Source organism: Talpa europaea (genome assembly GCF_964194135.1).
Source record: "Talpa europaea genome assembly, chromosome: 4".
Classification (NCBI taxonomy): Eukaryota; Metazoa; Chordata; class Mammalia; order Eulipotyphla; family Talpidae; genus Talpa; species Talpa europaea.
This window is the reverse complement of record NC_140070.1, coordinates 143174198-143246286: the sequence shown is the minus strand read 5'-3', so window position 1 is coordinate 143246286 and position 72089 is coordinate 143174198. Positions and strand designations below refer to the sequence as shown.

The 72089-nt window shown below is 45.9% G+C and overlaps 1 protein-coding gene across 2 annotated transcripts; it reads right to left on the bottom strand.

Moving 5' to 3' along the window:
- Positions 1-28679: 28679 nt before the first annotated feature.
- DYRK1A (dual specificity tyrosine phosphorylation regulated kinase 1A) lies at positions 28680-62038 on the bottom strand (the record flags this gene model as incomplete). 2 transcript variants are annotated; one of them, XM_084231939.1, is made up of 10 exons in its annotated part: positions 61904-62038; positions 55711-55830; positions 53568-53756; positions 50356-50503; positions 46879-47165; positions 44398-44544; positions 42609-42749; positions 34576-34882; positions 33983-34107; positions 28680-29297 (listed from the first exon to the last, which is right to left on the bottom strand). In XM_084231939.1, the coding sequence occupies exons 1-10, from the start codon at positions 62021-62023 to the stop codon at positions 28680-28682; spliced, it is 2202 nt and encodes a 733-aa protein (XP_084088065.1). In that variant the 5' UTR covers positions 62024-62038. The 2 variants fall into 2 exon arrangements, with proteins under 2 accessions (XP_084088065.1, XP_084088066.1); XM_084231940.1 differs by having other exon boundaries at positions 55711-55803.
- Positions 62039-72089: the final 10051 nt, after the last annotated feature.

Sequence of the window (72089 nt, the reverse complement as noted above, 5' to 3'; positions counted from 1 at the left end):
AGGAGGCCCTGCTTTGGTGTTGCCCGAGCGGTCTCCCCCGGCCACCTACAAAGGAGACAAGTCTCCCCTGTCGTTTAAAAACACTCATTGAAATGCCTGGAATTCTACCACTGGCAATTGTCTGAACTTAAGAATCGTCCCTTCTAGCTTCAGTAATAGTGAAATGCACCAGCTCCTGGGTTTCCAGTTGGAGACACAGTCGTGCAAGCATTGGGAACCTGGGGAGAGGGACGAGAGGCCCCCAGCAAGGGGCGGGGGACTCCCTGGGGGCGGGGGGTGGAGAGACTACAAGGGATCTCTGCAGAGATCGCTCAGAAAATTATAAAACCTGGTTTGTCCAACTCAGTGAGTACCCCCTGAGCCTTAGCAGGATCATGTTCTGTCCCTTGCGGGACCTGAACCCACCAGATCTGAGTGGGGTGTCATCAGAGAGCAAGATTCTAAAACCAGGCTCTGCCAGATTCACCAGAACTGTTTGTTTCCCATTCCTGGAAGCAAGGCGAAGCTACTCAGAGAAAACGGGAAAAAAAGAGCCTTGAAGTCAAAGAAAAAAGGGACTCTAAAGATGAGCTGAGCACCGCAAAGTGACATTAGCTTTAAACTTTTGATTAATGTGGGGAAACGTATTCAGGTTGCTCTTGGTTAAGATCTCTTCATTTGCTCGGACTCCTGTTGCTTTCAAAGCCCCAGACTGGGAGTGAGGTTAGGGATCCAGGCACAAGTCCTCCCGGCAAAGGAAGAAGCACACGGTTTGCCCAGCACTGTACAGTCTAGGAGGCACAGCCACATAATCTTCTAAGAAGGTTATCAGTTATTCCTTGATAAAACTGGGGGAGAAGAGGAAGGTTTTCATGATAACCCAGATGAGAGATCAAGATGTAGGGCACAGTGTTTCGGCCTGAATAGCATCCCTTCCAAAGGATATAGGTTGTCCTGACCTCCCATATCTCAGAATGTGATTCTGTTTGTAGATAGGAGCAGTGAGGTGGAAAATCGGGTTAAATGAGGTTATTATGGTGCAGGGTGGCCTGGAGAGGAAAGCACACCTGGATACCCTCTGTGGCTGAGGGTCCCCAGGCCATTGGTCAGGCTGAGGCCTGATCCGTCATTGGGAGCTAAGACAAGCCAGTGAGGGCACCCAGATGGCCTAGCCCTGCTTCAGTAGGGCTTCCCTGTGGACTCAGAGGCTCCTAACACTATAGTTACGTTGGGGCCCGTCAACCCAGGCTTGTAGGCAGCCCCTGCCTGCTGCAGTGTGACGCTTTCATATTATAAACATCCAGAAACCTATAGCTGACTCACTCGGTTTCCCTTTTTGCTTTATTCATCCAAGGTGTGGGGGCAGGAAGAACCATTGAGCAGGTTTTCTGATCCAGCAGACCGGGTCAAGGAGGAGTCAGAGTCCTCAGTGGTTTTTGCAGGTCTTTTATTGGGATTTACCCGGTACACAGCAGGCAGGGGTGCTGGGGGGCCGGGAGCCTGGCCGTCCTCCCAGCCCCAGCAAATCCTCACTCTATCTGGGCTCTCTGGCGTTCTGTGCTGCTCTCTCTCGGCTTCTGCTGCTTCTCTGCTTCTGCTGGCGTCCCCGTGAGGCCGCCCTTAAAAGCCCAGTCTTAGCCCAGGTGAATCCCATCTACCTCTGCCCACACCCCACTCCAGGTGCCGCCATCAGGCATGCATTCAGGACCGCAAGGATCCATCATCTATCCTGATGGCGGGAGGGCAGAAAAGCCTGACATTTTTCCTTGCCCTCCACAAAGTCATGACTGTTTAGTGTTGATTTGGACCAACTGGTCCAAATGTTACGTACCACATTGTCATTAGGTTGCCTAATATTATTTATTTTCAAAAGGGTGGTATTTAAAGCAGGAGAGACCAGCCAGGGGCGGGGGAGTGTGGCCCTAGCGTCGGCCTTCTTGCTAAGCAAAAATTTTGAAGTTAAAAACACTGTTTTCTAGGATTTTTTAAAGCAAATGACTAAAGGATTTTAGAAAGTGCAACTGTTTCCCGGTGTATCCTCGGAAAGAAAAACAGTATTTGTTTTTCAGGTGAGTTTTCCAACAGTACGCAAAGACTGAGACACGGTCACAGAAAACGATGGTGGCGGTGCAGAAGCCTCAGGGGAGCGGCCTCTTCAGAGCCGGGGCCCTTGTCCGTGCGGCTGGGGACAGACCCCTGTGCCGGGTGTGCAGGAAGCAGCAGTGGCGTGAGTGGCGCACAAACCTCCTGTTTGAATGTGCTCCAGCCTGCTCTGCGGAAAAGGAGGTAAAAGGCCGTGCAGGAGCTGACCCTCCAGGGAACAGCTGCTCCGCCCTGAGGCCAGAGTGGGCGGAGGCAGGTTACAGACGGGAGAGTGAAACCCTCCCTCGCTTCTCAGTAGAAAACCAGGAGAGGCCATGGGGAAGGCCAGGGGATCAGGAAATCTGTGGGCTCCAGCGGAGGCCTGGTCAGAGGAGCAGAGATGCCCAAAGACACCCCGCCCGCATCCCCGGAGTCTGTCACTGTGCCGCTTACCTGACAAGACGGGCTTGGCAGACGTGAGGCAGTCAACCCCCCTGTGAGGGACCGGGGCTGGGGAGGTGATCCCGGAGCAGCCAGGCGGGCCCAGCGGAGTCACCAGGCTCCTTAACAGAGGGGAGCGGGAGGCAGGAGGGTGGAGAAGGGCTGAGACCCTGGACGTGGAGGACGGAGTCACGCCACTGCCCGCCGCGCCGCCGGAGGAAGGGCCGGCAGCCCAGGGAGGCAGGCGCCGCTGGCAGGCAGGGAAGGCGAGGCAGCATCCCACCCGCAGCCTCCAGACGGCTGGCAGCCTGCACACCTTCATGTTGGCTTAGAGACCCCTTCAGACCTCCAGGAGAATGAGACACCACAGTTGTGCTGCTCAAGCCGCTAGTGTGTGGCCACTTTTAAAGAAACCGCGGGAAATGAACACGGGAGGTGACGGCCAGAAGGAGCAGCTACCTGGAGTGAAAGGACAGGTTTCTGGGTGGATGCCTGGGAGGAGAGGAGTGGAGAGAAGGGCAATGCCCCGCCGCCCTGTGCCTTTCTTTCCGCTCTAGGTAATTCTGCAGCTCTGCGATTTGCTGGTCTGGATTTAAAAAAAAAATGTTTAATTCAACATGCGTCCGAGAACCCTAAAGAGAGTGGGAGCAGACTCGCACCAGCGAGGTTGCACACCTGCAGGGCGTGGTGCCAGGGGGTCCTGTGTGCACCTGCTGTGTGCACCTGTGTGCACCTGATGAGTGTGCCTGCTGTGTGCACCTGCTGTGTGCCAGGTGTCATGAGGGATTTTAAAATACACCCAGACCCTGAACCCAGGGGTGAAGCAATCCTAATTGCCACCCACCGGGCTAGCCCCAGGGCCCGGCCGAGCTGCCCTGGGCATGCAGGCCTGGGAGTCAGCCAAGATCGGGGGGGTTGTGGTCAGAAGCATGTATGTTTCCCACCCTGCTGGGCCCCAAGGAGCCTTGAAGGATTGGGGGGCGTGAGTGGGTAAGTGTGAAATTTGAGAGGCCAAAGTCTTGAGAGAAAATAGAACCGTGTGTGTTGGGGGTTCCTGTGGAGACCCCAGGAGGTGCCATATGGAAAGGATCCCCCCGGGTGGCTGACTGTAGGAGTGTCAGCAACCTCGGTTTCTACCCCGTTGTCTCCAGCTAGGCTTGCGGAGCGCCGGCTCAGCGGGAGCGCGGACCTGCAGACTTTCTGTTCACTGAGCGGGTCCGCTTGGAGGGATGCTAAGGAGCCCCCCCGATCTTCCTCGGAGTTATCTGTGTATCATGATTCACTCAGCAAACATGTTCGCGGGGAGCCCCAAGTGATAGGGCTGGCCTGGAGCTGCCCTGGGCACCCACGTTCCAGTAAGGGGCGGGGGCGAATGATGAACACACGTGTTTGTCCAAGAGGGTGATGAGCGCTGCCAGGGAAAGTCGGGGGGTCTGCACTAGGTCAGATGAAGGAGTCAAGAACTGAGAAGATGACGTCGGAGCAAGAGGGCACGGCTGCTGGGCAGGACTCGCCCCGACGGACCTATCCTGGCGCCGCGGGTAGAAACCAGGGCCCATGAGGTTCTGTGGTTTATCCTTTGCATCTGTCACTGCAGCCAAGGACTGGCCCGTTGCCCTCAGACCCTTTCCAGATGTTTCTTCCTTGCAGAATGGCTCTGCCCCAGCTCTGCTTGCCGCAAGCATTCCTCTGGCCCCGCACAGCGCCCCGGGCCAGCAGCCTCCAAGGGCAGAGGCAGGTCCGCACAGCTGCACATGGCAGAGGTGCAAGAAGGTGGAGCCCGCTCAGGCAGTGCTTCCCTTGGGCTGCAGGCTGTGGGCCCTGCTCGCACTCGCCCAGACACACCCACACGTGCTGCACCCTGAAATCCTGCATCCCACGGAGGGTGTGGCCCGCTGTGGTGACCTTTGGGCAGGACTAGCCCCAGCAGGCCTGCACGAGCCTCAGCCGCCAGCGCGGAACAAGGCCCCGGCCTCAGGGCGCTGGAAACGACACTCCCCGTTAGGGCCTGCAGAGGCAAAGCGTGCAGAGCGCACCCCAACTCCTGAGGCTTCGCAGCCAGGATTCCTAAGGTTCCCTGCCCTTAAAATCAGGCGAGTGTTGAAAGTACAGCCCTGGAGGGTGCCTCAGACTGACAACCTAAGAGGAAGCTGGAATGTTGCAATTTTCAGCCTCCCCCACGGTGGGAGCTTGGAAGGAGAAACTTGGAAGGAGAAACTGTTTTTATAATTTTACAGTCAAAAAGTCCTGCTGGAGGGAAGTATGTGAGCCGCCACCTCCCAGGTCAGCCCGAGCGGATAACATCCAGCACACGGCCTCCTTCTCGCCGGCGAAATGCAGCCCTCCGGAGCACAAGCAGGGAGAGGGGGACCCGAAGGGGGGGACGGGGTCTCACGGAAGATGGGGGGTACTTTTCAACTCATCTCCAGGGGTCCGGCTCTGCCCACCAAGATTCACCTTCCCTGGGAGCATTTTCTATTTTTAACTCGCATTTCCATAAGTCCATCAAAATTCCAATCCCAGATCGGCGTCCTTCCTTCTGCTCCCTGCGTGTAACCCAAATGAACTGCCTTTGCCCGGGAAGAGTCACCTGCTGCAGCTGAAGAAAACTCAGGAACCTGGTTGAAAGGGCGAAGAGCACTGGACATGGAAGTTTCCCGAATATAGGTAAGTGGTGCCAAGACGGCCCCCACGAGTGGCGAGAGGAGCCCCAGCCTCACCCCAGGGTCCTGGCCTCCTGCGGGCCTCCCTCCCCCTCCGTGGACCAGCCGGGGCCCTGGCCTTGTCCGAGAGCCGAGGCGGGCAGAAGGCTGTCCACGCGGCTCCCCCGCACCCTCGCCGGCCCGCAGTCACCCCCCTGGGCCAGCCCCCCCTCGGGGCTGCGGGCCGCCCAGGGGGCCAGCTGTGCAAAACGGCCCCCACGTCACTTTGCCCTCGGCCCAGCGCGCCGGCCACCGCGGTCCAGGCACGCGCAGCTCCCACGCGCACTGCCCCGTGCAACGCCCGCACCTGATGCGGCCGGAGCTGCCCCGGCCCGGGAGACCCAGCACGAGCTTCTCACCGTCCGCAGAAGCCTGGCTCCGCCGCCCCAACCTCGGCAGCCCCCGACGCACCCCTGCCCGGCGTCTTACCTCCCTAGTCCCTGAGCTGGAGGGAAAGCCCGGGGACCCCACGACTGTATTTTCATGACAGAAAAGGAGGAGGAGGAGACAGTCCCGGCGCGCGCGTGTTGGATCTGTGGCACCTGGGCCCGCACACGCCTCCCCCCAGCACGCGGCCTGCGGGCCGGAGCCCGTCCCGGGAGCCACCCGGGCCTTCCCGCACAGTCCACGCTCGGCTAACTGCAGCTGCTATTTTGACACTCCTCCACGTGCCTCTCCCCACCCGAGGCTCCTCCCGCCACTTCAGCAATAAAGTGCAGCTGCTGTTCGCAGACAGCTGCGCTCAGAACAGCTCGCGGGCGTGAGCAGGGGCCGGCCCGGCCCGCAGCAGCCAGGGGCACCGTGCAGAGCCTCGGCCCGGGCGCTGTGCCAGGGGATCCCGCTCTGCCGCCCCGCAGGCCCTGTGGCCTCGGGGACTCTGGCGACAGGCCTCCGAGGTGATGTCGGGCGCTGAGGTCGGCCCCACAGCCAGCGCGGAGCCCCTGGGAGTGTGAACTGACCTGCCACTGGCTGCGGCCAGGCCACGGGTCCACAGCCGGAGAAATGGCTCTCCACGGCCGCGCCCCAGGCCCCGTCTCCACGGCGGCAGCCCGACAGAGAGCCCGGCGCCTGCTCCTCAGAGGTCTGACTCCCCACCCCAGGGACGAGGGCTGTGGAGAGAGGCAAAGCCCACCCAGTCGCAAGCAATGGGTGTAATTTATACTAACTTTATCTGTATATTATATAATAAACATATACAATGTTATCAATTAATATATTGTTATTTATATATAATTAATTTATATCACATCATCCCTGTTATTTACTCAGAGTCTGCTGTGGCAAAGAGCCGGCACCCAATTTCTGACTCATTTGCTGGGACGGGCCTCACCAAGTCCCACGGACGGACAGAGGCTGCGTCCGCATCTGGAGGCCCCAGCGGAGAACGGGAATCACAGGGCGGGGCCCCCGATGGGCCCGGGAGAACCTGGCTGGGCCCCTCTCCCGTCCTGGCGGGCTTCAGCGACCCCTGCTCTGCAGGGCGTCAGCAGATTCCACTCCGCGTGGAAGACAGAAGACGAAGGAACAGAGGAAGTACATAAAAACAAATGTGGGGGGAGGCAGCAGGTAAGTGGGGGAAGGAGACCGCGGCGTGGAGAAGCTCCGAAGCCGGCTCCTCAGGCAACTTCAAGGGTCTCAGCAAAGGCTGATTCTCAACTGCCACCACCTGGAACCTATATCCTGTTACGGTGCGTGTTACCGCAATAGAAGAATACATTTGCGGGGCCTCCCCGGGGCGCAGCGGGTTGAGCGCAGCGCTGTGAAGCTGTCCGCAGACTCCGCAGCGCAGGTTCAATTCCCAGGCGGCCAGGGAGCTACCCACACGGCGCAGCAGACCTCCCCTGCCTCGCCCGCTGCTCCCCTCAGCAGTGTCTTTGGTCCGTCTGCCTGTTCTGCTCCCCGCTCTGTCCCTGGTGAATCCGCTCACCGTCCCGCGCCTCTCTGTACCCCAGCTCTTGTATAAAAATAAATCTTTTAAAAAAAGCATTTGAATAAATAAATAAAATGAAAGCACCAGCGGAGCCCTGTCCCCACGGTCACACGGGTCCCCCTGTATGAAGACCGAGTCTGCATCCCCCTTTGATGAGGACGGACCTGCTCGGTTAGGCCCACTGCACTCCATCTTGACCCCGTCCTAGCTCGTTACCGCCACAAGCCCCCGTGTCCAAATAAGGGCCATTCCGAGGTCTTGGGAGTGAGGATACAATGCACCCCGTACCCCTACCTCAGCAGAGACTCAAAGGCGAGTGGGGGAGGGGGCAGTTTCTAGCGGACAAGAGGGGGCCTTGCAGCGGATCCTGCTCAGAGGCGGCTCACAGGCGTCCTGCGTGGTGGGGAGGCACGCGGAGCTTCCTCTGGCCGGCGCTGACCTAGGAGCGAGGCCGCTGGAACGAGCGCTCACTGAGCATCTGGGGCTGCAGGGCTGTGGGGCAGAGCCCTGTCTCCTCCGCACCCCCGCTCCCCCCCCCCCCCGGGGCAGATGCCACCTCCATGGGCCACAGGCGGCTGCGGGGGCTGGTGCCTGGAAAGTCTGGGGGCAGGCGGTGGGCCAGGCCCAGCCTGAGAGGGCACTGTGCCCGCAAGAGCCGACCCGCAGCGGGGGAGCCACAGGGCAGACCCCCAGGCGCTCCCAGAGCAGAGGGCCTGTGGCGCCATGGGGCCCCTGCAAGCTTCCCTCTCTGGTCCTCCGAGCTGAGCACAGATGAGTCGGGGTGAGGGAGGGGGTGTGTGTGGATACTGCAGTCACCCTCAGGCTTTCTGGTCTCGGCACCCCTTGAGGGACCCCAAAAAGCTTTTGTCTGTGTGTAGGATGCCCTCAATATTTACCACACTAGTTAGAACCGAGGAACTTTTAAACTAACCCATTGCATGTTCGTTTAAATAACATATTATGAAAAAATGTATTTCGCAAAAGAAAAACATTGCAAGAATGACAGTATTTTAAATTCTTGCGCCTCTCCTGGCCGTGGCTAAACTGCAGTGCGCGGGGCCTGTGTCTGCCTCTCCGTTCCCCACCGCGCGCCGCCAGCCCCTGGAGAGCCCGCTGTGCTCGGGAGTGAACAGAAGCTGATGACGTGTTCGGACTGTCCTAAAAGTAGTCTGGGCCTGGCAGAACCTCTGAAATGGTCCCGGGACCCCCAGGACCCCCCCAGCATATGCTCAAGCAAGGACCCCTCCCGGGTGGGGAGGGGAGCGTGTGCCGTGCGGGGCAAGGATGGCAAAGCACCCAGACACCTCTGGCACCAGTTTCAGAACTGCCCTGCACCTGCGCAAAGAGGCAAGCTCTAGACTGGGGTCACAGTCTCCGGCTTTCAACACACTGGCCCCCCACCCAAGATGCGGAAGCCAGAGCAGCAGATATGGAAGTGAGGAAGTCAGTGAGCCCCGGTTGTTAGTTCCCACCTTCCTCCACTGCTTCCAAGAGGAGATGCAGCGAGAAAGGGATTCCTGCTTCGGCTGACGGGTGCAGGGAGCATCAGCAGCCCCCCTCGACTCGCAGCAGAGGCCTCATTACAGCCACCCCTGCCAGTGGCACCCAGGACCCAGGACCTAGGGCACAGGGCCAGGACCCAGGACACAGGGGCGGCCACAGGGCACAGAGGCGGCCACAGGGCGATCTCTTAGCAGTTTCTTTCCAGTCTCCTTTGTCTCCAGCTGCTCCAGGGTCTCTCTTCCGTCCCCCGCCCCACCTCACCCCCCCCCACCCCGGCTCAGTGCAGGCGAGAAGTACGCGGCTGGCCACTCATCAGTGCAGACGAAGACCAACACTCAGCTTCAAAAAGGCTGATTTTATGTTATGTAAACTCAATTAAAAAATAATAACATCCTCATTTTGAGTCATTTGTTTGATCTTCCATAAAGCATTTGTTTCAGTCACTGATGCAGACGGGCACTCCGCACCCCCTGAGCCCAGAAAATGCGGTAACTGACACAGGTGCTAATTTTTAAAGAAAAGGTACCGAATCGTGCATGATGTCCAGAGCTTCTGCTCCAAATTATCCTCAAATACAAAGACTAAGTAAGGCCACAGCTGGACAGAATCAGAGACGCCCAGTTGTGTCTTCAGAGCCCACGCTGGGCAGACCCTGGGGTCCAGGCCGGAGCTGGGGGCCGGGGGAGCAGGTGGAGCTGCCCCGAGGGGTTGCACAGCCCTCTCCAGGGTCTGACTCCAGCTTGCCCGCCGCAGGTCGGCAGTGCCCCAGCTGACCAGGCTACAGCTGGGTTCAGGCGCCTTCCCGGGTTCTCTGCACCATGCGCTTCAGGCACAAAACCTCAGGCCCCGCTGCCCTCGCGTTTGTCACCTCCCACTGGCCAAGCCAGGCCCTGGTCGGCCCCAGCGGCAGACCAGCCTGTCCTCCAGACGGGGTGGAGGGGGTGGTTATTACTGAACCGGGATCCAGGTGATCCCTTTGGGGTACAAGAGCAGCCAAGAGAAAATACCTGGGGCAGCGTCTTCCAACAAACTTGAAAATCTGCTGCTCTCACCCCAGAGCGTGTGGCCCGGCACCCACGCTGCTCACCCGTGTCCTCCGCGCGACGCGCCGTGGTCGCCATGATCTCAGGAAACTCTGACTCGCTGACCTGAGAGGATGCGCAGCCCAAACTACCCTGCACAGATCAGGAAACCGAAGGCCACACGCAGGAGGAGGGGGGCCCTGTGTTCCCTGTGCCCCATCTCCACGGGGGGGACACCCGCTTCCCTGGCCACCAGACAGATGACCTGGTTAAGAGGACGGCATGGCCAGGTGGGGTTCTGGCAGGAAGGGTGAGAATGTGGTTCAGTTAAGACGTGGCCCCTCCAAAACAACACAGCAAACAGCCCACAAGCAATGGCCTGCAAGAATTTCCCTGCTTCTCCCGCCAGGCCTCTTCACCCTCACGCCATGTTCTTTGACCTAAATACCCAGAAACACGCCGATCTTGTTTGGCATGAGGAGTGGAGATGTTTGCAAAGATGTGGCGTGTCTCTTGTTCTAAGAGTCCTTTCAGGATGTGAGTTATGGGGCTTCTTCCTGCCTCAGTGCCTTTAAATTATGTTCATCGCTTGGCAGAGACCTCTGGACTGCCTGGCCCGTGAATCAGGCCAAGCCATAAATCTCTTGCCTCATTGCCCTGTGAAGAATCCTTCCGGAAGGTCTTCACGCTGGAGTAGTTGGGAAGTCCCCGTACAAACGGGGGCCTCGAGGGTCGGCACCCCACCTGCCCAAGAAAAGGCGAGGACGGCTGGGCAGCCCCCACCACGGCGGCGGGGACCAGGCCAAGCGCTCAGAACTGCGCGCTCCCCACAGGCCATCTGGATGACGCTGCTTCTCTCCCGGGCTGTGGCGAAGTGAATGTGATCAAGTGTGAAGTAGAGGTGATCCTAAAAGATAGCCTGGGCCCCTGGGTCCCCTTATTCGCTGTTCCAGTTCCACTGGAGGAGGCCCCTCCTTTCAAGCCCTCCCTCCTTTGAATCCAAAGTGTGGCTAGAATCAGAAAGGCTGAAGCACCAGGCCTGGGAACTGCTGTGGCCCAAACCTATTTCAGTTTCCTTTTTCCTGAAACGCAGAGCAGGCAGGTCCCCCGCCTAGAGGGCCAGGGAAAGTGCACCCCAGCTTGGAGGTCAGGTCCTGCTCTCCAGGGCCCTTCCTGGGAGCAGCAGCCGTCCTGGCAGCCAGAGGGCAATATTTAGCATTTTAAAGCCCCTTTTCCTCCCTTACCTTTGACACAGTCCTGGATTGACCCCTTACCTGCGCCTGTCATGGTGAATCGTGGTCTTCGCCCACCGCTGTGAAGCAGTGATGCAAAGGTCTTGATCCAAGTGGGCATGTGCTGAGCATGCAGCTTAGGGCAGGCACGGTTCCTAAAGGGAACAAACCACAAGAACTCCCTACCTCATGAGGAGGCTGGTGCATCACCAGGATGCTGCCCTGGCAGGTACACGGGGAGACTGGGAAAAACAGGCCAGTTTAACCACCGATGGACTCTCAGGCCAGCAGAGCAGATTCACTGAGCATAAAATCTCCCATTTTTCAACTCCAATACTCTAATGTAAGCCCATGTACACAGCAGCACTGGCCGCCACTGCCCAGTCATGGAACCAACCTAAGTGCCCACCAACAGACGACTGGGTATAGAAAATGTGTAATCTATAGTCTGTGGAATACTATGCTGCTGTGAAAAAGATGAAAGTGTGACTTTGCGGACAAAACGGATTAAACTTGAGGTGATTATGTTACATGAAATAAGTCAGAAAGTGAAAGCTATCAAATTTGTTTCGCTCACCTGTGGAATATAAATAGCAAAAAATATCCACAGGCATAATAGGAATAAATCTTGAACCTAGGGGGAAAATTTAATGGCTACCAGAGGGAACGGGGGAAAAGAGCGGCGAAGGGGAGAGTAAAACAGAGGTTTGGTGGAGGCGAGTGGAGCAGGTGCACGTATAGAGAAGCAAAAATGTAACCCCAATAAGAACATCAATATTTGCCAAAAAAATCTCCCAGTTTTCAGAACGTGCCAGAAACGCTGCAGTTCCCCCTCCCTCTCCCTCCCTCCCTGTCTGTCTCTCCGCTCTCGCAGGTCATGCGCTCTCTGTGCAGCCTCCTCGGCCAGAAGCTGACCCGCGGTCTCCACCCTGATGCACAGCCGCCTGGGAGAGAGCAGCCGCGCAGAAGCCCTGCTCAGAGCGCACACGCACGGCAGCAGCTGCAGGACCCGGCGCGCCTCGCCATCGGATGGGAAGGGACGCGCCTTCCATGCCCCAGCAGAAGGAAGGACGGAGGAAGGAGGAAGGTCTTTGCAGCAGCCTCCACCATGCGCTATGGAGAGCTGCTCACGCAGGGCCGGGCCAAGCCCTCATGGGTCCCACCTGCAGCCGCCTGCACCAACCTGCCCTGTGGTGGTCACTTTTTAAGAAGCCCATTTGTTGATGCCTGTTCGCTTTTTGTCTGAGGTCAGCAGCACCCACCTGAGTGTCAGGGGTCCTGGATTCCTGGCCCAGACGGATGAGCCGAGTCAGGTGATCCTCCACCCAGAGTGGCGACGGCACCCCCCTCGCGATCCTGTGTCTGGAGTCAGGTGAGGGAGGGGACTGTGGCTGGCTGGAGAGCTTGACCTTGGAGACCGCCTCAAAACTTCCCCAGAAGCTGCCACCTTCTGTCTTTCCTCTTCCTCCCCTGGCGCCCGCTGCCTCCTGAAAATCCCCTTGAAGCCCGCGCCCTGTCTGCCAGGGACCTCACCAGGGCTCTGCGATTGGCACTGAAGCCCTCGAGTTGGTTGGTTGGTTTGGATTGTGTTAGAATTTTTCTTTTCTTTCTTTTCTCTTTGCTCAGGTGGAATCCAAGATGGTGAGACGAGAGGCCCGCGTGGAGCATCAGGGAGCTTCGGCAAGAGGCGAGCCCGTGGGGCTCAGAGCACGTCACCAGGGGAGTTTCGCTGCCGCCGGCCTGTTCAGCCCCAGCCCCGCAGGAAAACGCTGCCGTCGGCGACGACGAGCTGTCCTGTCCTGTCCTGTCCTGGAACTTCGTCGGCGCCTCCACAGACAGCCCCCGTGCGCCTGCCCTGTTCCCGTCCACACGCTGCTGTCCAGACACACGCAGTCGCGCAGAGGCGGCGCCCGGCCCTGGCTGTGGCCCCGGCTGCGGCCCTGGCTGTGGCCCTGGCTGTGGCCCTGGCTCCGGCGGGCAGGTGCGCGCGGCCAACACCTTCTTCCCCGCTCCCCGTGATGCAGGCGTGGCTGGTTTTCTGTCTTTAGCAGCAGGAACGAAGCTGCCATGAAGGGCCCCGCGCAGGGCCCGCCAGGGCCGTGTTTCCCTCTGTCTGGGCTCAGAACGGCGACGTGGGGTCCCTGGGCCGTGGGCAGGTGACCGTCCAACTCAGAGGGCCGCTGCCTTTCCCTCCGGCCGTGCTCCCTGCCACACGCCCGCCACGCGGGGGGAGCTGCTGCTGCTGTTGCTGCTGCTGCTGCTCCACGGCACGTGGTGCTGCGGGCCGGCCTCGGCAGCAGCTTCCTGGGGGGAGACCCTGGTCCCGGGCCAGCTCCAGGTGCCGGTGAATCCACGGAGGACACGGATGAGCGTCTTGGCCACCGCCACGGCTTCCTTGGGAAGCGCGTTGCTGCAGGAGCTGGTCCCATCTTTAATTGGATCGTTTGCCTTGTCATTGAGTTACAACGGTTCTTTTTCGACCTTTTTCTTCTATGTTTTAGAACTTCCAGTTCTAGCCCTTAGAGTCAAAGTTTCCATTAACTCTGCACCTCCTGTGAGATAAGGATTGACATTCATTTTTTCCATGCGGATTTTTTTTTTTTTTTTTGCAGGTACAAGCAGTAGTTTATTGACGGTGTGATCTGGAGAAAGGGGTGGACCTAACAGACACCCGGGCGGGGGGCGGGAGGTGGGCGGCAGGGGCAGAATTCAAGCAGGGAGAGAGGTTTGAGCGAATTCTGTGCTTCGGGAGTCACAGCCATCAGGGGATAGAAGTGGGGGGTGGGGGCTGTCCAGCACCCGCCTTGCCACCCAGGGAGCTCCTGATAGCCTCTGCATACTGACCATCAACTGGCCTTGGCTTGACCAAGAGAAGATCAGTAAAAATCAGAGAAGATCAGTCACTGCCAAGGGTTTCTTCAGGACAGGGGAATGCAGAAGGCCCGGAGGACTGAGCGAAGGGAAGCAGCACCTGTCAGAGGGAGCAGGCCGAGGGGAGAAGCTGGTGAGAGGGTGGCCAGAGCTGCAGTGGGGGGGGCTCCCCACAGCAGCAGGAAGAGCCAGGGTCAGGGTGCTCAGTGTGAGCTGAGGTTCATTGTTTCAGCATCATTTGTTGAAAAGACTGTTCTTCCCCCGCTGAATCACCTTGGCACCTTTGCTGGAAATTAATTGACCATGTGAGTGTGGCTCTATTTCTGGACTCTATATTGCAGCCAATGACTTTGTGAGTGGACAAGACAATAAAGGGGATGAATCAATACTACCAATGAATCAGAACTGGCCAAAAAAAGAAAAATTTCAACTTGAATGAGATCAAGGCCTTGGATCCAACTACCGATCTTCTGGAAAACCAAAAGACAGAAACAGGTGAAATGCCACAGCAGAGATGTGGTCAGCACAAGCCAGACTATGGGACATTCTACAGAACAAGCCCCCCAGTCTCCTCAAAATAAATTGGAAGAAAAAGAAAAGAGACAGGACCTATGAGATTTAGGAGCTATATTAAACTGTGGGCTTTTTTGTTGTTGTTGCTTTTTTTTTTCTATTTTATCTTATTTTATATATTTTTACATCATTTTTCATTTTTGCACAATGTATGCATTTTCATCTTGGTTATATTCCCCATACAATTCCCACCCTCCTTATTTTGACCTTAATCTCTCTTCCCTCCACTCCCCTCCCCCCGCCCCGTAGTGTGTCTCTGGCTTATGGTTGCTTGCTGATTTTGATTTTTACTTTATTATACTTAGTTTTTTTCCTGGTCCCTTATTTAGGTTTTCTAAATTCCTGCTATGAGTGAGATCATCAGGTATTTTTCCTTTTTCTTTCTGGCTTATTTCGCTGAGCATGATCCCTTCCAGCGCCATCCATGTTGCTGCAAATTGCATGTGTTTATCTTTTTTGAATGCTGAGTAACATTCCATGGCGTATATGTACCACACCCTCTTGATCCAGGCATCTATTTCTGGGCATTTGGGTTGTTTCCATAGCTTAGCTATTGTAAATAGAGCTGCTATAAACATAAGGGTGCAGGTGCCCTTTTGAATTGATGTTTCTGTGTTCTCTGGGTAAATACCTAGGAGTGGAATTGCTGGATCCTATGGAAGCTCTATGTTTAGTAGGTCCAGAAATCTCCACACAGCTCTCCATAGTGGCTGGACCAGTCTGCACTCCCACCAACAGTGCAGGAGAGTTCCTTTTTCTCCACAACCTCGCCAACATTTGTTGTTGCTAGTTTTTTTAATATGTGCCATTCTCACTGGTGTAGGATGGTATCTCATGGTAGTTTTGATTTGCATTTCCCTGATGACAAGTGATGTTGAACATTTTTTCATATGCCTGTTGGCATATGAAATTTGCATTTCCTCTTTGGAGAAGTTCCTTTTTAGCTCTTCTGCCCATTTTTTGACTGGATTGTTTACTTTGTTTTTGTTGAGTCTCTTCAGCTCTTTATAGATTTTTGTGATCAGTCCTTTATCATTAGTGTTGGGTGCAAAAATTTTCTCTCAGTCGGTGGGGTTTCTCTTTGTTTTGGTTATTGTCTCTTTTGCTGTGCAGAAGCTCTTTAATTTGATGTAGTCCCAGCTGTTTATCTTTGTCTTCACTATCACTGCTTTGGGTGATGAGTAAACTGTGGGCTTTATTTGCACAGTTATATCAAGAATCAGAAAGTTAAACCTTGCCCTAAAATTTGATGACTCTAAACAATTAATTCTTAAGGCATGATAATAATGTCATGCCCTGTGTTTGTTAAGCCCTTGTTTTTAGAGAGAGTGATTGTAATGTTTACAGATAAAGAATCATGCTGAGATTTGCTTCAACATACTATGGAGGCAGGTTGGTAGAGATGAGAGGAATCAGTAGGTTGACAGTTGTTGAAGTGAGTAATGAATACAGTTAAATTCATGACACTGTTCTATTTCTGTATAAGAAAATGCATTTTTTTAATTTTTTTTTTTTTTAAGATTTATTCACTCGTCTATACAAGCACTGGGCACAGCCAGAAGCGCGGGAGGGCGAGAGAACCCACCAGAGCCAAAGCGGGGAGCAGAGCAGGCAGAAGGACCGAAGGACACTGCTGAGGGGAGCAGCGGGCGGCAGGAGAGGTCTGCGCGCCAGGTGGGACCCTCCTCCGGTGGCCGGGGAGCAGCCGGGATCGAACCGGCGCTGCAGAGGCTGCGGGCAGCTTCGCAACCCAGCGCCCAACCGCTGCGCCACCGGGGAGGCCCAAGAAAATGCTTTTAATAGAGAGACCTTTTAAAAATAGGGGAAAGTTTCAACCTCACTAGTAATATCAGAAATGTAAATAAATAAGTACTTTTTCACATTATTCATTTAATAAATCTATTTCAACAGGTCACACTTTTCCTTCTGTATCATGATCACAAAGGAAGAGCAGAATGTTGTGTCACTTCCACGCTAATGGGGGAAATAGAATAATAATAGGAAAACATGTAATCTGCTCAAAAGAGAAAATAAGCAGAGAAATAGAAATCAGCAGGGAGGGGGGAAAGTAGCTCTATAATACCAAATTATATATAATTCCAAATAGATCAGTACTTCCATTAAAGCTAAGTGGAAAGAAAGTCCAATCGAAAATAGAAATACAGGCAGGATCAAAACACATGCAGTTAACAAAAGAAACATCAAACATCAGGAAACAGGAAGGCTGCAAGGAACATGTTGGTAAAGGTACAGCTAGTATGCAAACACTAATCAGAAAACGACTGGCATAACCATACCATTAACAAAGAAAGTTTAAAGCACAAAGAGAGACTAGATCAAAGACAGATCTAGGGAAAACCCGAAGGCATTCTCACAGGAGTGGGAAATATATGCTCCCCACTTCAAACGACTGCACTGGAATTATCAGCCAATATAATTAGACAAGAAAGAATAATACAAAGACAAACATTGGAAGGAAAATATAAGATATTCCAATTTGCAGATGACATCATTGCATAGTAGAAAGATACATGGAAAAATTCCACGGACAAACCACTAAAAAGAATATGAGCGTTTAATAGATAGCAGGATATGAAATTAACATACAAATCAAGAGCTTTCATGTATTTGTAGAATAACTGATAAACTATAATGGAAAGGAAAATATCACTTAGAAACACAAAAGAAAAAAATATCTCCGTGTAAAACTTTAAAGAATTGTCTAAAACTTTTCTTTAAAGGAACTTGAGGGCCTCCCCGGTGGCGCAGCAGTTGAGCACTGGGTTTCGAAGCCGACTGCAGCCTCTGCAGCGCCGGTTCAAACCCCGGCTGCTCCCCAGCCACCGGAGGAGGGTCCCACATGGCGCGCAGACCTCTCCTGCCGCCCGCTGCTCCCCTCAGCAGTGTACTTCGGTCCTTCTGCCTGCTCTGCTCCCCGCTCTGGCTCTGGTGAATTCTCTCACCCTCCCGTGCTTCTGACTGTACCCAGTGCTTGTATAAATAAATAAATAAATAAACAAAAATATAAATAAATCTTTAAAAAAAAAAAAAAGAACTTGAAAACACTCCTAACAGACACAAAGTATATTTAACAAATGAAGAGACATACCATGTCCTTGGACAAGATGTCTCAACATCAAAGTAGGTAGTTTGATGTTCATAATAGATTTTTGAAGTCAGTTCATAATAAATTTTTCTTGAAACTGACTCAAAGCTGCAGTCAGGGTTCAGACCTCTGGAACAAGTGAAATCTCGGACCTGAGCTCAAAAGTTGAAATAAAACTTTACTACTGGAATGATGTCTGATGACACTGTCACGATGTTCAGCTCCTGTTTCTGACAAAAATGAATGGAACCATTGATAAGTCCACAAGTTGAGTACCACGCGATTCAAGTATTTTCCACAAAATACCTGTTGCTTTAAAGGATACAAAGAATAATCAAAGGCTTTACCATCTAATTTTGTGACCAGCTTTATAATTTTGTTATACTAAGCCTTGTTTTACTCCACACATATTTTTCCACTCTCAGTTGTATTACATCTTAGCAGATTCTACCTCAGGGTGTACTCATTTTATCAACTCTGAAGATAGTTTTGCCTGTAGTTGTGCCACAAGACTACTAAAAAGGCCAGTTCTACAGAAAAAGCCTAATTCTGAAGTTACTTCCAGCATCGCACTGGCTCCTCCAATTAACAACTGAGAACAATTAGTAACAAGTCAGCTCTTCTAACACAAATCAGGGAAAACCATTCAAAATCATTTTATTAACTGTTGACATTGCCCTTAATGTCCTCAACACTTCAAGCAACTGTCATCACTGAAAGGCTCATAGTCCTAAGCAAGCACACACTTCAGCTGCCACAATTAAACATGACTTACTGAACTCACCATAGGTAAATGGCTTTCTTGGCAGCTTCATTTTCAGTCTGAATTTTTGTGGAGAAATTCTGTGACGAGCTATTCAATTTTAAATTTTCTAATTTTTATGATCCTTGCTCCCGCTTGAGTTAGAAATATTTTGATGACTGCCTAGACTAGTAATGGCAACATGCCTCGTCTCCTTTCCAACGCAACAATTACCATCTCATCACACTCGGCACTTAATTCAATAACTATGTAATATATTTTCATCTTTGTGATTTTATTGACAATCGACTTCATCCCCAAATATGTTCTATTCTTGAGATGTTCCGTGTGCACTTGAAAAATGTGTATGCAGCAGTTTGGGGGTGAAGTGTTCTGTAGATGTCTGTTAGGCCTATTCGGTCTAGGCCCCATTTAAAGCTGTTTTTCCTTATTTATACTTTGTCTTGTTGATGTGCCCGTTGTTGTAAGTGGGGTATTAAGTTATAGTATTGTCATGCTATCAATTTCTCAAATTCTGTTACTGTCTTATATATCTCCATGCTCCATCATTTGGTGCAAATTTATAACTATTATTTCTTCGTCTTGTATTAGACCCTTAATCATGATAGTGTGTCCTTCTTTATCTGTTTACCTTTCTTGATTGAAAGTCTATTTTACCAGATATATGTGTAGCTTTTTGTTGTTGTTACCATTTGCTTGTTTAACTGGCTTCCAACCTTCAATTCTATGTTTATCTTTGTTAGTTAGGTGAGTTTCTTGTAAACAGCGGAAGGTTGGGCTTTGTTTTGAAATCCACTCAGCCACTCTGTATCTTTTGACCAGTGAATTCAAGACATTTACTTTTAAGGTTATTATTGAGATATGCCTTTATTGTCTTTTTTAATGTTTTTGTTTTTATTTATGTTGTTTTATTTTTTGAGGACTTCCTATTTTGCTTTAAGTTCCATTTTTGTTGTCTTATGTGTTTAATTACTTTCATGTTTGAGGGTTTTACTGAAGTTAGTATATGATGAACTTATTTGTGTTACTCATTGGATGGTCTGGTGTCTGGCTGGTTCCAACGGGCCACATTGTTACCTTCCTCCTTTTCCATGTTAAGTAATTTAGTTGGTTTTGTCGCAGTAGTCATTGTTCTGCTGCTTTATAATAACCCCTTTAAGACTTCTTTCATATATGGCTTGGTGTTGGGGGAGGGTGAGAAATAGAAAGGGGAAAGTGACAAGGAATTGGCCCTGAAGCTCTCTGCAGTGTGAGTGAGGCATGTGTACCTAGGGAGGTGGACGTTTCACTCCCAAAAGTACCTGGTTATGTAAACGATTATCAAATCACTTGAGGGAAAAAAAAAACTCCTAATCATACGTGGCTTGGTGTTGATAAATTCTTTTCATATTTGCTTTTCAGTGTAGCTCCTTACTCTTCCTTCTATCTTCATTATTGATCTTGCTGGGGAGAGAATTATGGGATGGAAGTCTTTTTCTTTAAGTACTATGGATATCTCTTTCCAGATCCTTCATGCTTTACACCAGGAATTTCAAATTCCTGAACCTACCGGGGGGTGATCCTTCGATGCCCGTTGCTGTGGTCTACTTCTATACTACTCCCCCTCACCATTACCAGTCCCCCAAACATTTCAAAAAGTACAGAAACAACCACTGAAAATCTATCCCTACAAAAATCCATACAAAATGGAAAATGAGGAGACAAACGAACACAGTACAAATACCAGGACCAAATATGCCCAACTCAGTGGAATTGTGGAGCAAGACAGAAGGAGAATTCAGGGCAACATTCCTGGCAACACTGATGGACATTAAAAAGAAAAAAAAAAAAAAACAGAGCCTATAAAACAGCAGAATAAAGATAATTAAAATGAGGACAGCTATGTTCAGAAATGATAGTTATCACAATAGCTGATTTTAAAAATATAAGTGCCTCAATAACCGATAAACAAAAGCAATGGAGAGAATTAATGAGTTCGAAACACAAGGTAGAGAATAAAAAAAATTAAAACAGTGTGGGGCTCTCTGGGACGACTTAGAGAGAAATAATATCCATGTCAGGGATGCCAGGAGGAGAGGGAAAGAGAGAGGCATAGAAAATCTACTTCAAGAAATAATCACAGAAAATCATCTCACTTTGGGAAATGAACCGGAAGCTGTGATCCAAGAGGCCCGAGGAGTTCCAAACAAAAGAAGAGCAGATAGACTTGCACCAAGACACGTATAACAAAGCTATTGAGAACAAACGGTAAGGACAGAATACCAAAAATCTCAAGAGGAAAAAAGGGTAACCAATCAGACCAGCGGCACGTTTTCCCAGAGAACTTGGTTCTGGAGGAGGATGAGGCAAAGCAGTAGCAGAGTCTGTGTTGATTCTCCTGAAAGCTATTTCGGGGGCATCGTTAGGTTCAAAGGAAACCAGATACCTCCGAGTCACAAAAGGTCTTGTGAAAACAAAAGCTTCGAGGTACCGCTGTGACCCATTAGGACAATACGATCTTTATGATCTTTATCCATAACTGAACCTACCAGGCCCATAAGCCGGAGTTGACATTATTGATCGATACTGAATCAGTGTCGCCCCTAACTTGGCTTCTCAACAGCTGGCAGGATCATTCCGCTGTGGATTTTGCATGTGATCTCAAAAGTCAAGGTCAGCATGGAGACCTGGAGAGAGGCCTGGACTCAGCCCAGGGCCATGTTAGCATGTGGATTCTGGTTCTCCTCCCCCCAAGGTCCTCACTCACCAGGAGTCACCTACGTAGGTCCTGACTCCCCACTTCAGTCTTTCCTGTGATGTCATCTGCCTGCCTCTCCCCCTAGGTGTGCAGCCAGCCCTTCACACCCAGGTCCTCAAGCTGAACTTACTGCTGTCAGGCACCCCCGGTGTTTCCAAGCCCATCAAGGAGCACCTCCGTTTGTCAGGTTGCTCGGGCAGAGAATCTGGGAGAGGCCTGTCTTCACTGTCCCCAGCCCACCCTCCACCCAACCAACTCCCTTCCCCATGAGCTTGGGAGGACCCTGGAGGCCTCTCACTTTCTCCTGACACCATGCTTTGAACAGACTGTTTTGCAGTTCTAGAACATCCCCACCACCCACCAGGGCGAATGCCTTCCCCCTTAAACTTCACTTCCTCGGGGAACCCCGCACCAGCAGCCCCTGGCCCAGAGTGAGTCCTACTCACATCCCCACCTTTAAACACTCCGTGGGCTATTGCTGGGCACGGGGCCGCCGGGCGTGCAGTGACCGCTTGCGGGCCGTATGTCCCAGGACAGAGCTGAGGGCTTGCATGCGGCCAGTGCTCGTGCTTTCTTGAGTCAGCTGTCCCAGCGCACCCCTACACCCCGCTTTAGCTTTGAAGACTTTGGTTTTTAAGATCAGCTTCTGGGCTTCTGCTTTGGAGCGTGCTGGGGCAGAAGTAGGGAAGAGACTTGCCAGTGCAGGAGGCTCCCCTCCTGGTGAAACCCCGGCGGGACCCTCCTCCTGAGCAGGGGAGATCATCGGGGCATCCCCGGGGGCCCAGGGACCAGCTCCTGACAGGTGTGAGATCACAGCCATCACCATGGGCGGACGCCCGGCCCCAAACCTGGGCACCCAAGGACCTGAGCGGGAGCCCAGGTAAAGGCGGCGCGGGCCCCCTGGACGCGCGGGTCTGAGGTGCACGGGCCACTGTCAGGGCCGAGGCCGGAGCTGGGTCCGCAGCTGGACGCCGCTGTCCAGGTGCAGAGCCGCAGCGGCCGCCTGGGTTCCGGGGTCCAGGCCTGTCCAGAGGGTTTGGGATCTTAGGCGCGTTGACATTATTGATCGGGACTGAAGAGATCTCAAATCTCCCAAACATATTTTATCCACCTCAGGTGAAGAGTTCAATGCCACGACTGGGTCTGTCTTCCTTCCCATCCACCAAAGTCACCAGCCTATGTAGCTGGAATGTTCTGAGGGGCCCTGGGTCACCTCCACTCTTACACAAATGATCAGATTTGTCCTAAGAAATGTTTGTCTGAATGTTTAATGTAAGAAAAGGGGGGAATACCTTAGAAATGAAAAGAGGATCCCATTGGGACCCCAAGCTAGAGGATTACAATCTTCTAACACTAACCAAAACAACACAGCAACAGCTAATCCCTTAATACTTTTGAAATGTGGGTTCCTCCCTATTAAGTTCAAAAGCCTCCCCCATGTTAGTGGTCATGAACTCAGGGACGGATTTTTATTGATCCTTTTCTCCCTAAGTCAAAATGTCTGAAGGCTACGAACGTGACAGATTCGGCAGCTCAAATTCGGTTTCGTTCAACCGTTGCTTGACGATGAAGCTGGTGGAACCCGAAGTCCCCGGCACTGCAGAATCCATGTTACTTGAGGACTTGAATCCTTATGCCACTTAACATGGCAGCTCCCGAGGAACTACGGACAGGGCCGGCCGAGGACTTGCTGCCCAGGCTGGGCAGTGGCAGCCCTTACCAGGGCCACTTCTTCGAAGCCTCCCTGAAGCTGTAGAGAAAAATTCTACAAACCACCCTTAGTAAAACGTGTAACTATATCCTCTGCCAAAGCAAACTAAAAAAGCACCCCTCAAAATTCTAGAGGGACACAGGTACCATGCAGGAGCATTCATAGAGTCACGTCCGGTAGGAACACTCACTGCAGAAGGAGAACCAGGAAACCGTCATCGCCTATTCATAGAAAGTACGACTCACCCAGCGGGTCCACGCTGCAACAGACACTGGACAAAGTGGGTGCCCTGCGCTGGGGACTTGGCTCTGGAGGCAGATCTGTGGGCACTGAGCACGCCTTTGGAAGGACGGTGCCAGGAGTCCTGTGCACTCTGGGCGAATCCTGCATGAACCCCCAGATCGAGAATGACCAGCCTTGTCCTGGCAAGCAGCTGCTCGGGACAGGAGCAAGGGGCCGAAACGGACCACCACTGCCTCACTGCCCCTCTAACTCCACCCCAGGAGACGCAGCAAGGGGGCAGCCCGGTCCCTTCCCGGACCTTTGGCAGCTACTGATAGATCACGTCACTCAACCCGCTCCCACAGTGGAGGGAGGGCAAAAGGAAACAGGGCGAACGTTTCACGTCCTTACTCCGGTTACTCCTGCCTTCCTGGAGGCTTCGTGATATGTAAATGCGGGAAGTCGTGGCTCGCGTACCCGTGTGCACACGTGCATTGTGAGTCTCTACACTATGCGTCTCCGCAGAGCTACCGCCTGCAAAGCTCCCGTTCAGACTCGGTTCAGTGTCGCCACACGCCCCTCCTTGTCGAGTCGGGCCGAATGCAGGGGCTGCCTGTAAATCTCCCAAAACCGCCAATTCTGAACCGAACGTTCCGGGAGTGACTGGCATCTCTGCGGTTTGATGAAGTTCTGGGGCGAGCCCGCTGCTGGCAGGGCTGGACACTCCTGGCTGAAGCTGCTGAGGACCTTACCTGGCAGTTAAGGTCACCTAGGGGCCTCCAAACCACCCTGTCCTGAGGCTGTGGTGCTGCCCTCCTGGGCAGCAAGCAGTGGGCCGCCATCAGCAACTTCTCCTCCCTGGGGGTCTCTCTACACCCCTGCCCCTGGCCAGGGAGTGCTTGTCTGTGATGAGCAGAAAGTCTTGCTCCTTTGGGGGGGGGGGGCGCAACGCATCCCATCTTTAAGCACACAAATAGCCCTCGGAGGCCACCCGAAGTTTCAAGGGAGTTGGCCAGCCCCAGCCCCACCCCGACGCAGCCCGCTACCGCATCTCCTGTGGCACACCCGTGCCAGCCGGCAGGGCACCCACTCGGGGTTCTGGCTGCCCCTGGGGCTCACAAACACCCCCCACCACCTGACTGCGGCTTCCTCAAGTACTCAAGGTCATGACGGTGATGAATGGCACTGGCAGGGAGAGTTATACAAACAAAGTAAAAACCCAAAGGTGTCCATTTTAAACATTTAATTGGAAAATCATTCAAATCCACCGCGATCTTCCAGACCGACAGAAAGCCCGCGGGTGCGCAGGGTGCACAGGCCTCCTCGACGTGTGGAGACGGGACCCTCCGTGGCCCTTGGTCCGGGGCCGCCCCCGTGAGCCGGCCAGTGCTCCCCGCCTCCCGCCTGACCCCCTCCCCCAGCCGCCAGCCAGGCGCTTCCAGGGGTTCTCTGCGCCCGAAGCCCGCCCGACCTGGACTGCAGGACGGCGCAGGAAGCAGCGGGGCCTGGTGAAGCGCCCTACACGGCCCAGCCCCCCGGCTTCCACACGAGGTCATCTCCCCGAGGCGGGTGAACTCCTGAAGAGCGTCTGCAGGGAAAGCACGGACACCCCCGGGCACAAGCACCTGACTGTGTTGAAATCACACTGTTCAATCTGGAGTTTTTTGTCTTTGAAGATTCAAGATAAGAAATTGGAAAAAATGAAGGATGACAAACAGCGTCCGCTCCTGGCGTCGAGGTGAACGTCATCCGAGACACCACGATGCAGCCACCTGGTTCTTGCCCGCTTCCCACTGCAGGCAGCGGGGTCTGGGCACTCGACAACCACTTACCTCGCAGAGCCACACCCACCCCTAGCGCCTCGAACACCGGGACGCGGAAAGCTCACCAGCCCAGGCCGGGCCCAGGCCAGTCCACACGGGCGCACCGCCAGGCCACGGCGCGGCACGAAGGGCAGTAATCAAACAAGCCACCGTCTTAGCCTTTTTTCCCTTTCCTTTGTGCGGAAAATTCCTGACGCACGTTTCACCCTAGTAAACGAGCCCAAGGAGACAATCGGGGCGACGGAGACCCTGCTCTCCTCTTCCCCACACCAAAGGCTCCCGAAGTCGGGTCCAGCGCGGTCCCAAGTAGGATTCTGAAGCCGTGTTACGTGACCTCAGTAGACCACAATCAGCTCCCCCCAGTTCATCTTGAACCTCCAAACTCTCTCCACACAAGCGCTGCCAACACGCGCTGTCCCTGAAGGACCCTTCTGGCCTGTCTGCCCTGGTCTCCGCTACAAAAACGGGGGTGAGGACGAAGGGCTCTGAGGACGAAAGGAAGAGGGACTGGCCCCGGGGAACGCTGCCGAGCCGGCAGTCTTCGTGCGCCCCACGCCCCGTCTCTGGCCACACAGGACCTAGCGCACGAGCCGGAGAGGTCGTCGCGGGGCAGGTCGCCGGCCACCTCCCGGGCCTGGCTGTTCACACCGTGCCACAGCCACAAAATTGGAACCTGGAGTATCATTGAAAGTGCCCCTGGCATAAGTGAAATTCTCATACGCTAGGAAAACACTACAGAGCGCTTTGCCCTCTTGCCTGTGTAAGTGCAGCTTCGCGGAGGCCCCTGGACTCTACGGACTCACATCTCTGAAGCGTGGTGCCCTCCGAAAGCCAGCTTCAGACACAGCTGTGCAGATGCATCTATGAAGAACACTTCAGTGAGAAACTCGCTCCTGTGGCAGGAATTCTAGACTGTGTCAAGGGGAGTCCTGCCACGTCAGGGGCCCGGGGGAGGAGGAACAGTAACACTGGGCTTGCTCACGCTTCCCGGCCGCTCGGGGGCTGCCAGACAACCAGCCACCTCTCGCGGCTGCTGCAAACACTGCAAACTGCCAGCACCTTGGCGCAGAAGGAGCGGCGACTCTAGAACCCTGGAAAACCAGAATGATCTGTTAAACCTCCACTGTTTACTGTCTCAAATTCTGGAAGCCTCCGCAGACTTCATTGCTGTTTCCCCACCTCTGACTGAACCTACATTCCGTGTGCCTAGCAGGCCGCTACCTGGGGCAGGTTAATTGCATAGGAAGGTTTTACTCTGTTTACATTTTTCTTAAATTAATTTTAAAAAAGCATAGTAAAGAGTCTGAGGACAAATTATTCAACTGTTTATCATACATAAGACCGCATGACTATAATACAAAGGGGATTCTGTTTCATTTAACGTTACAATATACACAGCAAGTCCGGACCAGATCTTACAATCTGCACACAGGTATTTAACCTTTTCCATGCTGCTTATGTTTACAATGCACAGAAGTCCTGTAACCAAACCGTGTAGTAAAGCACACAAAACTGGACTGTAACGTAACACAGTATGCAGAAGCACTGGGCTTATGGTTTCCTTTATGTAAGTAGCGGTTTAAAAACTGCTTTTTGTTTTTTTGGTGCTTGCTAAGATGTGGCAACCAGCACAGAAAAAAATGACCTGACCCACAGACTCTCTTCACCCTCTATCCCTAGACAGCAGTAACTACTGAGTTCCTTTTGATATTGCTATTCTCCAGATGATAGTCTTTTATTCACTGTAAACCTTCAGGAACTACCAAGTTCAAAAATCATCCACAGGCTTGACATTTAATTACAAAATAAATATGGATTTCCTGATTAACAACAAAAAAATTTTGTGGTTTATAAAAACGAATTATTTCCAAGTTTCCATTCACATTCACATAGTTTTATGCCTTTCTTCTGTCACTGTTTACATATAAAAACCTGCTTTTGATCAGAAAAAAATGGCCTAGTCAGCCACATGAAATTGACCAATAAAGAGTACTGTGGTGTTCTGCTGAGTGTTCTGACAGGGTTATCGGCAGAGGTAGATTACTGCTTCTTTTCTAGGCTTCTTTTGATCCTGGACAGGTAAAAATCACTTCTCTTCATTCTCCCAATTCAACCACTCAAAAGTATAACACCCTAAAATTGGTCAATTTAAAATGGGAACACAAATTTAGCGACTGCCAGACTGTGTTACATTAAGGCAGCATAATCTCCAAACTAGGCACCTGTTAAACACCAGCCTTCACGTCAGGTCACACGTGACATTCTGCTTTACTCCCGCTCGCCCTCCGGACCTAAGGGTGCGATCAAGGTCTCGCTTTCGAGCTCACAAGGAGGTTAATCAGGAAAACAAGAGTCGACTGCTGGGTCCACAGCGTCTGCATCCAGTGTCCCTTTACCTTTCAGAAGCCTGAACACACTGAGAATGTAACAGATGTTGTAATCTTGAGTTAGATGTCGCTCTATTATGTTCAGTACACAGAGTGCTGTAAATGGATTGGCTATGGATTCAACAGCAGTTCCAGTTTTGTTTAAGCAATAGTACAGCCATAATTCTCAACTGACATTTAAAATGGTCTAGTTACACCTTGTGTCAAAGTGCAGAACTGCTACATTATTGGTTACAGACATCTATGTGCTATAAAAACAGCTTTGGTACAATAAATTATCAAAAAAGAAAATAAATTTTTGTAAAATTCACAGCATAATTGTGAGGCAAAAAAGCAGTCACATAAAATTCTGCATTTTTTAAAAATGTTCAGGATGAACAGAAGACATCTTTGTGCAGAAGAAATGGTGGAGATACCACGTGCTGAGAAAAAGCAAAAGAAAAAAGTAAAAAGCAGGAAGGGACACAGCTGTAGCTATTTCCATCAAAGCAAACCACTACTTCTGTGACCTTCAACCAATAAGGAAGTCAACTTTATGACACACGCAAAGTGACCTTGCAATACCTTACAATTAGTGGGTCACAAAAGTCTATTTTAAAAGAAAGGCCTCTTGAATTACCCATTCTCTGTGTTTTCAGCATTAAGGACTGTCTGCAAAAGCACGTCCAAGGGTGATTGCATCTGAAATGGTAGGCTCTTCTACGTCGAGTCCCAATCCATAAGGCCAAAGGTTATCCCAAAGACCACCACTCAGACCTCCCGGGCCCGGCCACGGCTGACCCGCTGATTGCTTCTCAGTGCACCTTGGTCAGGAGACCAGTCACGTCCCGTTACTATCTTGCCGTGGCCTCTACAACAGGAGACCGACAGGATCCCATGTAATTGCTGCTTTGCTCCTCAGTAGGCTCAGACAGGAGAGTCCTGATCCCCGCCACTCAGCATGCTCACGGCACCTCATGAGCTCCGACACGACCGTCCCGTCCATACAGCTGAAGGTGATGCTTGTGTGAGCTGGAGGTCCCTCTTCCTTACAGTACTGCATTTCCGTGCCCAAGTGTGTGTAGAGGACTTAAAAACCCAAATCTCCCACCCCACACCCACCCAAAACAAAACCAAAACTAAGAGAAAAACAGGGAAAAAAACACCCTCATGGGGCCCTTTATGCAAATTATGTGCAGTGCCTTTTGGGGGGGGAAAAAATTAGTTGGCAAATGACCAAGACCAACATTTGAACATTAACTTTTGTGGAATAGAAAGACCAAAAAAGGAAAAAAAAAAAAAAAAAAAACCCAAAAAAACAAAACGAAAAGAAGCCAAACCCACCATGACTGGGCTGTGGCGAGCTGAAATGGGGAGGCAGAGAGAGGACCCCTCCGAGCTCTCCATGAAGATGGGTTTGGACATGGCTCTTGTAAAAACTCCACTGTCCCTTGCAATCTTTTCAAGTTAAAAAAAAAAGTCAGCTTTGCCCTCTTGTAGCGGTTCAGTGTGTTAATCTCCTTCTGATTCAAGCAGCTTTGCACTTTGTTTTTTTTTGGAAAAAAAACACCACTTCTATAAAAACACACAAGAAACAAACTCAAGTTTCAATTTAGTCACGAGCTAGCTACAGGACTCTGTTGCACACAAACTCCCGTCATGGGGGACTCTTCTCGATCGGCCCCTTGCCTCATTGTCAGATGTCCTTCAGTCATGTAATGTGCAGGACCTGTGTTAGCGGAAAATTGGTATGTCGGATGTCCAGCTAGGCCAGTCTCTTGGCGGGGATTGGAGTAGACGGTTAAATTAACGTCCATAGCTCCATTCTGTCCAAAGTCCAAGGTATTAGCAGCCACTGGGCGATTCTGGTAGGCCTGATTGCCTTGATTACCAGTAGAGGAGGAAGATGTAGAGGAAGAAGTAGTTGAGGAAGACAGGGAAGTCATGGAGTGGTGACTATGGCCAACCTCCATAGAATCCTGGGTAGAGGAGCTATTTGTTGGAGAATTGTAGACCCTTGGCCTGGTCCGGTTACCCAAGGCTTGTCCATGGTGGTGGTGGTGGTGGTGGTGGTGGTGGTGGTGGTGGGAGCTGTTCCCGTGATGATGATGCAATGCGTTCTGCTGAGGGGCTACATGGAAGGTCGTTTCTTGAACGGGATGGGTTTCAACAGTGACTTGAGTAGGAGCTTCAGTGCCTGACCAAGCGAGGGGGGCAGGGAATTGCTGACGCACCTGTAAGGACAGATTTTGGAAAGGTTTACTCAAAGTACTCCTTGCAAGCTGTAACTAATCAAAACCTACAACACTGGCGTGTTAATTAACTATGAGAAGAATGTCTGCGTCACACAGTTCTACACTGCGAAATTCCAAAGCACACTATGTTTCAAAAGTTAAAAATATTTCACTATGAAAGTTATATGCAATTTCTACCAAGTTTTACCGTACACAGGCTCATTATTTCCCTGCACCCCCTCATTCTTTGGGGGCACTGTTTACGCCAGGGGTCAGCAAGCTTTTTCAGGAAAGAGCCCAAGTAAATACTTCTGATAGGGCCAAAGGAATTCTCTCCTCCCCCGCAAAGACCCTCCTCTTCATCCTTTTTGTCTCAATGGAAGCAGCCATCCAGGTGGCTGCTCAGCAGTTCCTCCACCACCCCCCAGCAAGCACTACTGAGTTCACCTCAGAAGAGACCCCACACCCAGCCTCTCCCCTCTGCCTCTACCACCAGCATCCTTCCTAGGACGCTGTCCCCTCCCGCCCAGACTGATACAAGAGCCTCCTAAATCAACTCCTGGCTTACACGCTCACCTTCCTAAGATCCTTCCTCCAAAGAACAGCAAAAATAATTGTTTAAAGACACAAAAACAATCACTTTCCTATTTAAAATCCTTTAGTAACTTCTCACGCGTCAAGAAAAACAAAATAATCCCAACCCACACAAGTCTGGCCGTGCAAATCTCGCCACCTCCCTCATGCATCCTTCCTCTTCTCGCACCAGGGTTCCCACACTACTTCTCTCATGTCTCCAGGCATCCGGACTCACTGTGCCCCTCTGCCTCGATGGCTCTGATTTCTAATTTACGCCTAGATGCTTCTTCCTTGTCATTTAAGCTCCAACAAGGTCTTCCCTGATCACTCTGGCTGATGCCCTCCCAACTCCTACGGCAGAGGCTGCTCCCTGAGCACAGGGCTGCTAGACACACTTCCCAGCTTCCTCCGAGTGTAGGTGTGGACGCATGACCAAGTAACCTGTAGTCAATGGGATGTGATTGAAGGTTTCCATGCCAGGACCAGACCTGGCCGACAAAATAATCTCCAAGTCTTTCTGTCTGCTGCACGCAGGAGACCACCAGGCGCTTAGGGATGAGGAGTCACAAGATCAGAGGATACTGGCATACAGGAGAGCTGTGCCACTAATCCAAATGCCACTCTGGATTGTTACATTAAAAAAGTCATGGTCTTTAAAGCTATCCTACCTTGGGGACCAACCTGTAATCATTTGGCCCGTGAAAAGTAGCACATCCCATTCAAGTCATTCTCTGTCACACTGTCTTGCCTCATGCTCTTTAACAATTAATGGCACCTGCCATTTCTATTCCTCTCATGCATACTGTCTACTTCTACAGGCGCTAGGAAGACACAGCATGTGTCTCTATCGCCAACGGCTAGCATACATCCTTAAGTGTTTACTCAACAAAGGTGGCCTGAGAACCAATATTCAAGAAATAGTCTTGAAAAAATACGATGGGAAAAAAGGCACAAGTTTTCAGGAAATACTAACAGTTCTTAAACTATGAAGCTACGCAAATTCATAGATAAGAAATAAGCAAAATAAACCTATATGGCATCCAACACCATTTTCTTATCAGCCTGACCCAAGGGGAATCGCCTGTTTCTCCAGACTCTGTAACTGGGAGGTTAAACTGGCAGGACCGGAAGGAGCACAAGTTGGCAGCAGCTCTCAAAGACAAGTCACAAATGACTCAGCAGTTTTACATCCAGGAATTTACGGCACAGATAAAATGCATATGTGTGGATTAAGTATACATTGAGTTACTAATTATTACAGCATTTGTAGTAGCTCAGACCAGACGGGGAAGCGACGTGGGGCCCGCCAGCAGGCTCACTGAGTCCCCGGCTCAGGCCACCTCTTCAACAGACATGCGCCACCGGGAATGAGACTTGAGGCTGACAGAGCTCACAACACATATTTAAAATATGTAGGACACGTGAAAGGCCAAGATGTGCAGCTCGGGGTGGCATGCTACCACCTGTGCATGAAAGCTAGGTAAAGAATATTTATTTGTAGGGCCTCCCCGGTGGCACAGTGGTTGAGCGCTGGGTTGCGAAGTTGCCTGCGGCCTCTGAAGCGCCGGTTCGATCCCCGGCTGCTCCCTGGCCACTGGAGGAGGGTCCCACATGGCGCGCAGACCTCTCCTGCCACCCGCTGCTCCCCTCAGCAATGTACTTTGGTCCTTCTGCCTGCTCTGCTCCCCGCTCTGGCTCTGGTGGATTCTCTCACCCTCCTGCGGTTCTGACTATACCCAGTGCTTGTATGAATAAATAAATCTTTAAAAAAAAAAAAAAAAAAAAAGCCAGGGACCCATGCGCTAGGTGGGCAGATGAATTTAAAAAAAAAAAAAAATATTTATTTGTATTAGTTTACAATATGCATGAAATGGCTCGAAAAGGTGTAAAAGCCAAGTAATATTAATTTAGAAATTGGGAGATTAGAGGATGGAAGGGAACACTTTTCGCTGAGAAGTCATGATGTTTCCTTTATTTTTATCATATGAATATATCACCTATTCAAAAATTAAATAAAATGGATTTGCGACAAGGCAAAATATTAACATGTCAAATACAGCAGGAGGCCAACAAGAGTCTTTTATGTTGCAGTCCTCAGTCTATCTAGGAAAAGGAAGGGAGGCATGAAGGGAGAAAAAAGCTGATCTATTGAATTAGGGAAAGGCTCTGGAAGTCATGGTATTTGAGACCTGAAGCATAAATAGCAGTCACCCAAGCAGAGGGAGGAGAGCCGTGTTCCAGGCTCTGCACAGTAACCATGAGGAGCAAGACGAGGACACGGAACACTCTGAGGAACCAGAGTGAGCGACAAGAAGGCAAATGGCCAGCACAGCAGTCAGATCATGGAAATCACCGAGACCGTCACAGGAAGTCTAAATTTGCCCAAGTACAAGGAAATGAGAAACGAGCCAGACCAGACTGCATTCCTGAACATTCACTCGGCTGCAGAGGACTGGTAAAAGGAACAAGACACTGGATGACCAGCTAGAATATTCTTTAAAACAGGCTAGAGGTAGTTGCAGCAAGCGTGGAAGATAAAATAAAGAGAACCAGAATGTATTTAAGATTCTTAGAAGACAACCACAGCTTGCTATGATTCCACATGGGGCGAGGGAGAGAAGAGTCAACAAACTCCCTGGCCCCAGGTGCAGGGCTTCAGCCAATGAGTGAATTTAGGGTCATCTGTACAAAGAAGAGATAAAAGTTGAAGAGCGATGATGAGGGTGAAAATGATGACATCAGTGTATGTAGTGCACCTGCACTATCATGCTGTTGAGACCTTCAAGGTGATGTTTAGAGAATACAGATACAGAGACCCTGGAGCATGCAGTTAAGTCTACGTGAGAAATGCAGACTGAAGGGTGATTTAAAAAGCTGGCACCGACAGTCGCTGGAGACAGCAGGTGAGGTCCGCTGGGAATGGTGCAAGGAGAGAAGAACAACACAGGCACACCTGGGAGAACACCAATGTTTGCAAGGTGGGTAGAACACAGAAGTCGCCTGCCAAGGTACCAGCAGAGCAAGCTTCAAGGGCAGGAGCAGTCCACACCATCACAGGGAGCTGAGGAGTGAAGAAAGAAGCAACTCAAGTGTCCACTGGTCTTCCCGCAACGATCAAGGTGACCCCTGCAAGAAAGACTCCCACGGAGAAGGGAGGGATCGGGCTGGCGCGGGCTAACAAGCCCTCACAGGGTCAAGAAACAGCCTCCAGGCTACTGAAATATAAGGCATGAGCGACATGGGCCAGGGAAAGGTTCTGCTTAAGATGGGACAGACTCCGGGATGATGAGAAGCTGACAGAAAGGAGGAGGAGAGGAGAGGCTTCAGACATGAAGCTGGAGTCTGAGTGGAGGGATGACTTGGGAACACGGACATTTACCCAGCAGAGGCTGGTGAATATTCTTAAGCAACAGTGGTAACAATATACAGACAAGTGTGACCTTCTCAGTGTCATTCAGCAGCCCCGTTACAAGAAGGGGCCTGATGGTGATCAACTTCAGTTTTATTTCACTCATCAAATAATACACTAACCTCCCATTATAAAACTCAGTATTCAGTATGGATTGACTTATAATTTTGCAAAAAGTTACTTAAAAAATATTTTCATCACCTTCGGCCTCACCCCCATTTTTAAAACATGTCCAAATTAGATCCTTTTCTTTAGAATTTTAAAACAAACAAAAAAACATGGAGGTTGTGTTTGTTAAAATCAACCACAAAAGTGATTTAGAAACTAGAGCGATCAGTGATGAAACATGGGCAGCAGTAAAGAAATTACAAAGGCAGAGGGGAGAGTTCTTAATCCACGAAGTCTGTTTTTAAATAAAAATCAAAAGGTGCGAAGTTCAAAGTGCTGTTGCAGTAACAGACACAAAGGAGAAATCCTCAAAGGGTGGGCACACGCCCAGGAAGTACTAGTTATTTCTACACAAGGAGGGCAAAAATGGCAAGTATGTGCTTCTTTAATTATAAACAAAAGTTATAATTCCTTACAAATGAGAAATCTATGATCCCTTAAGAGGAAATGACACAATCCTTCTCAAGACACTCAGCACCTAGTGCTGCTGGTCATGAGCACAGCAGGTGACGTGAAGGATGGTGGGGCTCACCTGGGGACTGTGGGTCTCACAGTCCATGGCCTGGACGGCAGCCGTGAAGTGCCCGCCGCTATGCCGGTGCTGGTGCGTTGGGTCCGACCTGGCTCTCCCACTGTTGCTCGTCCCTGACGATCCACCTGAAGTCACAACCCGATACACCGTGAGTTTCACACTCATTTGGCTGCTGTTTACATTCAAAGCGTAACATTAAAACCAAAAGTAAATCACAGAAACTATCTCCATTGACCTGGAAGCACATCAGAAAGTCGCCCAATTCCCTAAACTCATTCACAGCCGCCAGTGAACTGCATCACCATCAATTTCAGTTAATTTTGGGGGAATTCAAGTATATGGACAAAGCAATCCATTTAAAAAAGTTTAAATTTTTGGTTAATAAAAGTTTTGTTTCTAACTACGAATCTGACTTTATTACACACATGATGAGGTGCTGGAACTTTGGGGGAGGTGAATTAATTTTACCAACTACAAAGAACAGATTTAGGCAAAGTAATTCTTCCCACCCTGTTAATAAATGTTATGAAAGCTTTAAAATCCCGCCCCGTGAAGAAACCAGACAGCATTTCAAAGCCGATCACAGAACAGACCTGAGCTTGACGACGTGCTGGAGGTGGTGCCCGAAGACTGCGACTGCTCCATCGCGGGGCTAGTAGACACGCTATTACTGGTATTTGTACCTTCGTCAGCTGTTTTCTTGAAAAAACTGTGCTGCAGGGCGTAGTAAGGTTGAATTCGAGTTTTGGGGTCATAATCAAGCATCCTTAAAATGAGGTCTTTGAACTTCAAGTAGTCAGCTACTGTATGACCCGATTCTCCAGCACGACGCCCACCAGGTCCTCCTGTTTCTACTCCAAGAATATTATGAAGTTTACGGGTTCCTGGTGGTTTATACTCCTAAAGAAAGAGAAAAAGATTTTCTCTAAACTTGATGGAATATGTAAATGTTTATACAACTTCAAATATGCTTAACTGTATTAGAAGTTGAGGTCTTCTGGCCTCCCAGGTGGCCTAGAGGTTAAGTCTCAGTGCTGTAGATCCCCGGCCAGGGAGCTGACCCACATATGGCACAGCAGACGTCTCTTGTCTCGCCCACTGCTCCCCTCAGCAGTATATTTCAGTAGATCCGCCTGTTCTGCTCCCCACTCTGTCTCTGGTGAATCCTCTCACCCCCTGCTCCTCTGGCCTACACCCCAGTTCTTCTATGCAAAAATAAAATCTTTAAAAAGAAAAAAAGCTAAGGCCTTCATTAAAGAGACCATTTAATAGAGCCTCTGTATGCACACACATTACTTTTCCAAATGCACTGTAGCTACAGAAATTCAACATAATTTTGAGACCAAAAATTACGATAAAGATCACCTAGCCCAAGGGTCAGAAAACAGGGCCCAGAGTTAGGAATGGTTTGCATATTTTTAAAGATTGTAAAAACAAGAAAGAACATTCAACAGAAGTCCATAAAACCTGAACCTTCACAGCTGGTGTGCCCACCGTTACCAGCCCAGCGCCTCTTGAGCTCGGCCCACCGAGTGCACTGAGCATGCAGAGACATTTCCTTCAGCAGCACAGGGGCGCACGAGAGCTGAGGGGTTCGCTCAAGTGCACACCAAGTAAAGAATTACCAGTCTAACCCTGCCTGCTTCTTATTTAGATTAAGGGATTAGAAGCAAGGTATTTATACATCCCTTTAGAAAATATATTAAGTCATACATTACCCTTAACATGTGGAGTGTTTCTAAAAACTCATTTTTAGCAGATGAGAGCAGAGTGCTTAAAATTCCTACAAACACTATGCATTTACTTGGAACAGTATTGCTGGACTTCTGCTTCCAGGAATTTAAGCGACCAATGCTGTCACTATAAGTAAGAAGGAGGTAGGCAAAGCCATAAAAATCATTGCTTTTTAAAAAACCCATCAGAGAGCTAAAGACCCAAAGAAGTCTGAATTAATTAAACTCTAGAAAATGGAAAAAGTCTTTCCCAGGCGAGAAGAAAGGTATGGTGAGGAACGGAGCAAAGGAATCCCAGCCCCATGCTGAGCCCATTTCTAACAGCTCTGTGCGGGTAAGGTAGAGGGACAGGGCCAGGCAGGTAAGCCCAGAGACCCCCCCAGGACAATGCAAGGCGAGAGGCAGAGCAACAGGGTGGACAAAGGTCACTGGCAGCACAGAGAGTGAGGAACACAGAGGGTGGGAGGGCAACGAGGTACAACTCTCCAGTCGCCACAAATGCTGCTTAAGAGAACTTGCTGCTGCCACCTCCAGACTGTGAAGACAGCAGAGAATAGAATCTAAGTCAAACAAGCAAGACAAACAAGGCTTGATTCAACTACTCTACAAGCAAGAATGACTTGGCCCCACTGGTGGCCAAGGAAAGAAGAGAAATAAGATTTACATCCATCTCAAATGACCAAGATGTTGAAAGTGGCAGAGAGGTCTTTAAAAATAACTATAATAGATGAAAGAATTTAGTTCAAAGGGAAGACACTTGTGTGAGCAGATGGGAGACTTTAGAAAAGCAAATGCAAACCACTTTTCTTAAGGATAAATGGAAATGCTAGCGCTAAATAATGAATTTCAGAAATGAAGAATCCACTGAAAACTCCAATGAAGAGTAAGAGCAGACTGGATTCAGCAGCAGAAAACAAATCACTGAGTTAGAAGACAGAGTCAAGAAATTTTTCAAGCAAAACAGAAAAACAGAATAAATCGGACTTCTAAAATAACATTCACTGAAACATTTATACATGTAATAAACATAAGTACTGGAGACCTAGGAGGAAATGAAAGACTTAAGAGTAAATATTTGAAAAGATAATATCTGAGGCATTTCAAAAATGGATGAAAGATCTCAACACACAGATCCAAAAATTTTAGCAAATGCCAAAGAAAATAAACACAAAGAAAACTATACCTAAGGACATAATTTTCAAACTGCTGAAAAAATTAACATAAACAGAAAACATCAAATTCAGCCAGGCTAAGAGAACATTACACAGGGTGAAAGGCTTAGAAAAGTCACTGGCTTCTCCTTTAGGAATAAGGTCACCTGGAGAAGTGTCACAGCATCTCTTGTCTTTAGCGGAAAGAAAAAAAAGTCAACCTAAAATTCTATATCCTTGAAAACTTCTATCTTCACAGAAAATATCTTCCAATAACTGAAGGTAGAATAAAGAGATTTTCAGATAAATGAATGACTGCTGAGGGAATTCATCAGCAGAGTAAGTCACTATAAAATAGAAAATTATAGGGCGTCATTCAGGCTCTGAAGGACACAGCACGAGGAAGGAGCCAGGAAGTGCAGAAGGCATGAAGAACAGAAAGGGCAAATGTATGGTAAACACGAACGATCTTTTAATTATCTTTAGATTTTATATTTTCACATCTCTTTAAAAGCCATTTTTTAATTTAAGCTGTCAATAAAGTGCTGTGAGGTTATAATATATGTAGGCAAGGGCACTAGAGGTGGGAAGGGGTGAGATAGGATCAGAGTTATACATGGTTTATCAGATGATACAGTATTAGGTGAAGGCCGAGTGCTAACTTACAGATGCATACTATATAGCAGCACTAAAAAATACAGAGAGTAGCAGCTAAAATGTCAATAGGGGTGATGAAATGAAATACAAAAGAAGTATTAAACTAACCCAAAAGAAGGGATGGGGAACAAAGAAGAGAGAAGACAAGTGAACACAGATGAAACCTCTGAAGAGCCACGCTGGGTATTCACTGCGACAATCAGGCTGGAGTCAATGACTCAACTATGTGTTGTATATAAAAGTATGAACAAGTTTAAAGTAAATTGTAGAAAAAATATATGCCATGAAAATGCTAGAGAATGAGAACACTAGGATGGTTAAAATAGTATGAGAGCAGACTCACAAAACGTTGAGATAAAAGGGACATGTCACTACAGTAAGTCAATTCATCACAAAGTCTCAACAACATTAAGTGGGTGGAAGACCTATTAAGAGAGCTTCAGAAACATAAGCAACTAAAGGAAGATGAAAACAAATCCGAAATTATCACTGAAGATAATACATTCCTCTCTCAATTATTAACAAAATAAACAAAGATAAACCAGACACATGGACACAAAGAACATAAAAGATGTGAACAGACCTCCATGACATTTTAGGCCACTACACCAAACAAATATAAAACAGAATTCTCTTCAAGTATATATGGAACATTCTTCAAGACAGAGCACATGGTAGGTCATAAAACAAGTCTCAATTAATTCTAAAGGAGTGAAATTATGATTTTTGACCACAATGTTACTGAATTTGAAATGAACAGCAAGAAAATCCTTTAATATTCTGAAATTATACAGCGTTGCAAATAGTGATGGGTTAACAACAAAAAGGGAAAGAAGAAATGTTCAAAATGAATGATAGTTAAAACATATAAAAACTTGCAGGATGCAGCTAAAGTGATGCTTACAGGAACATTTATACCATTAAATGCTGTTTAGAGAAGAAAAGTTTAAATAAATAATCTAGACTAAGCCTTCCATCTTGAGAAGCTATTTTGAAAAAAGCAAATTTAAGAGAACTTGAACAGTCATATACTCATCCAAAAAAAAATTAATAACATTCTAACACAGTATCCTAGACCCCGATAATTTCAATGAACTCTTAACATTTACAAATGAAATGCCAATCTTATAAAAAAGCCTTTCAGAAAAATCATGAAAAAACTCTTCCTGATAAAATTTTATGAAGACAGTGAATCCTGAAATCAACTTAATGAAGATATTAAGACTTTTAGACAAAAATCAATTTACTAACAAAGAAACGAAATTCCTATCAACAGACTAGCAATTTTTTTAAAGATAGATTTATTTTATTTATTTATTTATTTATTTATTTATGCATACATACATACATACATACATACATACATACAAGCACTTGGTACAGTCAGAAGTGCAGGAGGGTGAGAGAATTCACCAGAGACAGAGCGGAGAACAGAACAGGCAGACTGACAAAGTACAATGCTGAGGGGAACGGCAGGCGGCAGGAGAGGTCTGTGCGCCAGGTGGGACCCTGATTCTCAAGTTCATGTGTAATTTTAAAAGGACATAGATAATAGGAGAAAAAAAAAATTGAAACAAAAAATTGATGGACTTAAACTACTTAAACTTGAGACTCTTAACAGAGCTACAGTAATCAACAACACAGTGTTGGTTTAAGGAGACAAACCAAGAGAACAAAGCTCATATACAGTCCTGCACAAAAGAGAGAAATTCACTTTTGGACAAAAGCAACAAGTCAACTCAAGAGAGAAAGGCAACTCTTTTTAACAAATGGTGCTGCAACTATTAAGTACATGGGAAACTTCAATCCCTACATCTCATTCGAATCATACTCAAAAATTAATTCAAGGAGGACCCCAGAACTCCAATTGAACAAAGGAGAATCAAAACAGAATGTTTTCACCAACTTGAGGAAAGCAGACTCCTATGCTACAAAACATACTCATAAAAAGTTGAAAATTTCATCAGAAAATGTTCTGATGAAAAAAAAACATCCTAAGAAGAATAGGCATGCCATAATCTGAGGAAAAATACTAACATGTGAGTCAAAGGATCTAGACAGCCATTATATGAAAGAACAATAATGACAAGTGAGCAAAAGACTGGAAAGCTGGTCACAAAAGAAAAGCTATGAAAGCTAAGCACAGAGAAGGTGGTCAGTAGCATTAGTCAGGGGGAACGCAAAGGGTGAGGATGTGATGCAACTGGAACCCTCACATGCTGTGCAGATGTGAGAAACTGGAGAACTGTTTGTATTTCCTTATGCAGGCGATATTTATGTATACCAGGTGACCTATCAAGTCTCCTACAGGGACCCCAGAGAATGCAAATGCATGTGTACAAGACTACTCCCAGTTATCTCAGTTATCATCATCCCAAAACGAAGAGAACCCAAATACTCGGACAGGTATAGAGGATTAAGTACCACATTTCCATTCAATGAAGACTAGAAGCAGTAAGTCAACTAACTACCTTCAGAGACATGCAAGAATGTGGATGAATTTCCAAAAACAATTTGCTTGTTATATGAAAAAAATAAAACAACAAATATTACAGGATTCCATTTACACTAATTTTGCCTATGAGTAGATGAAACTAACCCTATGATGGCAAAAGTTAGGAGACACGTGGGATGGCAGAAAAGGCCCACAAGAAGTCTCTCGTGGTACAAACAGCTTACATCTTGTTTTAGGTAGAGGCTACATTGTAGTATGTAAAGATTAAAATTCAATAAATGAAACATTTAAAGTAGTATGTACATTTTACTGAATACTAATTATACTTGAACAAAACAGCCTCACTTGAGTCTTAATTCTTGATCCTCTTTAACCACCAAAGGAAAAAAAATAAAGTAGGTATGTTTCACTATGAGGAAGCTAAAATGGGTTCCTGCAACATAAAAGGAGAAATTAAAAGTAAAATAACTAAGAAAATAAAATGCCAAAGATCCTAATGAAGAAGTCAAACATTTGTATAGGTGTAGAGAGATTAAGTACCACACTTCAATTCAATGAAGACTAGAAGCAGTAAGTCAACTAACTACCTTCAGAGAGATGCAAGAATGTGGATGAATTTCCAAAAACAACTCTCTGCTAGGACTTTTGGTTAAAATCCCTAGTATATCCTTCAAAATGTAATCATTTAGTTAGGAGTTTGATTTTTTTCTACTGCTGCAGTCTTTATTTCTGCTTAAAGATAAGCAGTTATTTTATACTTGGAAATGTAAGTTGCTAACCGAGACTAAGGGAATTTCATAAAATCTAGTTAATTAATATGTATTAAACATAGGTTAAGATAATCACTTTTGGTTTTAAGAAGGGAAAAGAATTATCTCTTTTCTGCAGTGACCCCCACATAAATAATTTAAAATAACAATAATTATAACTTCATTTGGGAGAACTATGGAGCTCATAGTGTTTTAACTGTGGAATAATACAGCAGAGATTTGAAAAATGGATGGAATGAACATTTTATTTAGTAGGGAAAAAATATATAATGGAGAAAGTAGCAGTATCCTGCATCACAGAAAGATGAAAGATAAAAGTGAGGAGGTTTCATATCCTCCATGCCAATTCAAGCCCACCAGCAGAGCTACTGCGAATGCTGGTGAAGCTAGAAAGGATGGGATGGCTGTGATGTGGCTCAGTGGGAAAAGGGACCCTGATTGCTGGGCTATGTGGACCAAGGCAAAAGGACTCGGTATCTGCTCGGCATTTTCCATCTCTTCCTTCTGGGGAGCAGGCATAATTTAGCTGCCGGATATTGGGCTGCCAGGAACTTTAAAGAATAGGCAAAATGAAATAAGTTACAAATCAGCTCTGAGAGACACTAAAGAAAACTTGGTATTACAGTAGCCATGTGGGCAAGCATTCAAGGCAACCACCGCCATCTTCAGTTCACCGGGAACAGACAGCTGGTGGCGGCATCACTAAAATGCAAGGGAGAAAACCGGAGGGGGGGGGAGGGGGGCGGAAGCATTTAAAAAGAAAGAAAAAAAAAAAAAACATAATTACAAAATTACAAGGTGTCTGGTATACAGATCATAAACAATCAAATTTCTATATTACATTCATTTTATACTAGAAGCTACAACTTGATTAGAGTATAAGATTTTCAAATACGTAAAATAAAACCAAATCAAAATGATGCCAAAACTGCCATCATTTACTCTTACTGCAATGATATAACTCAGTATCTCAAAAAAGTTCATAGATAAAAACTACTAAAACTTAAGGTTAAAACAAAACCCCTCGGGCCTCCCCTGCGGCGCAGCGGTTGAGCGCTTGGTTGCGAAGCTGCCCGCAGCCTCTGCGCCTCCGGTTTGATCCCCGGCTGCTACCAGGCCACCAGAGGAGGGTCCCGCATGGCGCGCAGACCTCTCCTGCCGCCCGCTGCTCCCCTCAGTAGTGCTCCCCTCGCTCTGGTGAAGTCTCTCACCCTCCTGCGCTTCTGACTGTACCCGATGCTTGCAGAAACAAATAAACAAACAAACAAACAAACAAAAAACAAAACCCCTCACGCTCATGAGTTTGGGGATATGAAATGCCTATTCCGTGTCACTGAGGTGCTAGGAATCTGCAATCTGCCCAAGGACCATTCTGGCAGTTCAAATTCTTGTCACAAATTGCTTAAGTCAAAAATTCTTTTCTTCCATCAAAAAGATAGAGACTTAAACAACAACAAAAAGCCATTTACTGCAATTATGTCTTCTACTGTTCACAGCTGCAGCACTAGGAATTGTGACTTCCCTACCAACCCAAGCTCTGGGAAACAAAGGTCAAACTTACTGATTCTACTGTTGAAACAAGGCATGGTGATTTGATCAGCTGTCTCAAAAGGCAGGCATAGAGTTTTCAAAATACAGCCTTAAAGAGAACCTTTAAGCGAACACTGGTAAGGCTGAATTATCTTATGAAAGGTAATTCAGGTGAAACTATATCCAGCTTATGAAGAAAATACATACCCAAGTCATCACGGGAACTGTTAACTATTATACTGATTTCAAGTAAATACAAAATGAGCTTTAAAGAGACAGCTCGTGTAAAAGAAATAACAGGCTCAAAAAATTATGTTTTCCTTATTTTACCCGTTTTCCATCTTTGGTCTTCTTTAAGTTCCAAGTGCCATCTGGCAACTTCTCAAAGAACTTTCTTGCTTTTGGTGCTTGGTCAAGAATATGAGCAGGTGGAATACTCAGGACTTCCACTATTTTATTCATCTGATCTACCTGTGTTAAAAATAAAAATAAAAACCCTGTAATTTCTACTGCAGTACACCCTACTGTGGCCCATAAATTCATTCACTCATAAACAAACAAAATACACATTTCCTGTGTGTCAGGCACTGAGCATACATTAATGAACAAAAGAGAGACAGCTCCTGCTCTCCTGGAGCCCAGCACTGCAGAGGGGGCGGGAAACTAAGCAAATACACATAAATCTAGGTTGTGTCAGCTTGGAGAATACAAAGGGTAGGAGAGAGTTTCAAAATTTCATTTCTGGGGTTGTTTTAGTTAAATAGCCATCAGTAAAATCCTAGAAGCTTACTAAAGGGTGGACCTAATAGGTTTTTTAAGTACAGGTTCCTTTACTCACATACCATACAGTACACTACAGTATACATAAGACAGACCAAAATCCCTGTCAGAAAGAAGTGTGTTTATAGCAGCGGGAAGGGATCATCAATAAACAAATACAGAGCTGAATATATTAGGTGACAACTAAGAACTCAAGAGAAAATTAAAAGTGGGATAAGACGGGGTGTTGCAACTTAAAATCGGGTGTCAGGAAAGATTTCACCGAGAAGGTGACATTACAGCAAAGAGCTAGGGCTGTGAGGCAAGGAGCCCTGTGCCATCTGGGGACAGGATTTAAGGTACAGGAAAGACCAAATGCGACGGGCCTGCAGCTACTGTGCCCCTGTGGCCAGAGAGGGCTGAGCACTGCTGTGGGGTGAGTGCAGAAGCAGTAGGGCGAGAGACTAAAGGACTTCCTGGCTTCTTGAAGGACCTTGGCTTTTATAATGAGTGATATGGACCCACTGACATTTCAACATTGCTTAAGTCCAAGGAAAAGATACCAATTTACAGGGCAACATTATTTATATGGCGGTTACTGCCAAGTGTTCACTAGTTACAGTGAATTACAAAGAAGAATGGAAGAGACAAGTTTGTGACACTACCTATAACCCAGCACAACTCATTAAATTCCTTTAGTCTTTCTTTCCCCATTTATAAATGAATGGACTGATCGAGATGTGCAATGAACTTTTCTTTAAAAAGCCACAAAACCCCACAAGTGAACAGTTTTTGAACAAACGAAAGCCCAATTCCTCCAAGTGCAAGGGAGCTGGGCCTGATACACCACCTCCAACCGTCCAAGACATCTAAAACCACAGAATGAAAACCCAGGAGCTAGACAGTCGGAGATCTAATTCTATAAACCTAATTTACCCCAAATTATTCAGACTGAGTATCTATCAGCCCTATGTGTCATGACTTCCTTATTTCAAATCATATTTTTGAAATTTATTGCAATGTTCACACCATTTCCAGAGTGGCCCCTCACGTGCCTTAGTTATCTTTTACTGTTGTGATACTTAAAGTCTATAAAATCTACACCAAAATACTTAGTATTTTTAATCTATTGTTCTATCAGACTTTAAAAATCTTACTTCCCATTTCAATTCTAAATTCACTTGTATATATTTTTTAAAATAGATAATATAAGTTAAAAACCGACAACATTTGACTGACTAAGTGACTGAATTGGTAAATGGACATCTTTTCCTAAGAACAACTTTCGGGATACAATGCCCTAAATGGAAAAAAAAATTATGAACCATAAAAAGAATTTTTAAAGCAATTTATCATATACCTCATTGGCTCCACTGAACAGAGGTTCTCCAGTGTGCATTTCAACCAAAATACACCCCAGGGACCACATGTCGATAGCAAGGTCATAAGGCATTCCCAGTAGCACCTCTGGAGACCGATAAAAGCGACTCTGAATATACTGGTATATCTGAAATATATTTCAAAATAGTATTAATTCCAAATTATGGTCAACAACAGGTTATGAACACTGATCTATTAACGGGGAAGAAGATGAACTTCTAAATTAGGAATTTCATTTACTAATTCAAAAGTAAACTACAAATATTGTTTAAACATTTCAATCAAGTAACCAATCTGGTTGTGAAATGCAAAATATATAAAAACCAAGCCCTTTCATTTAGTCCAACCCTAACTGGTAATCAAGATACATCTTAAAACAAGCAACTATGTACAATTAGAAGAAAGTATTATTAAGAATAATTAACCTCTGTATTAATCATTCTTTCCTGTGGTGGTTGGCACCTGGTTTACCATTAATTTAACTGTTAAATTGAATTTAAATTAGCCTAATAAATGTATTTTCAACAAGAAGGGTCAAATAACCTTAGTAATTGAAATAACCAACTAACTGAAAATTAAGACACTAATACTATACTAGCCATTGTTAATTCTAAATGTAATTTTAATTTGAAATACTATTAAAGCAAAAAAAGTTTTATTTAAAAAGAGAAAGAAACCACCTTGTCTGAACGACTTAACTTAGCCCTCAAACCAGGCAGCTAGCAGCATGGCACTGCTTTCTCACAAAAACCTTTGTGGCTCCTACCTAAAACTCTAGCCAAGTCTCCAAAAATAATCTCATGTCTTCATAAGCAGGCCCACCCAACATGAGGTCTTCTCAAAGTGAACTAAGTCTAAATCAAAGGCACCAGAAAGAAGTACCACATTTCTAAGTTTTTGTAAGCCAACAGCATCAATAAGCCCCTTAATCCCAAAAGACACCCAACCACGGAGATGGCCTTCTTCCCTGCAGCTGAGGAAAGCATGCCTTCCACCTGCCTAGTCGGGTAAGGTGCTGGTCAGGTGCTGGTCAGGTGACCTACAAGGCTGGGCTCCAGAATCCCGGGGAAGTTTTTTTTGGGAAACACACTTGTCCCATCTTCTGGTTCTGATCCAGTTGGCTCAGGCTAAGGCACTACATGTATGTTTTGGAAATGACTTCCCAAGCAACTCTCTGATAGACTCCACAGTCACGAACTCAAGACGCTGAAGGGATAGCTAGCTGTCTTAGTCTGGCAGCAGAGAAGCAGTAGCATTTAGTATTAGATCGGAACATATGATTTGGTTTTAATGGGGAAAACTTTCCCAGTAGGAAAACTCTCCAAATGCCTCTCAGATGGGCATGCATTTCCACTGTTAACACTTTATCACACCTTAACAACAGTGAGCCTCTCTTCATTTTCAGAGATATCTGAAACCACAAGTTTTGCTTCCTATTTCTTTAATTTTTTAAAAGTTCAGTAATCTACAACATTGTTACCATAAGATAATTTGCAGAAAATAACAAAAACACAGGCAATCCTGTTACATAGCTCTAAAACGTCATGATTAGATAAATGTACCGTACGTAAAGGCTGGGGAAAAAGTGGGACAGAATATGAGATCTCACTAGTTTAGAACAAGAAGAAAATGAAATAGTAAGATTTGAATGTCAGTTGCACTTCTGTTCTTTTTAAATGAAGTTTTAATGCTGTCCAGTAAATAGGAACAGTGCTTTAAATGAGTAAAATACTATCAAATGGCAACCCTAGTTCCTTTCAGGAAGGGAACATGTAACTCCTGATTTACATGCTAAACACACTGCTAGAATAGTTTTCAAAATGCCAAAGCAGGAAAAAATTGCTTTCCTAGATTAATTAAACCTAAATGTATTTGTTGCTATGGACACACTGTTTTCAGAAACTCAGCTTGAACATGTGCCAGGCTATATACATTAAAGAAAAATTTTTTTACTTATTTATTAAAACAAGATGTCTATCACTATGCAATTTCTTTACAATTACTGTGTGTAATACCAAATTATCTACATTTTTTTAACCCATCAATCACTTTTTGAGGAAAAACACCTCTCTTGATCAATCTCAGAAAATGCTTTACAGCGTGGATTAAATGTTCTAGCACTATAATTTCTCCAAATTTATGCTACAATCTCGATTGACTAAATCGTCCAATATTTATCCCTTTCTTCTTAGTTGAAATCCACTTTGAAAAACCAGTATATTCTAACATAAAGTATTACTACTATTTGCATTTTATTTAAAAGATATTTCCCCAAATTTATCAGTACAAGATAACTCAAGTGCTACATTTTAAAGATAACCACTGTGATTACCTCCAAATTGTACAGTAACAGTAAGAATGGCTAGCAAGATATAGTACAGAAAATCAGTAACATTTCAGTATCTACCTACACTGGTTTACCTCATTCTACTTTAATTTCCAAGTCCTGACATATACTCACCCTCTGCCCCAGTTGACAAGAACTGCCAAAATCAACAATCTTGATTGCGCTGCGTTTGGGGTTACAAAGAAGGATATTCTCAGGTTTTAGGTCACAGTGAATGATACTAAGTTCTGGAGTCGCGAGGAAAAGCAGTGCAGTGCACATCTGTTGTGCAAATTTTCTTGTTAGGTTCAAAGAGACACCTCGGAAATTGGTGTTCCTCAACAAATCATAGAGGTTGTAGGACAGCATTTCAAAAACTAAACAGAGATGGTTTCGAAACATAAAGTGGCGTTTTAAATGCACTGAAAGAAAAAAAAAAGTTTCATTTTCAATTATACATACCAATAAAATGCAGGCACCCTCAAACATTCAATTGTTTGATCAATCAATCTAACAATTATCATGTCGAATGTACAGTGAAAATCAAATCCAAAATAGGAATCAGCGTTCTGCGGTAGCAGAAGAGTCTTTAATCAATTAAGATTATCTAAACTGCTTGTTTGAGAAATTAAACAGGTGTCGTATCTGCCAATAAGCAGGACAATGCAAGACATACCTCCAAAATGTCTGTTAACAAAAAAGTAAGCCAGGACTGAAAACATAAGTAGTAACGTAAGACATAACACTGAGAATGTGAGAGTGATTCCACCCCAGTTTATGAGAGACGTGCTCCTTGCTTCCTCAGAGCCCGACCTCACCACAGAGGAACCTGGTTGGCAGCCCCGCAATGCTCGGCAGCCCCCCTGGGAAGGCCTGAAGACATGCGGGCTTCTACTTTGCAGGGCTTCAGGTCTCACCAGCAATCTTCTGTGATCACCACCAAGGAAGACCTAGATTGTTTTTCTTTTAGGCAAAGCAGATGTCTGGAAGCCACTCTTTGTGAGTGCTAGCAGTTCATAATCTAGGCGCCTACCTGGACATCTCAGTCAAGAATGAAAGTCTGGGAAAACTTCAAACTTCAACCACAAGAAGAAATTGTAAGTAGGTTTATAAATGGGGAGACAGTCTAGAATCTATCTCTTGCTATCACTGTGGACCCTCCTAAAAAAGCTTAGTACTTGCTAAGCTGCTCTAAGACTGAGCTTCGCGTGTCAACAGGGACCTCGCATCAGATGACCACTCAATAAACCGAAACAGTGCCCCCACTGTGACAGGTGTCACTGCACTAAACTGAGAAACTGAGCACCTGAAACTCCAATGGGATGACAAAACTACCATTTGTCAAAGTCACCTCCGTTCTGGTCTTTCAGTATCATAAAAGGCTTCTCTGCAGACTGTCTGGAGAACTGTCAAAGCACTCTACCTGGGCCCGAGAACGAGGGTCCTTCTGTGCCCTGCCGGCGGCGGGCTGGAGGCAGGCTGCCACCTCACTGGAAGCACGTCAGGGAGCAGTGCACTGCTTTAAAAGCAGTTTTCAAAAACAACAACAAAAATTTCTTAGATTAGTGGAACTCAGAATCTACAGTTAGGTAAGTAACACACTATAAATACTTCTTGGCTCCACAAGGTTCTAAGGCACAACTCAGGGCCTTAGAACTGCAAATAAAAAAAAGAATCTGTACAGTGCTGAAAGCGTGTAAAGCAGCTGCGCTCCATCAAGGACGGCATGGGTCTACAACTGAACACACACAGCCCGTGTGACGAGCGATACAGACACGGCCCACGCCACAGCTTTCATCTGATCAAGCAGCAGCCACCCAGGCAGCGGGGAGGGCAACAGGGTCAGAATTCCACTGTGATTCTGAAAATCCCTCAGAAGCTCTGGAATTAGAATGTTCTTCCACCGGAGGATTGGTCCCCTCAACCTCACTGCGCCCCCCCACTCATAACTGAACAGCCACCCGGTGCTAAAGCCACTGCCGGAGAAACGGGAGCACAGTGTGTCTGCTCAGCCTTCTTAACTGAGCTCTGGGGAGCACTGAGGGTTGGCGACACTCAGTTCTAGGCCCAAATTGCATTTTCTCTTAACTAGACCACAGGAGGTAACAAATAATCCAGACAAGAAATTCTACTACATGGTAAAGAATTAGATTTAGTTCAAAGACTTAACACTATAAAACCCACTCCAGAATTATATTGATCAATTACACCAATGACTTCCTGACACTATTAAGGGATTGACTCTACTAGTAAGGCCGTGTCTAATTCTGAAGTTCATATATTTCCTTTTGTTATCCAGTTTCTTGAGACACCATGCGGTCACCAGAGCCCTGGAGGACAACGGCACCAACAGTGCCCAGCAAACACTGCAGTGCAAGGTGCGAAGGTTAAATACCACTGCTATGAGCAGAGATTATAGCAGGTCTCTAAGGAGAAGAAACCAAAGAGGGAAATTAATAGTATAAATTCAACTTTTTGTAACAATAGAGAAGGGTGGGTGTTTCATAAATGCAATCTGCGTATCTCTAAACCTTACACCTTAAAATCTCCAATTTTGCTTCTGTCCCAGGGGACGGGCAGAAGGAGACTGAAAACCACAGCGTCCTCCCCTGTTTTCTTATAAAGGAGTTTGCTAAATAAAATTTCACTTTATATTTGTTAGCTGAAGCCAGCATTCCTGAGCATGAGTTTCTAGGTATACATGCCTACAAGAGCTGCTGTAATTAACTGACCCCAAGGTCTCTACCTTAATTGATGACATCTGACATTCATACTTAGCAGCAATTTGTTTCCTGGTGATACACAGAATAATAGAGTCTCACAATCATTGGTGTCTAAGATTTGATTAAAACTAGTATTAAAATAGTATTAAAGGAAATATAATTAGAAGATGTTTAGGTCATACACCAAGAAGCCTTAGAGTTCACTATTTTCATAATTCTTCTGTCTCCTTGTTTTCAGAAGGAACCAAATGACAATGAAATACAGGTGTGGAGTCAGGCAGAAGTGGGTTCAGCGCTTCACTCCAGAGCCCTGGGACTGAAGCTCTGTTATTCCTTCCAGGATGGTTATGCTTATTACAGATAATGGAAGAAAAACACAAGAATGTGGCAGAGTTCAACAAGTGCTGGCTATTACCACCTTTTTACTGTGGTAAGTCTAACAGTTTTTTCTAATGCTGTCCCACTCACAAACAGCCTGAGAGGCAGTTGATGCTTAGGCTCCAAAGATGGTTCTACAGCCATTAACAACATATTTGCTTACTTCTGACTCCTCAGCTATATTAGAAATGCTTAATGTCACCAGAAAGAGAACTTTCTAAATAAATGTACATCATTTTAAGCAAGTAAATGGCGCTTATAAGTTGGGGGATGGAGACACTCTTTTCTCATTTGTTTCTAAACTGTACATTACATGGGATGCACATTGCCCAAGATTCCGTGTACTACTGCCAGGCCAAGCAGCTTATGTACATCTATGCTTCCACGGCCAGTAGGAGTAAACAGCTGAATTTTTAATCAGTATCTTCATGATAAAATCAACATTTTCATTAGAAAAAAAAAAAGCCACTGGCTCAATCTGTGCTCAGGGCAGGGCATGAGCTCTGCTTACCTATGTAATATTTCATTTCAGTATCGTGTTTGTTCATGAGCTCAAGAAGTCGAACTTCTATCTGGGCCTGATTCAGGAAAGCCTTCTTGTTCTTTATTATTTTAATGGCAACCCATTCTTGCTCCACACGATCATATGCCTTCACAACCTAAGAGAGAAAGGATGAGTAATTCTCTATTGCATGAACGGTAACAATTTCACAAGAGTTTACAATTCACCTTCATGGCACGTTGACCTCATTCTCACTTTAATGACTTCCAAATCCAGAATTCCTATACATTCCCAATTCAATACCCTCTGATTATTAATCACTTTAAATCAATCTTTTCAAATTGACTTTCTTTTGCATACTTAATTACAGAAGATAGAACTTTAACTAATTTGATTATTTTTTCTTCCTTCAGAAATAAATTGTGAATCTTAACAAGTGCCTTGGTTTTCCAACTTTCTTACTAATAAGACTATAAAACTGGTTTAAATTCCAAGGATTTATGTAAAATATTTTAAAGGTCCCAAGTGATCTGAAAATGTGATAACTAGATTTTTCATAGATTAAAAACATAAGGATATAACAGAAGAATTAGTCTACACTAAAAAAAAAAAAAAATCAAACACAAATGACCACGAAAGTGGCATGGTATAAGCTAAAGGCCATAAGTAGGGGGTTCTGATAGTTTTTAAAAGGGAACCAAGGCTAAGCAGAGTGCTCACAAGCAATCAGCATGCATCTCTTTTATTTAAAATTTTATTCATTTAAAATGATTTTCATACCACCAAAAACATTTCCATAAAAAATGGAGAATCAATACACAGATTAAAAAAACAACGCTGTATCTCTAGAAACCAGTAATCACCACCTGGTGAAGTGTGGGTATGTGTATAATACTATGCACTCTCTTGAATAAAGTCTAAGACACTTTCCAGTATGTAGTCTGAGAACCACTGAATGAAAGGAAGAGAATGGAATCATACCCCACGATCTCCATCAGCCAAGAGTAAGGACACTGTCAAAGATAAACAGTACTGCTGAAGTCAAACTAACGAAAGTGCAGTTTTCTCTGGTTTCACTCAATTCTAAAAATATTACTATCGTCTTTCAAATTAGAGTTTGCCCATGAATAAATGCCCACCAAGTGGTTTTGATAATCTTCTGCTTCGCTGGCTATACTGACTGACCAACATCACAGCCCAGGGCCCAGATCCAATGGACAAAGGCCATTCGTGGGGACCCAACTATTTACTGACTTAGCAAATAGTTAACTGGCTGAATGCTAAAGCCGTGGTTTTCAACCTTGAATTACACATTCAGTAGGTAGCTTTAAAAACCAGCAATGCCCAGTATCCAGTCAGATTCTGATTTAACTGGTTTGGAGTCTAAGCATTAATCCTTTATTTCTCCAGGAAATTTCAATTTGCCATCAGGACAGACAACCATTGATTAGATAAATGACAGGATTTGGCACAAAATATAGAGAGAACATGACCAAGTCATTAAGTTCTGACCTGGACACACCTCAGCCAGGCAGAGAGGCATCATGTGGCCTAGTGAGATGAAGTGTGGTGTGAAACAGGCCTATGTTTTAGGAGGTTAAATATGCTCACTTGCTCTTAGGAAATCAAGTACGAGAAACTTAAAGCAAAGGGGAGGAGAACAACTGCCTCTGAGCAGAAGAGGGAGTATTTCAGAAAAGGAAGCTTAGAGAACAGGCCACAGTTTCAATGGTGGCTATTATGAAAATTAGAATAAATAATCTGTTGAGACAATGCCTGAAAGTTAGTGTGATTTTCCAGATGTAGAGAGCAGTCCCTATACCAAAGGCGACCACAGCCTATTTAAGAGCTGGGCCTCAGAAATGTCTCAGTCCCTTAAGAGGCTTTGATAGAGAAGCAGAAGCTGCTGTTAGACTTTCATAAAGAGGGACTCCCAAACACTGAGAAACCCCTAACTCAGAAGAAAAGAGGGTGAGCAATGAAGACAGCAGCACTCTTAGAGCGGGGGGGGGGGGGGAGCTCTGACACCCCTCTTCACATTTACTTAACATTTCCTAGCTTACATTTCTTTGGGTCTCCCCCTGAGGCTGCTAATGGTTCACAGTACACTTTTTGCCCACAGCATGATTAGATTAACACATGATGAGATCTTCCTACAGGTTGAAAAGAAGCATATTTTGCTTTCTCTCAAGACAGATAAATCAAGAGCACACCGATCCCGTAATTTTGAAAAAGCATAGAAAAACAGGAAAAGGCACTTCAGGAAAATTCATTTTGAACCTCACTCTACTCTCATCACTGAAAAGTAAAAAAAGAAATATTTAGATCACAGGTCAGTAGCGGTCTCGCTGCACAAAGGTTGAAAGGCAAAGGAGACTGGGATTAACAGTAAATCAAACCTCAAACAAAACAGCTAAAACCTGATGAGAGAGGAGGATTTATAAGTGGGAACAACTGGGGGACCCACCATCAGAGAAAAGGTGTCTCACAAGTGCACTAGAAGCTGTTTCTGGCCACAACTGTTGCAAGAGACTCACTTTTAGGGTCTTATGCTTTGTATAGGCACTGGGCAGGCAGGTGGGAGGGAGTCGTGGGTGGAGATAAGAGGCGAAGAATGAAGAGGGAAACATAGGTCCGTCGGAGCGCCTCCCCCACCCTCCTTGGTAGAAGCCACCTGAATGTTCCTTCCCATGAGAATCACCCCAATCATAGTGTTAGCAATACTGGTGCTATGAGGACAGAAAGAGGAGACCCCAAACACTCTCTGCTCACTTCAAGGCTTCATACAGTTAGAAGATGAGTTGGGAGGAAAACCCAGGGCACAGCCCACGAATTTTCCAGCTCCCAAAAAGTGAGAAGGCATCTGCTGTGCCAGCTGAGAATGTAATTCTCTCCTCTTCACTGGGTCAGACAGAAGGGCAATTATCTCTAGCACATGGACTGAAGGATCATCCACAGACTCTGCAAAACCGGTATGAAAGCGGCAACACCGACTACTGGTGATTAAAATCAAGCCCTCAGTCATTCACAGAATGGGAACTTGGTGACTAGTGAGAGGAAGGAAAGGAAAGAGTCTCGCGCAGGCTTTCTAGCTGACATGGTTTCTGAGCTTTGAGAACAAATAATCCAAACACATTCCGGCGCTTACAAACACTGAGAGCGTGCTACGGAGGAAAAGGGGTTCGCAGCCTGACCCCCCCAAGCCTGGCCCGGGCCCTCACCTGCCCGAAGGAGCCCTTGCCGATGAGGGAGTCGATCTCGTAGCGGTCCATCCACTTCTCGCCGTTCTTCACGATGTAGTCGTAGTTGTCGTCGTCGTAGCCGTCGTTGTAGACCTTCCGCTCCTTCTTGTGGCTGGAGTCGTCCCCCTGGCCCTGCTGGTGCCGCCGCTTCTTCTTTGCATAGTAGACCTGAAAGGCAGGCGGGGCGCAGGCTGCGTGACTGGGGGGCCACGGCCTTGGGGGGCGGAGCGCGCGGACGCAGTGTGGATGGGACAGACAGACATGCTCTTAGCAGGAACCTGACATGTTGTAACATGCAGGAAATGGGCTCATTTTTGTAGGTGTGGCTTGAAATACAGAATAATACTGATGTGCGGCGAACACAGTGCAGTAAAGTCCACTTTGATACTGTGATATGTTTTATAAATAGATGTCCCACAACTGGCTCAAGTGCCCCAATTCAAGTAGGGGAGCAGCATCTGACAGAAGTTTCCCCTTCAACTACGGCACAATTTACAGTCGGGTGGCATCGATCTTAAGAGCAAAACATGAGACATTCTGAAAAATGTAAATGGTGATACAATCAACAAGCGCCAACCAAAACAAAATAAAGAACATTTTCATCCTCCACATGTTCAAATTCTCTCCTGGACACCTTGTAGTTAATTCCAGCTTTATATTTGATCTTAAGGCAAAAAAAAAAAAAAAAATTTAAAATGAAAGTTTATGCCCAGTGTTTAAGTTTATAGTAACATAACTGTCAAGTGGAAAAGGCACCTCCCCCCACCCCAAAGCACACACAATAAAGGCCATCCACAACATGGTTGATCTGCCACATATCTGTTTTTCTTCTAAGTGAGTTTCTAAGACTAGTAAAGGTAATAGTTGAAATAGTTAAAAATAACAGCTGGACTATCAGTAATCCAAAAAATGCTAACGAATTTAAAGGTAATTATAAGTCACTTTAGAATTTACATAGAAAAACTTTAGTTTACAAGGTGGCAAAACAATTAAAAACAAGTTTCAACAAAACTATTAACAACAGCATTAACAGTAGCTTTGTCAAAACTTATGAGATGTAAAGTTAGCACAAATAAGTTGTTAATGATTTATTATTTTCAGACAATCCGAAACTAGTGGTGCATCTCTCATAACACATTCACTGTGTACAAAATACACCTCAGAAACGTCCCTCCCACTGAGTTCATCTTAATTTTCTCTTGCCACACTGTACAGCAATATAATAATGGCATTAAACAGCATAGGGATACAATAAAATTTATATATGCCTAAGAACACCTTTTCAGTTAAATGGCTCTAAAGCTGGTAGAGGATAAGCTTTTAGTGTGCAAAGATGCAGGCTGGAAGAGTAAAGAAAGCAAAGGCAGATCCACTGAAGAGTTCATTTAATAATAAAGAGTTATTAATAATAGTAATTCATTTAATAATTAATGATGGAGCTAGAGTTTAGGCTAGAAGTGGCAATCAAGTCAAAGTTCTAAGAGACCAAAAAATAATTTTTAGTGGCAAAAAGCACCAAGTTAAAATGTAAGTAATTCAAAGTGCTGTCTTTTATCCTGATTAGCCCATCTAAAAGGCTCTCAGATATCTCACAATGAATGGATAGAGATAAAAGAACACACATACAATTTCAAAAGAATTTAAAACCACACGACTACAGACAGATCAAATAAACTAAGCCAAATGCCTGTTAACTGGGTATTAACTGTATCTCAGAGCTTCTGACACCATGGCAGAGGAGAAACTGATATATCTAAGCAGAATGCTAAAACACATATTTTCATAGTTGTTGTTCCCTCTTCTTACCTTTTCTTTAGAGAAAAATTATTATAAAAATGTAACTCAGCATTTATTTTTACAACTTTGGGGGAAAAGGGAAGTTATCCAAAATTCATTTTTTTTGCAGTCCTCGATAATGCATCTTCTTTCTCCCACTTAATTACTGTAATATTCTCTTCAAATTACTAATATACCAGTCTTCATAATAACCATAAATGTAACAACACTGGGGATACAGAAAACTTCAGCATGTTTAAATAGGTCGTTAATGACTGCTTCTGACAGCTTCTCCCCCATGCACTATTGCAAGATAGATTCTATTATAACATATCAATAGTCTTACCTCATTAATATGCTTGTATGTTTTGATCAAGTCAACAGAAAGTTTTCTCAGGGGAGCAGTTGCGGGATCACGGAAGGTTTGGGGCATCCGCCTCTGTAACATGACAATATCAGGCATCACCTTAAATAGACAGAAAAGACTAGCACTTTAACTATATACTGCACTGGTATAAATTCCCCTCATCTGTATCCATTTTTAAAATAACAGGTGCCATTAGAAGATTTTACATTGTCTCTTTTCACCCCATTCAAATGAAGACAACCACTGGAACAAACAATAAAATACAAGAGAATATGCCCAGCCGCCCAGGTTGCATCCCTGGCCCAAGACACACATATTGCTGCCCAAGAAGGCTACTTTTCAGCACACAATCCACCCAAGGAATGAGTCCTTCTGAATTAGTCCCAAAGCTTGAGCTGGCAGGCAAAGGCAAACCAGCATTCACAGGTTCACAGGTGACTTCCAGAGTCTGAAGACCCAGGTTCAGCTGGCAGCACAGAGCTACCTGGCCATGGGGGCAGCTGTGTCCCTACAGTTGCTGCAGCATGAGGGCTCTCTGACTGGCATGTGCCCCGTCGTCAGATGTCTGCACTCATTTCTTTAACCCAGTAAAGTGTGCCCTCCTGTGCTGCCCTCCACACGCCCTCCCCCCAGCCCTGCTTTATTTCTCTCCACATCACTGATCCCACCAGCTGACATGCCACACACACACCCACCACCAACCACCACCACCACATGCATTTAGTCATTCGCTGCTTTATTACTTCTTCCATCTTCCACTACAAGGAAAACCCCATAAGGCCACTTGTGTGACTTGTGTTCACTCATACTCCCCTTGCCTAAAAGAGCACCTGGCACACAGGTGTTTAATATATATATTTGTCGAATCAACAAATGAGTCCATCATACCAATGCTGATGACGACACTAGGAGAAGACCACCAGTGAGCTACAGCTAATGAAACTTTCTTTTAAAAACTCATTTCAGGGCCTCCCCAGTGGCTCGGCTGTTGAGCGCTGGGTTGCGAGGCTGCCCGCAGCCTCTGCGGCGCCGGTTCGATCCCCGGCTGCTCCCCGGCCACTGGAGGAGGGTCTCACATGGCGCGCAGACCTCTCCTGCCGCCCGCTGCTCCCCTCAGCAGTGTCCTTCAGTCCTTCTGCCTGCTCTGCTCCCTGCTCTGGCTCTGGTGGATTCTCTCACCCTCCTGCGCTTCTGACTGTACCTAGTGCTTGTATAAATAAATAAATAAATTTAAAAAAAAATAAAATAAAAACTCATTTCACTTTACTTCAGAAACTCCTTAATCCTAAATTGGTTCTTTTCCCATCCGGTAGGTTCAACTCTGAGCTTCCCACTGGCCATTTCCATCTAGGGGATTGGGGGGGGGGGGGGAACATCCTCAAAGCACCCCCCCAAGAAGGCTGAGCAGTGAATGGCCACTCTGTGCCAATCCGATATACGACTGCCACCATGTGTCATGCCTCAGTAAGGAGGTGGTGGTGGGGGGGGGGGGTTGCGCACAAAGGAGCTTCTTGGAATCAACACATTCAAAACCAAAAATTACATCAAGGTGCCCAAGTCATGACCACTGCCCACCCTGGGTTACGGCCTCGCCCAGACATTTGTACCAGAAAGCCTGGTGAGAAAGAGGCAGTTCCCTCAAAGGACACGTGGGTTCATCTGCAGGGCAGAGAGAGTAAACACATCCCACCACGGGCCCCCAGAAGTGCGGCCGTGCTGGGGTAATGGACTCAGCTCAAGCTGACCTGCACGAACAAAGCAGCAGCACAGAAGGCCGGATGGAGATGGGGGCCAGAATGGGCAGCATGGCCAGTGCTGTAACGGGGGCGGGGGTAGGGGGACCCCAGAGGTGTCCCAGGGGCACGTCTCCTTACACAGATCTGCATGGTCTCCCCCACTGCCCTCAGATACTGAAGTGCGCCACCCAGAGACTCAGTCGCTGAGTTCTGTACTCGGTAGCAATGCCTCTTCTCAGCATCCTCGCCTTCTAAGAAGGACTAAGGGGGAGGAACCTCAGTAATTGTTGGTTATTTGCCTGAATAGATGGAAGCAGTAAGAAAATCTGTATTATTCAAATAGTTTTAAAATAAACAGCAGGAACAGCGAAGTTCTTAGCCTCCTTCCACTTACCTTTACACACTACACTGCTCTCCCCAGAGACTGGCCGGGCCACACAGACAGCCTCAGTAGTTAGCGTGTCAGCTCTGTGTGAAGTCATGCTCTGAGCATGGAAGGTAAAGAAAAGGCTTCCCCTAACAAATTTCCTGTTTTACTTTTCAAGCCCTGGCACTGCCTTCCTGCGAGCCACCTACTCAGTGAGGCCATTCTTGGCCTACTGGTGTGCAGCCTCCCCTGGAGGCTTCCTAAAGCCTGCGCCCACACAGTATCTCACTGCTACGGTCAGGAAGGTGGCGCGAAGCCTGCCTGCTGTTGGGAGCAAGTGAAACACTGAGGAGCCTAGTAAAGCCCAAGGCAAGTAGGAGCAGGGATGTGCTGCCCACTAGTGTGAACATGCGCATCTCACAAGTGTCTCCTCTGATCTTGTCCACAACCTTGTGACAGTAGGGGACGTTCTCGACACTTTACAAACGCAAGAGTTGAGTCTCTGATGCCAAATTACTTGACCAAGGTTCCACAGCCGGGGAGAGGACAGGCAGAAGAGAGCGGGCAGTCTCCGGCCTGTGCGCCGCTCAACAGGACTCCAGGCGTGCCCTACCCATGCTAAGCCTATATTCCCCTCTCAGCTGAGTCAGCTTTAGACTATTTGTTGGGCAAAATAACTGAGTCATACACAATAAGTGCCAATAAAATAGGCATATGCACTTACTAGAATTAGTGAAATACAAAACCCTGTATATTTCTTTACACTTTTAACTTGGCCATTTACGATTCCACTGCTTTTTCAAATGCCTGAAGGAGGAAACAGCCTACAGCTTTCCAGTAGTAATTCTTCACTCAAAACACCAAGATCACACAATCAAGGAAACAATTTGAACTGTCTTGTACACACATGAAATTGGGTATGAACGTAGCTTTGAGTCAGGGTCTACTCCTGCAGTCAATGTGTGCGTACTATGTGCTTGGCAGTTGACAAAATGTTGCTAACTTCTTCCACAACTGGCCAAACTTGCTTACAAGGCCAAATCAATTAGCTAACTCTAAATACATTATTTTTCTTATATACTTTTGGCAACATAAGTTAAAACAGATGCATTCTGTCTACAAAAACTGGCCTTTAGACCAGACTGTATTTCAGAACTTCAAACAGTGCCTTGTACAGAGAAGGGGATCAAAATAAATGAAACGAACAAATTAACGTCTACAAAGTAAGCAACACGCCCTTCACTAGTTTTCCTTGTGATTTCATGTTAGGTGACGAAATCTTCTGTGTTGCCATAAGCACAAATCCAGGATGAGAATGTTTCCAAACACTCAGCTGCACAGCCATAGTAGGACTCAAATCCACTCTCAGCATTTGCTGCTTTCTCCATTTCCTGCTTCCTACAGTCAGAAGGCAGCGGAACGCAACTAGCTCTCTCCTGTGCTTCCGCAGTGGGCACAAAGCCCAAGGTGTTCAGAGGACCAAGTTGTTCACCAAGCTGCAGATGGGGAGTCCCCTCTCCTGTCGCCCCGCCGCCCACCACAGTGTCCTCCCTGCCAAAAGGAAAGTGGATGGGCCACCCTCCTGGGGCCTCCCTAGGCTCCAGGAGTGAGGAAAGGCCACACCCCACCCTTCACATCTGCAGCTCTGAGAAGGCACAGCTCACAAAGCCAAAGAAAAGTAAAACAGCAGCAGCTCACAACTCCTGCTTGGGTCAGTTATGAGAGTGGAGATCTTTTATCCCTGAGAAGATTCCGTAGTGTAAACTCCAGAACTTTATTCAACAATTGTTTTATTTGTATTTACCTCATTTTTCACATATAACGGAGAATTAGATACACAAAGTTCTGCCTTATCTGCCATTCTGAGCACCATTAATAAAGCTCAACAGCAGCACAGATCTGGTCACTGGCACAGGTCAGGAACCATGAGAGGCGCCTGTCTACATTCACAGCCCAGAGACGCAGCGTTCAGTGCTCCACCATGCTCTCTAAACTCACTTCACTGCTCTTCGCGTTTCCTCAATTTATCTTTTGAACAAAATCACATTTAAATTTGTACCAAACACATTCATATAAGAAAGATTAACTAGGAGAAATAAAATGTTAAAGGCAATTTATTTCAATTTACTTGCACAATAAACCTTATTTAGAAGACACTGATAGGATGATTAACCAGGAAAAATGGAAATCAAATAATGAAAACTAGAAGGTACTTGGGGGTGGGGGATCTTGTCTAAGATTCCACTCTTACACCCAGGGAACAAAGAGAAGGGCCCATGTGCCTGGATCTGAGGCACACACCAGATGACAAGCCGAGACCCTGAGCCACACCACATGCTCCCTTAGCACGCATTCCAGTGCGTCACAACCGAGCGCAGAGGAAGTCTCCTAACGTGAGCACGTATTAGGCTCAGAGATTTCTGAGGTCTGGCAGAAATAGCTGGCAGAATATTGTTACTTAAAAAACAGTCTTATAACATATGAATCTTTAAAAATATTTTACATTGTAAAATGGAAATACGGTGAATCATCTCTTGTTTTAAAACTATCCACAAATAAGATATTAGTTGTGTCTAAAAATAGGTAATTTGCTAACTAAATTACCTTCTACAATACTAGAGCCATAAAAATAACTTTAAAAGACTGGAACTCGTCTAGCCTCCACAGATGCCAGGTATTAGAACTAAAAGGGCAATGCAAGAAGGAAGTCTGGGTTGCTCACACACTCGAGAAGTCACAAGTGGAAACTCAGTTCTTTTAGCAGTAAAACTGACTAAAAATAGGCACCTGCCTGACGGGCTGCCCTGAACAACAGGAGAATGAATCCACACATACTCTGTTTCTTTAACAGCACAATGCAAACAGGTCACTGTGCTAGTATTATTTTTTTTTGGATATACAATTTTCTCATAGCACAAATTAAACTCTTTCCTAACTTAAATGTTCTGACCCAATGTTCCAATTCTCACACAAAGAACTTCTCAATTTACTACATCAAACAAATTCTTAAATCTGCCATAATTCATCTTACTAGCTACCACACTGTGAATGCCATTCGCAGGCTACATACATTTTAGAAATGCAATACAAGCTTAGTGACTGACAAACTCTGGTAACACTTTCGAGGGTTCCCTGCCCCTTCATGATGTTACTTAACAGTAATCAACTGCTCAGTAAAACTACATTACTGGATTAGAGAAAACAAACTGCCTTCAAATAATCCAGTGTAAAAAATACTTTCAATTTTTCCTTGTTTTTGATTATCACTAATGACCTAAATAAGTAGTGACAATCCAAATTCCTAAGCACATGGACATGCAGCCACTGGAGTGCTCATCACACCCACAATCCCACAGGGGTAGAATTCTAAAACCACAACTAGTAAGATATACTCTCCTGAACCCAAAATCAAAACAGTGAATACAGCTAATTCAAGAAGATAGTAAAGCACACATACAATTATATGTGTAATACAAACATACAGATAAGTACACACACCAATGTGCGTGCATAAAATTTGGGCATTATTCTCTACACTATGAATTTGATGGACATCCATTTGCCAAATCTCTAGTCTGAACAGCAGAATGAACAGGATGGTTACTTCACAGTATACTTTTTTCTTTCTAATTTTAAGAAGTTTCATGTTTATTTTCATAAATGTGTGTGAAAGCAGTTTGCAACAGCATCAATCAGCTAAGTTTGCTACAATGGAACCTTACTTGTTGTTACTTGGAATCTTATCTTGCTTTTCTACTTAAGTATCTACCCATAAAAATAAGCTTTTTTTTTTTTTAACTGTACTCGTTAGAAATAACTTTTTCCCTTCCTATTCCAGAATGAGTATTGCTTTAATTATGAGACTATTTTTAATTAAATGAAGTACACAGAAAGTGGAAAAACCAATAAACTTTTTAATGCAAGCATCTCAGTATCATATTGGCAATCCAGAATCCCCTGTGACCTTTAAAATTGAAAACCATGAAAGCATTTTGCCCATTCATTATTCCACCATTTAATGGAATGAACCATCATTACAACAAATCATTTTAAAACATCATGAACTTACCTGGTTAGTTAGAGGTTGCTGAATCTGGTCAGAATAAGATAAGGCAGAAACCTGTTGGTCACTTATGTTTGGCTGGCGACGGTCACTGTACTGATGTGAATGGGGCATCTGTCCAGCCATCTGAAGGCCAGCAGCATGGAATGAAAATGACGGTGCAAGCCGAACAGATGAAGGTTTGCATGCTGAAGTCTCTCCTCCTACAAGATAAAAAGCAAGGATTAAAGGATGCGTTCATATACTAATATGCTATCTTCTGACCTATCCAACAGTCCTTTATATAAATAAAGATGGTAAGATGTTCAAAAATATTAAACACTTTTAAAATTACAAGCAAGAATATGTCACAATGCTTGTATGTTAAATGGTATAAAATTAAAGTGGAGATCTGTAAGTCTATAAAAAGAGAAAATCTTAAATATTTTTGTAAAACAAGTTTAACAATACCTATATGCTTGTTTTCACATAGGAGATTTTCATCATCTAACAGCCATAGTTATATAAGTAATTTCTGAATTCTCAAAGGCATCTCTAGTGGGCCAGCTTCTCAGACATCAGTTCAAAGGATCACTGCTGAAATGCGGCTTTGTGCCTGCCGAGTGTATGGTGATTGGAACCCTCCCAGGTGAAAGACCGTCCTAATGGTGCTCACCACCGACACAGGTAGTTTAAGGTTGAACATACAATACACGGAAACAAATTCACAAGATGCTGGATTCCTCTGGACTCTTCCAACACAGTCCTTAAAGAACTAAACCTGGCAATTCACCACAAAAATGATCAAGCAGTAACTATCCCACAGGAAGGCTGGGACCATGGTCATGATACTTAAGGTACAAATGGAAAACGAACATGTTGGTCCATAAAGGTATTTGGTAGTTAACTAATACTAGTTGAAGACCTTTCTTGTAGTCAACCAAACTTATAATTACACTCTAAGCCAAATGTAAAATTTAGGTCAATAAACAATGCACCAGGGCCTCCCTGGTGGTGCAAGGAGTTAAGATGCAACCTGCAGACTGCTGTCCGCAGTCACTGCAGTATGAGTTCAATCCCCGGGCAGGGAGCTACCCACATGACACAGCAGACCTTTCCTGACTCGCCTGCTGCTCCCCTCAGCAGGGTATTTCAGTCAATCTGCCTGTTCTGTTCCCCACTCCGTCTCTGGTGAATCCTCTCACCCCCTGCACCTCTGGCCTGTACCTCCGTTCTTGTATGCATAAATAAAGAAATCTTAAAAAAACAAAAAACAGTGCACCAAGAATATTTGTTCCTTCCTGAAAGAACCCACTAACTCCCACCGCGCAACAGGACACAGTGTTCAGCCCCAGGGTGCCTTTTCTCACATCTACTATTTTTGAGACACATGACAGCACTGGTCCAGCAGCAAAGAGCCCAGAATCCTAGGCAGGGCACACTAGTGTGAAATTTCAGTTCCAAATTTACTATCCGTGTGGTCTTACGCACCTCATTTCTTGATAAAGACAACACGTCGACCTCAAAGGCCGCAGAGCTTTGGTATGTAGAACTGACAACAGTTCTGCTCGGGACCGCTGCAGCGAGTGCAAAATGGAGCACGTGGAGCACAAAATGGCTCGTGGAGCACACGATGCTGCCTGAATGGCACAGAGACTCTGCAACTGAGGAGAACCAAGCTCAACATCGCCCCCCACCCCACCACCACCACACACAAAAGTTCCACTTCTGCTTCAGACCGCGGCAGAGATTCTCCTTTCCAGCGTCAGAATCAAAACTCTAGGCGTCATGTTAGAGCCTGGAGGCCACAGCCGCCACCCCAGCTTGCGACCTCTTCTCATTTGTTACCCCATGCCTCAACAGTAGCTTACTACAATAGATTCCAAGTAGCTCTATCTTTACTCTGCCCATTTGCAATCCCATATTTCTTCAAGATGACGAGAGCAAACTTTCCAGAATCCAAGTGTGAGCCCTCCACCCCCACTTAAACTTGAGTAGCGCCAGCCCTACCATGGCTTTGGAGTCTGTCTTCCTCCATTACAGCAGGAGGGCCTTAACCACCCTACAGTACATGAATAATAAATATCTACTGGGTAAGTAAAAGGACAATGTTCCTATGAAGACTGTTGGGATAACTTCTAAACATTTCATTACTTATTGAAAAAATCCATTCAGTCAGTCAGTCAGTTCAGTTATGTGGAGAAACTGTCCAACTAAAAAGGGAAAAAAAAAACAAAAAACAAAAAACCACATGTAGGAATTTATCCTAAGGAAGTAATTGATGATTATCAACTGCAAAAAGTTAGGGGAAAAAATGTTTACCCTGGTATTTGCAACAGCAAAATTTGGAAACCAAACTGTCAAATAATGGGGGGTTTGGGGGAAGACTTTAAATCTGCATATTCAAAACAAAAAACTGGGAAGACAGACAATACATAAATATATATGAAAAGAATGGAGGCCCTTGATAAACAAATAGCTCTTATAAGTAAACAGTAAAAAGACTAAGACCCCCAAAAGGCAAATTACCACTCTTGGTCTGAGTTTCCTTGTCTATGAAGCAGAGAGAGGTATTATACTAACCCTATTCCCTTATGTTTGCTATCAAGTATAAATGAAATATCACTAGTAAACATACAGACTGGAACTTGGTACATTAACACTTTAAAAATATTAGCTCCTGTGTCTATTATCATTATTATATACTATATTTAAGCTTATTTACTACAATATATAGAAAAAAGTGCCAAAGTCATTAGTATATAACTTAAACACCCATCATAAATTGAACATGCATGAGGGGGGGAAAGGTCATCATCCCAGAAGACCCCACACACCACTCACTGCAGGACTTTTTTTTAAGCTATTCACCACACCATCTGGCACAGCTCTTGGTGCCACAACCAGTTCCCCTCACTAGTGAAGGGAAGGAAAACTTAAGCTTCTGGCACTGGGTATAGAGTGTAGAGGTGTGGTTGCCACATGTTCGTTGTTTCCTTTCTTAGTTTTACTGCTGCATGTGAAATCCAGAAAGATATCCAAGTATAATTTCCTCCCACAATGCCAGTAAGTACTAAGTTACTCATTCTTTCCCTATGATAAAATAAGGAGACAAAACCAGTAAGGGAATTTCTTGTCAACCTGATTTTATACCTAAACAAGTCAGCATGGTTTTCTATTCTTTCTGAAGTTCCCACGTCCCCTCTTTAAATCAAATGTTAACAAGAAAGGAATGTGCTTCATCCTATAATGAAGACAATGAAAAACTGTTCACATCAGACCCCCTTTGACCTATAAACAGTCATTCTGTATGCAGCATTCTGCATCTACCATGTTAGATGTAATCCTTTTCTTTTCTTTTTTAAAGATTTATTTATTTTAAATATGCTTAACTATTTTATTTATTTATTTATTTATACATGCACTGGGTACAGTCAGAAGCGCGGGAGGGTGAGAGAATTCACCAGAGCCAGAGCGGGGAGCAGAGCAGGCAGAAGGACCGAAGTACACCGCTGAGGGGAGCAGCGGGCGGCAGGAGAGGTCTTCGCGCCATGCGGGACCCTCGCCCGGCGGCCGGGGAGCAGCTGGGGATCGAACCCGCGCCGCAGAGGCCGTGGAGGCTTCCAGCAGCTTCGCAACCCAGCGCTCAACTGTTGCTCCACCGGGGAGGCCCTAGATGTAATCCTTTTCAACTAAAAGACTCAGCCATGATATTATTTTAGTCTATAAATGTATCACCAATTAATTTTGGTAATTTAACAATGAAATATTTAATTGAAAATTATCTTCAAAATCATTATTTGGAGCTCAATTTCAAAATACTATTTTAAATTGCAGCCAAATAGTGTAAAAGGCAGGTTAGCAAAAAGCATACATCCATGTTTTTACATCTTAAACTGCACAATTTTTTCAAAATTTTTTTAAAGATTTTATTTATTTATTTTTTTTTTAAATACAAGAGCTGGAGTACAGGCCAGAGGTGCGGGAGGGTGAGGATTCACCAGAGATAGAGCGGGGAGCACAACAGGCAGACAACCAAAATACACTGCTGAGGGGAGCAGCGGGCGCGACAGAGGAGAGGTCTGCCACACCATGTGGGAATCTTGCTGGCAGGCCAGGAATGAAACACAGGCTGCAGACAGCTTCACAGCGCTGCACTCAACCCGCTGTGCCACCAGGGAGGCCCCACAGATTTTTTTAAACATGAGTGTGCTTCTGTAACTTTTTTAAAGTTTATAAAAATTTTACTGGTGAAGTTTCCTTAAGAAAAATGAAGTCACTTTCTCATGCCAGTCAAGTTACTAAAACTAAAGTAACTGAAGACCGTATTACAAGCAGTTTTAGCACTGACTTTACAGAGACACATCTTACGGGCAGGTCTCAGAGAAGGTAGCGGTGGGTACAAAGGAAACATCAAACACAAAAGCCTGAGAGAAAATAACTGCCATTTATCTCAGATCTCATAAGACCCCCCCCACACACACACACACACACGCAGCTCTACTTACAGCTAACTTGGATTTCTTGATAGGAAACCATCCTTGTATTAATCCACATTAGGTTTTAAAGAGAAAGAATAATATTCAAGAACAAAAACAAATGAAAACACTGACGTTAATTGGAACTACAGCATGCAAACACGCGATGGCGCTTCTCAGAGGAGACAAGCAAACTCATGTAGAAGGAACCTGCAAGGCCAGGAGAGACAAGACACACCAGCCAGGCAGGAGAAATGCCTTAAGGGAACAGCCTGCTGCACTTCCAAAGGTGCCAGGAATGAAGGAACCCAGTGGAGAAAGTACCCGAATGCGAGGCGCTAAGGAAGCATGGTCTCCCAGGCTGGCAGCCCCACGAACAGTGCCTGGCAGGTGGTCTGCACGCCATGAATATTTGTTCAATGAAAGAAAAAACTCAATCCATGAGGAATATTTAAATATTGAAGTGGGTAAGAAAGGGAAGGAGAGAGCTGAAGGAAGGATGAAAGGAGTGTCTTTAAAATGAGGCTTTTGAGAGTCAGAAATAACTTATCACAGCACAACTAGGGTTGTTGCTTCATAGTCAATTTCTCTCACTCTTTCTCTCACCCAAGCACATAGCACAGAGCCTGGATTTACAGTATGTGTTAAATATATGCTGAAGTGAAACTGTGTCTAATTATCTAATGATAAGAACAAATGAACTGATTTCTTATATCCCTCAAATTAGTGGCCGACATGTATGCCCCGAGAATGTATGCGTGTACACACACACACACACACACACTTTAACCTACTAGCCAAACAGCACATTCAACTGTCTACAAACACAATGAAATTGCTCATAAAAAACTAAATTCTCAGTTTTTTCAGTCTGAAATAGTAATTAAATTTGTGTGTTAAGTGTTAAGAATCAGTTAGGAATAAAAATATGTATCTCTACAAGACTCCACTGTGACCACTTCAGAGAGCTGGTACTGAACTCCCCGTGAACACCACAACCACTATCGCACTGACTAAAATATCTCAAGGAACTTCTCTGACACCGGGCAGCAAGCCACGTAGACAGGGCTCACTGAGGAAAGGGAGACACATGCAACGAGGTCTACAACCCCTCTGGCCGTCTGTCTGTGGACCATTTCAGTTACAAAGTAGGAAGGGGGTGTCTCGTTGAGCTGAGAAGACAGAGATGAGGATTCAGGCCTCCAGGGGTGGATGGCATGTGTGGGGCAGGCAGCAGAAAGAGGGGAACAACACGGAGGAGAGATCCATGAACTCATACGGAGGGCCCCTCGTGTCTCTAGTCAAACACTAAGCTGCACAAGTGCAGGGTGAAGGTCCTGGGGCCCAAAGGATGAATGCTAGGGAGAGCTGAGCTGAACCACTCCCAGAACGTGCAATGGATTGGGAGGCAGTAAGTTCCAGTCAGCAAGAGCAGAGAAACCCCAATAAATTCCACATTCAAGAGACCCCAGAAAATTCATGCGTTGGTAGAACTGTTTCCACATAAAACAATCCCTCTACCTACCCTAATAGAGACTGAAACAAACCTCAAAGTATCAAGAGGACCTGCAAGGAAATGAAGGGTCTGCCAGGACACAAATCAACACTTCTTAAATAAAATCCTGATGCTCAACAACCTAGAGTTCTTAGCGTCCATAACTGATCAAAAATCGGTCGGCACAGAAAAGGAAAATGTGGCCTTTATTGGGGGTGGGGAAGATCCATCTATAGACCCCAAAATGACCGAAAAAATGAAATTAGTGGCAAAAGATTTGTGTAATGCTTTAAAATATAAAGGCAAAACATGGACAAAATGAACAGAACTGCAAATCTTAATAAACGGAAACTATAAAAAAGTAACTGACGTTCTAGAAGTAAAAAAAAAAAAAAAAAAAAAAAAAAAAACTGAAAAAACTCACTGAAGAATGAATAGCAGATTAGACATTGCAGGAAAAAAATTAGTGACTGTAAAACAAACCAATAAGTTAACATATAAAATATAATGAAAATATAAACCTATTGAAGAAAACTAAGCTTATATTCCTGTTTCAAGTAAGTATCAAAAGGGAATGAGAGAGAAACTGGGGAAAGAAATAACTATAGTATAGTTATGACTATTATATGAACATACAATAGTCAAAGGTTTTCCAACTTTACTGAAAAGTATCAACCCACAGGGCCCAATGTCAATGAGCCCCGAGAAAAAACACACAAACTGAAGCACTCAACCAAAGAGCTGGAAACCAATAAAGTGCAGGAGAACCACTAACACCAGAAACCACACATCCAGAAAACAATAGTGACACCTTTAAAAAATGATGAAAAAGATCTTTAACTAGCAATTTGTATCCAGGAAAAATATCCTTCAATAATGAAGACAAAATATTGTATGGAATAAAAGTGAGAATTCTGTCAACAGATCTGCCCTCAAAAAATGCTCACAAAAGGAAAGTGACGTAGGATAGAAAAGGAGAGCCACGCAGAGGAGCAGAGCGCGCCAGTGACCGTAAACACAGGCAAACAGTAAAGACACGTGTGAATACTGTTAAGACAACGGATTGTTTAAAGCAAAAACAATGTACTGTGGAGTTCATAGACTGCTATAAAAGCAAAACACATTAGCCGCAGCATGGACAGAGAGTTCAAATGGAACAAGAGTGTAATTTAAAGTTACGGACACACATAATAAGCCATTAAGCAACCAACCACTCAGGAAGACCAGACAGACATATGACAAACAACTAATGAACTACTAAGAGAGAAAGCACAATATTAACTGCATTTGAATAGTCTCGATATTTTTAGACTAGAATACAAATGCATGCATAGTATTTACTCTGTTTAATAAGCATAGATTACTTTTTATTTTCCCCCAAGAGATTTATTGCAGGGAGTTGATTGATTTATTGATTGATTGATTCAGATTTATTTATTTATACGAGCAGTGGTTATAGTCAGAAGTGCGGGAGGGTGAGAGAATTCACCAGAGCCAGAACGGGGAACAGAACGGGTAGACTGACAAAGAAATACACTGCTGAGGGGAGCAGCGGGCGCGGCAGGAGAGGTCTGACGCGCCATGTGGAACCCTCGCCAGTGGCTGGGGATTGAACCAGCGCTGCAGAGGCTGCGGGCAGCTTCACAACCCAGCGCTCAACCGCTGCACCACCAGGGGCGGCCCAAGCATACATTACTTTTTGAGGTATTATTATACTACCCTCAGCAACAGATCACAGATATGCTTAGTTTACAGTAAATGAATCCTTAACTCTTCTGATTACAAAAGGCAAACCAAAGTGTCATACCTTAAATAAAATTTCAAGAACTTATTTTTAGAAACATCATCTGGGACACACAAACACACACACTTGCACGATTAAATTAGTCATCCAAGATACAGCTGATAGATTCCATAAATGATTATACTATACATAGCATAACATGAGGGTGGGTAAATCTGTATTTCCCCCAATAGTCTAAAAATATAAGATATTTTTAAAAAGTAACAACAAAGAAAGCTGATAATACTACCTGATATTTTATGGATTTATCACTAGTCATGGAAATTCCAAATGGAGAAATATGTTTTTTCTTATAATATCCATAATATAAAAAACTTTAGTCAGTAATCGACACCTTAAATAAAAATTTTCTCATTTAGTAGGAAACGGGCATCCAGCAGCCTTTGAGTTCTAGTATCTGGGGAGCTGGGGAGGCAAAGACGGCTTGAAACAAAAAACAGGTGCAGATATAAGATGTCTCAACATTAAACCATTCAAGAGATCAAGTCTCACCACTTAAAGATGGGAGACTTTGGGCTTGCCCAGGTAGCTAGTCAGGGTGGCTCAGAAGCCAGCCCGCCTCCCGTCAGCACGGTCACTGCATGAACGCCCCGGAGACAGCCCACGGAGCTGCCTCACAGAGCTGGCTCCGGACGTGCACACACCCAGCCACAGCCGACGCCGCCTGCCTACTGGCTGAATGAGGACACGTAAAGCACAAGGACATTTACAAATTTATAAATATGAACCTGACATTAAGATTTAGAAATGCCAACACAAAACAGAAGATCATGAATATGTTGCAATAAATTACATATTCAAGCTGCTGATTTTTTTTTTAAAGATTTATTTTATTTATACAAGAACCTGGGTACAGGCCAGATGCGCAGGAGAGTGAAAGGATTCACCAGAGACAGAGCGGGGAGCAGAACAGGCAGACTAATGAAATACACTGCTGCGGGGAGCAGCGGGCGAGACAGCAGAGGTCTCCTGTGGGTTGCCCCGAGGACGGCAGGGATTGAACCGCACTGCAGAGGCTGTGGACAGCTTCACAGCGCTGCACTCAACCACCTGCGCCACCAGGGAGGCCCTCAAGCTGCTGATTTTAGGTATGATTAACCAGTGATGGATTTTAAATGGTGGTGACAAAACTGGCAAAAAAACTAATGCTTTATTGGGAAATATATACACAAAGAAAAAAGCCACTAATATAATGGTTGTGTGTACAAAACATTACAAACGTGCTTTTGATGCAAGTAAGCAAATTTGAGAAAATACAATGGAAGAGTTCTTCGTGATTTTAGGTGCCTGAATTGGGCACCCCGTCTAATGTTCCCAGAGAAGAGTGGAAACCTGCTCTTACCATATACATTCTTGAATCCTCCCAGCCCATGCTCTGGGGGACAAGAGACAAGCTCATTTCTCGTGGTTTAATTTTAGATGCTGTTTCACTGTTCAGTGCTGCAGAGGGGCCAGCACAGCCCAGGCAGCAGGGCAACCGAGACAGGATGGCCACGGTGGCGTGTTCAGGCAGTACCGATGTCTTAAAACAGAGCGCAGCACATGAACACAGGCCCAAGTTACATAGATTTCTTTATGGCAGAGTATTAGAAGAACATAACTTATTCAGCAGGTAACTAACCAGGCTAAACTAGGTTCCTATAAAGAGAAAAAGCGACCACCACCAGGAGAACACACTTCCAGAAGGCCCACATGGGACAGTGGTGGTAACTCTATAAGGCAGCCAGGGCTGCACATTCCAGACAATGAGACAAGAACTGGTGTTGCGATGAGGCCTGGTGCGCTAAAAGGCCAGCCGCACGTTTTATTGAAGGACACTGCTTTCACTGCTGTCATCTGCCCGTTGCTGAGTTTAACTTTCATAAATACACAAAGATGTCAAATGTCCTACAAAAATGAATTAAGTGATCCCCACCGACAAGCTATATTGGTTCTAATATCAGTGAACTGAGAGGGATCACTCAGATTAGTTGATCAGTCAGATCCTGAGAGTGTGGTGCAGTCTTTAGACAGTGACCATATAGTTCAAGGCCACCAGTCTGGATCTCAAAGCTGGCACTCATGCTAGTGTCAGTCAGAAGATGTGGCCTTACATGTGGCCAACACTGTTGCCTGAAATATGTCTAGAAGTAATTTACAGCACAAGAAACCATTACACCCCAAACTAACATCAAAAGTGCACTGTGAGTGCCACTTCCTGTTTTCACTCAGCAGATGACCTTCAGGTCAGTCTCATTTGTGGGACTATTCAGGGAACATGCTGGAACCATCTACACAGGGAACTGTGGGTCTCGAGCTGCTCTTCATCAACCAGGAAGCTTGGCTCTCCTGGGTCCTTCTTTCTATTGACATATCTCTGGGTCCTCTGGAATGTGCCAATTTAGCATATTCATTTACCAAACTGATGAAAGAAAAACACACTTGGAAAGTTCAGTG